General features: G+C 44.6%; 1 protein-coding gene across 2 annotated transcripts; it reads left to right on the top strand.

The window, feature by feature from the left end:
* Positions 1-8112: 8112 nt before the first annotated feature.
* On the top strand, positions 8113-31277 carry LOC133349341 (interleukin-17 receptor A-like). Of its 2 annotated transcripts, XM_061562692.1 has the most exons (16): positions 8492-8591; positions 10041-10108; positions 16846-16870; positions 18062-18211; positions 18819-18940; positions 20676-20802; positions 21217-21264; positions 21903-22066; positions 23717-23785; positions 24270-24341; positions 24743-24827; positions 25309-25335; positions 26131-26217; positions 26985-27035; positions 27900-27917; positions 29057-31277. In XM_061562692.1, the coding sequence occupies exons 4-16, from the start codon at positions 18094-18096 to the stop codon at positions 30424-30426; spliced, it is 2358 nt and encodes a 785-aa protein (XP_061418676.1). In that variant the 5' UTR covers positions 8492-8591; positions 10041-10108; positions 16846-16870; positions 18062-18093; the 3' UTR covers positions 30427-31277. The 2 variants fall into 2 exon arrangements, with proteins under 2 accessions (XP_061418675.1, XP_061418676.1); XM_061562691.1 differs by lacking the exon at positions 10041-10108 and having other exon boundaries at positions 8113-8591.
* Positions 31278-68584: the final 37307 nt, after the last annotated feature.

The following is a 68584-nucleotide window of genomic DNA, read 5'->3' as shown; positions in this document are numbered from 1 at the left end:
AACATATTCCTCAGTCGGCCAAGGTTTACAAAACTGTGTAGTTTACTGGAATAAAGTTCAACACAATACTGGAACCAGGTCTCAGTACAAATAAATGCCTGTCACCCAAACACAAATGCCAATTCTCAGAATGTCGAGGTCAAACTTGGACAGGTGAGAACCCAAGGAGAATACCATGGGCATTAAGAGATAACTCCACCAACATATCATACATATAAAATTTCCAACAGGAACAACAATGATGAAAAATAAGTATAGGTTTTACCCTTTCTGGCAATAAAACAGGTGTTGACATGTTCAAACACCAAAGGAACAACATAATTTTTTTTCTAGATTTGAAGCTTTCGTGACTGCAAGGATTAATATTCTTAGGTTTTTTTTTTAGGTTTTTTCCGGTAAAGTCACGTATGTGACTTTACCGAAAAAAACCTAAGAACATAATTTTTCTAAATTTCAAACTATGAATGTGTATCTAATATAATGAACTCAGAATAACAATGCTAATTATTAGGTATTCTATATTTTTGCATTGAACTCGGAGCCATATCTAAGAAAAATGGTTATTGCCTATAAATATATGGCATTTCACCACCATTGCCTCAATGCTGATGAGACACTGCATGTTGAAACCTGTTCAAATGTTGCTTGCATTAAACCAACTGCTGAAAAAATTACTCCCAGAAGGCCAAGTGGAGGGAGAGCTATGGTAAGTTAATGTCTGTTTATTTATTATGTGGTGTATCCCTCTTTGAATTGGTAATATATACCTCATTCTCACACTTAATCTATGAATGAGTGTGATACATATAGGGAATGCTGTGCATTAATAATAATGCAGACAGACAAGGCTATCGTGAAAAAAGGTGCTGTGTTTCAAAGTCTGCAGTATTTTCATAGTAAGGGGCGGTGTTACTATGGTGCATTCCCAACTAAGTAATATATGGTCAATCAATATTTATTTTGTGTGCCAATATCGCCTTCAATAGAGTAAGCATAAGTGCACATTACAACACCGCTGAGGTCGTGATGGGAATGGTACAAGGGCATGGAGTAATAGGAAAGAAAGAAATCCGTCACGACCCCAAGCGGTGTCATTTTTTTTAATTTGGAAAATATGAACCGTGACTTACGGGATCTGTAACAGGAACTGTGAGGCAAACGGCACATAGTTTTTTTGGTTCATGTGTAGTGACATAAATGGGGTCACTATGGCGTTTAGCGCCAGCTACCGTCACAAGAGTGGAGCTGTGTGTCTTGGGCCTCTCTCGGGCACCAGAGTGGCTATGCCATGGAAGGGGGCCCTAAGGGGCATAGTCCTGGTAACAGGGAGAGAGGTCGGGTGAGGACGTGACAGTCTGGGTGACCCCGAGAGGGCACGTGATCGGACGAGGTGACAAGGGGGGCCCAAAAGGGGGAGAGAGGGACACGTGATGTAGGGGCCAGAGTCTTCGGGAAGGATCTGGAAGGGGGCGTGGCCCATAAAGGCCAAGTCCCAAGCCCCGATCGCGGCTGTTCTCTGGAATCAACCCTCGGCGCTACGTTTCTCCGATCTTCGGTCTCCGCTCGACATCGTGGGTCATTCAGGATGTTACTGACTGACCCGGTTATGTAGTTACCCTGTTGGGGTCTAGTTAACGTGTGTCCGTTTATGTAGTTGGCCCTGTTGGGGTTGTGTAATAAACGTGTTGCCTCCAAGTCAAGTGTGTGCCACAGTGAAGAACTGGAGTCAGAAGTGAAACATAATAGTTAGATGATAGCCTAGTGTTAAATAATGTTAACTAGGTGGAAACAACTCACCAAGTCGTCTTCAGACAAGGAGGAGGACGACGGGGTGATTCCACAGACAGCCCCGGGAGCTGCAGCCCCGGAGATGGAGCGCAAAGATCTTCTGCCGGTGGAACAGGGAAAAAGCCTGGACCTCGCCGCGCCGTCACCGCCGGAGAGGGAGCGCCAATTGGAACTGTTCAAGGCATAGAGGTGCGGATGCTCATCGATACTGGAGCATCTGCCACCATCATTTCAGATGATTTTTTTATGTTTGCCGCTAAATTCACGCACCATACGGCCTGTTGACCTCCCTTGTTTTGCCGCTAATGGACAATCCTTAGGGATTATTGGCCAAATATCGGCAACGGTCTGTATAGGCGACATTCGGTTAACAGGACCAGTACTTGTTTCGTAGTCCCTGGCTGTACCATGCCTGTTAGGGACAGATTTCGCGATGAGTGAGGTGGATTCAGGGGCCGAGTGTGTGATGTGTCGTGACTCGCCTTCGGGTATAGTAGAGTGGAGGATGGTCAGGCGGATGACGGCGGTGGTCCGGGGAGGCATTGTTACGGCACGTGGCAGCCCGACGAGATGTGTCCCGGCAGGCCGCAGTTGTAGCACATGACGAGCCCGCTCCCAGGACGAGGAGAGGTCTTCCACCGTCGAAGTTGTTCATCCCGTGGCACCATGCTGTCCCCTCGCCAGCCTCCGCCTTTGGTCGAAGCGCAGGCTTGGATGGGCTCCACATCTTTGGGTGTATCATGCGCCTCACGAGGCGTGGTACACGCCTCCAACCCCTTATGTCGTTGCAAGAGCAGGTGTGCCTGGATGCATATTGCAACCTTGAGAGAAGACAAATCGTCTTCATCGACGGCCGGCAGGACGATATTGAGGTCCTTTGCCAACGCGAACAATCTGTCGAGGACCAGCGAGTCAACTCCGTCGTGGTCTATCTTCGGGAAGGCAGCCTTTGATAGCGCCAATAGTGCGCTACGGAAGGCGATGGGCATCTTGGCCTCTCCCCTCCTCTGCGCAGCGAACTTATGGCGAATGTTTGACGGCGGTTCGTAGATGGCCCCAATTTTGGCAAAGGCTTCTCGTAGCATGGCCCTCTCCAACGGCGGGATGGTGAGAGACGCCGCTAAGGCGTTGTCGTCAATGGCGGCATACAGCGCTCTCAGCGACTCCGCCTCTATCCACCCCGCCAAGTCGCAGTTCGTCTGGAATTGGCGCTTGAAGGCCACCCAGTCGCCTCCATCGGCTGTAAATTCTTTAACAAATGGTAGTCACCACCTGAGAGATGAAATGTCAACAGGCGAGCTCGACACAGTCTCTGATTTGGCGGGCTCTCCACTCCGCTCCGCGAGCAAAATGGCGGCCACTTGCGCGGGCTGCTCCACGAAGGTTTCCTGCTGGCGGAAAACGGCAACGGGATGCTCGACCTCGCGCAGCTACGGTGCTCTCTCCTCCACCGCTGGCTCTTCGCGGTCGAGCTCCGCGATGATCGCAGCCATGGCCTCGAGAAATTCAGCGAGGCGGGAGCGGAATGTGCGGCGCTCTCTTCCCGATGGCGGTGAGCTGTCGCTGGGATGGTCGTCGCGATGCTCCGCCGATGGTGCCTCACTCCCTTTCTCCGGGGTCGCCATCCCCGAGGCTGTCTGAGGAATAACGCCTTCATCGTCCTCGTCGTCCGACGTCCTGGTATGTAGTCTGTGTCACGTAAGCAAAACCTAACTCAGCTATCTTACATACAAAAGAACATTTGGCCACTTCCGACACCAGTTGTAGTAAGTTCAACTGAGTCGCAGGTGTATATTTGAGGCCAACACATTCATTTAACTCCAACACACGGGGTAACGTCCCCTTAACAGAATAACAACCTATGGTGGTGACCACCAGGCTAACTACACTAATTACAACGTTACTAGCTACTACGGACCGGGACCACAGCTCGGGTCCAGGTCTACGTGTTGGAGACTCGTTGAATGGAGAACGTAGAACGTAGACAAAGGTTTCTTCAGGATTAACAACAACCGCCGGTCCCTCTGGGGACCCGGCTTATATTCTCTGCGGCGTGGCTGGCTCCGCCCTTGGCCACGACCAACTTTCAGAATCATCTGGATGTTAACCACGTGACCACCCCTAGCCTCCACTTGTGCCCCTTTGTAGTCTTAACTGGCCACGTGCCCTCTCGGGTCAACCAGAGTGCCATGGCCTTTAGTAACCTCATTCCTATGGCCGGCACTCCCATACCCTGTCCTGTAGGGCTGGCACTGCATGCCAAGTGTGATGCCACCATGCGCTATCCATCAGCACTCACCGGGCCCTTCTAGGGCCGGTACTACACCCAAACTCTTGTGGTATCCGCGATGTCGTTACACCGCACGCCGTGCCTCTCTGGGGCCAGCACTGCACAGTGACATCCCGCGATGTCACTACATATTTATTGCTGTGCTCGGTTGAATGGAGGCCGTTTGTTGGGAGCAGTTCAAGCGCCGTGAGTTCAATCACAGTGATATATTAAATATTACTTCCTGCAGTCTGCGGGGAGGGTTTCCACATAACCATAAGATCTTTTAACAAACTCCGAGGCAAGAAAGGTCATCTGATCGTGTCACTCACATTTCTGAAGAGATGCCGCGACTCTAAGTGTGGGTGTGTGGAGCGAGGTGCAATGCTTTGATTGGTGTAGACCTACTGCCGGTGTCGGAGCCTTCTCCTACATTAACATTAGCTGTCCTGCCCATCTCTAAACCTTTATAGACGGCTCTTTGATTGGTGTAGACCTCCTGCCGGTGTCGGAGCCCCTCCTACATTAACATTAGCTGCCCCGCCCATCTATAAACCTTTATAAACAGCTTGCCCTCAGAGGCTAACCTCCATGTTCCTGATGACGACCGCTTGTGTTGCGACTGAAACATCGTGATATTTTTATTATTTTATTATTTTTTCTATCTACATGACTTTACCAAAAGAACCATAGAATAAGGGATTGTAACTTTTAAATGAAATAAGTCTGTCACCGCGGCCTTACAAATTGCACACGAATGGATGCAATGAATATGACGTCGCGCTCTGCTTTTTGCTTGAATGTTTCAGATTTACTGCAATACGTCCGTCCTTGGACGAGCTATATGCGAGTTACTACTGTAATAACAGCCATAGAGGGTTCACGTGGGGATTGGCTTGCCGGTCCTGCTTTGTAGCCAATAAGGGTTGAGATAGGGAGCGTGGGCCCGGCGTGATCACGGCATGTCATCAGGAGTGATTGGCCTAGCCATTCGGGGCCCCAGCTAATGGGGATCCGGATGAGAGGCGTGGTCCCGGGAGTGACAGGGAACCATCGAGAATGGTCGAGGCTGTCCATGGAGGATTGGCTGGGGGGATCACGTGACGAAGGGATTAAGAGAGAGAGTGAGAGAGGACGATCGAGAGCAGACTGGGAAACGAACAGAGCGAGAGCCACGCGCGTACGGGGGCTCTGGGTGCCACGTGCGCGGTGGGAACTGGTGTGAAGTCTGCCCGCTCTCTGTTGTCTGCCAACAACGGAGCGTGAGTGAAATAAGTGTATCGTGAAGGTGAAAATAAAGAGGACCGATTCCGAAGCCGTCTCCGAAGGATTATTACACTACTATAATGAACCAAGAATGTCTGTTTGTGTGTAACGTGCGTGACATCACTCCACATCACGCCCCCCATCATTAATATTCATGAGCTGGTGGATTTTTACACTCACGCAGGTCGAGCAGAATTATTTTTTTTCCACAAACTCGCTTTAAGTTTGACGTTTCTTCGTTGAAAGTGAATGTAATAAATAATTATACGCAGCAACAAAGTGGATTTGGTGTTTTTATTTATTTCTTCAGCGCTTGAGACAAAATGTAAGTCTAATTTATGCTTCTACATTATGGTAAAATAGACATTTCTCAGTCATTTCCCAGGTATTGTATCGAATTCAAATTTATTTCAATCCCAGCGACCGAAAGCAGAAGAGAATAAATTATCAGAGCAGTGAATTTGAACAAATTGAAAGTCAGTTATATACAGTGCTAGTGACATGAAGTGAGGTGTTTTATTACGTAGTTTCCTGCGAGAATCACTGCCATTAATAAAGTGCTACAGTGAAATAGAGTGAAGTGTTTGATGATTTCGTTCAATTTTTTAGTAAATATTACAACTTCCGTTCTCGGACGGGCAAACAAGCGAGTTGTAATCTATTTGTATAGAACGCGTGGAGTTGTAGATAAGCGGCGCGAACCCGCAGGGTATCGGTCCTGAGCATTCTCCACGTAAACAGGATAACTGCGCTCCCGCTGCTAGCGTGCGTGCCAGGCTAGGTGCACCGAGAACAGGACGAGCCGTCCGTCCTGTGCCCACGCAGTGCACCTCGCCCGCTCACAAAAACACCAAAGATAAAGATCCCCCGTATTATAGCCTTCACAGACTGCTGGGGCAAGTGCTGTTATAGCGAGCACCTATTAAGGTCGGCACACAAGGTGGGTGGCCAGCCCCACGCCCGGCCGCCTTTGTCTCCCGAGTAGCGACATTTACACACCGCACCAGGTACTCATTAGAGGCTGAGTAGGGGAGCCCCAGAACAGGTTCAGACAATCGTCCCTGTATACCTGTATACCTGTATGGTATTTAAGACGTCTTTAACACCATTGTAGGTAGCCAGCCGACTGGGCCACCGCTCCCCATCGCACGCCATCGCACGCCCGCACACTCACAACAAAGACACAGATCCCCCGTGTAGCCTTCAGACTGTAGGGGCAAGTGCTGTTAGCGAGCACCTATGAAGGCCAGAACGGTACACGAGGGGGTGGGTGGCCAGTACCACGCCCGAGCACCTTTGTCTCCCTAGTGGCAATGTTTACAGGTACTCATTTGAGGCTGAGTCGACCTAGGGGAGGCCCGGGACCGGTTCAAATAATCGTCACCGGTGTTGGCCGTGAGCGGGAATCGAACCCGTGTCGCCGGGTTCATAGCGCAGCGCGCTAACCGCTACACCACCGCTCCCCACACACACACACCAACACTCACTCCCACACTCCGACACACACACACCGACACGCACGCCCACACACACACACTCACGCCCCACACACACACACCGACACACACACCGACACGCCCACACACACTGACACTCACGCACACACACACACCGACACACTCACACACGCACACCGACACACTCACACACGCACACCGACACACTCACACACCGACACGCCCCACACACACTGACACACTCACGCCCACACACACACCTGACACTCACGCACACACACACACCGACACACACACAGACACACTCACACACGCACACCGACACACTCACACACCGACACGCCCCACACACACTGACACACTCACACACTCACGCCCACACACACACTGACACGCACACACACCGACACACACCGACACACTCACACACTCACGCCCCACACGCACACCGACACACTCACACACTCACGCCCCACACACACACTGACACACGCCCACACACACACCGACACACTCACACACGCACACACTCACACACCGACACGCCCACACACACACTGACACACTCAGGCCCACACACACACTGACACGCACACACACCGACACACACAGACACACTCACACACCGACACGCCCCACACGCACTGACACACTCACGCCCACACACACACCTGACACTCACGCACACACACACACCGACACGCCCACACACACACTCACACACACACACTCACACACACTCACGCCCCACACGCACTGACACACTCACGCCCACACACACACCTGACACTCACGCACACTCACACACCGACACACACACAGACACACTCACACACGCACACCGACACACTCACACACCGACACGCCCCACACACACTGACACACTCACACACTCACGCCCACACACACACTGACACGCACACACACCGACACACACCGACACACTCACACACTCACGCCCCACACGCACACCGACACACTCACACACTCACGCCCCACACACACACTGACACACGCCCACACACACACCGACACACTCACACACGCACACACTCACACACCGACACGCCCACACACACACTGACACACTCAGGCCCACACACACACTGACACGCACACACACCGACACACACAGACACACTCACACACCGACACGCCCCACACGCACTGACACACTCACGCCCACACACACACCTGACACTCACGCACACACACACACCGACACGCCCACACACACACTCACACACACACACTCACACACACTCACGCCCCACACGCACTGACACACTCACGCCCACACACACACCTGACACTCACGCACACTCACACACCGACACGCCCACACACACACACACTGACACACTCACACACACTCACGCCCCACACGCACTGACACACTCACGCCCACACACACACCTGACACTCACGCACACTCACACACCGACACGCCCACACACACACACACTGACACACACGCACACACTCACGCCCCACACGCACGCGGTGTCACGGCGTCACAACGCGGACAGGTCGGACCGGTCCCACCCAACCTCCTGCCCCCCCCCCCGTGTGCTGCGGTGGCGACGTTTGGCTGTCGTCGGATCTCCCGACTGCGGCGGGAGTTGGTTCCCAACTCGGCAGAGGATCGAGAACTCGACGAGACGACGGGGCGAGAGACAAATCTGGAGATGCCGCTCCTGGGAATCGCGTTCCCCGTGGCGGCGTGTGTCTTGCTGCTGTGGGCGCAAGAGGCGATGCAGACGCTGGGGTTCGGCATCCTGCCTCTACACGACTTCAATTGCTCGCAACTGGTGAGTGGTGGTGGATGTTGGGCAATGGCGAGCGTGTGAGTTGCTGTGTGTTGTGTGTGTGTGATGTGCGAGATGTGTGAGTTGTGTGTGTGAGTTGTGTGTGCGAGATGTGTGAGTTGTGTGTGCGAGATGTGTGAGTTGTGTGTGTGTGATGTGTGAGTTGTGTGTGCGAGATGTGTGAGATGTGTGAGTTGTGTGTGCGAGATGTGTGTTGTGTGTGCGAGATGTGTGAGTTGTGTGTGCGAGATGTGTGAGTTGTGTGTGCGAGATGTGTGAGTTGTGTGTGCGAGATGTGTGAGTTGTGTGTGCGAGATGTGTGAGTTGTGTGTGCGAGATGTGTGTGTTGTGTGTGCGAGATGTGTGAGTTGTGTGTGCGAGATGTGTGAGTTGTGTGTGCGAGATGTGTGAGTTGTGTGTGCGAGATGTGTGAGTTGTGTGTGCGAGATGTGTGTGTTGTGTGTGCGAGATGTGTGAGTTGTGTGTGCGAGATGTGTGAGTTGTGTGTGCGAGATGTGTGAGTTGTGTGTGCGAGATGTGTGTGTTGTGTGTGCGAGATGTGTGAGTTGTGTGTGCGAGATGTGTGAGTTGTGTGTGCGAGATGTGTGTGTTGTGTGTGCGAGATGTGTGAGTTGTGTGTGCGAGATGTGTGAGTTGTGTGTGCGAGATGTGTTGGCTATACGGGGGGATCTTTGCCGTGGTGTGTGGGGTCCGTGAATGTGAGTGCGTCATGGTGAGGGCCTGTGTGAGATGACGGTCTGATGGTGAATGTGAGTACTGGGGTAGGAAGCGTGTGTGAGAGATGGTGAGAGGGTATTGGCGAGTGTGCACATAGCCTGGCACAAGCGCCATGGTGACGTCACTGCCACTTAGTTGAGAATGTTGTTGTAAACATCGCTACTAGGGAGACAAAGGCGGCCGGGAGTTTTACTGGCCACCCCACACACACACAGAGTGTGACGTTACAGCCTTCATTAGGTGCTGGCTAACAGTAGCGAAGGCTATGACAGTCCGGGGAATATTTGTCTTTGTCGTGGTAAGGTGACGAGGGTGTCGTGGTGAATCCGTGTATGTGTGTGAATGGTGGTGAGTGTTTGTGAAATGTCAGGATGATGGTGAGTGTGTGAGGTGGTGTGAGGTTTTGGGTGAAGATGGTGATTGTGAGGTGGTGGGTGAGCGGTGCGTGAATGTGAGAGCGTGAGATCGTGTGAGTCGGTGGGTGCTCAGATAGGATTGCGAAATGGTTGATGATAGTGAGTAGGATGGTGAGTGTAAGATGGTGATCGGTGATAGATTGAGATGGTGAGTGTAGGATAGTGTTTGCGATTGTGCGCGAGTCTAACTAAACCCTTTAAACCAGCTGTGGCTGGCCAGGACTTGGCAGTAGAGCAAGTGAGTAGGTTAACCCTCTTGTTGGGACCATTGGAGTGTATGGTGGTTGGTTTTCTACAGAATTGGCCCAACAAATCAGTGCAGAGCCCTCCTGAGCAGAGTATTGGGACTTGGAGAGGTTTCGCCTGGTAAGTAATAGCATTATGTATGTGTTGTGTGTCGTTACATGCCAGATGTATAAGTTCATTCGTTGCATTCCGCATTGTGCTGTGTAGTCGTGAAGGTGGCGCTGTATTTTGTTTTGTGTTGTGTATCATGCAGAGGCTTTTTCGTTGACCTCAGACCAATATCTCACAGAGTCCTCGCATATAAACATCCGGCAGTTAAACAGCATTGGTTCAAGCACGTCTGAATGCTGAGACACTGAATGTCAAAACCGATCCAGGATTCGCTTGTGTTGAAGCAATGTTGCTGCAATTAGACTGTGGCCAAAGGAATGTGTAAACAAGCACTTACATTTTTATGTGGAGCGATAGTTGTGGGAAGGAGGCAGATTGTCACCAATGTGTTGGAGAGTAAACCCACATAATTTCCAAATCGAGTTCGACGTTTTGCCGAGAGCTACAACGAGGCTGTCATCAAGCGACAGCCAGAACCCGGTATGCTGAACGAGTAACTAATTGGCATGTTGTGTTTACGCGACAAACCTGACTAATTGGCTTTGTCGGGTGGTGGCAGGTTTAATGATACATGTATATACACGCAATCTAACCCAAAACACCTCTTATGGATAATATTGGCAGCGAAAGCCAACCTGCTTATTGCTTAACCAACCCCATATTGATCACATCTTGAAGAAAATAAAGTCGAAATAACATTTTTCTATACAAACAAACATTGTCTTCCCATTTGCGCCGGCGAATTGTTGAAGCTATCATTCTATCACTGCTTGACGACGGTTATGCCGTTTACAGATCAGCTCCTAATGAATCACTATACAGACTGAACCCACTTTACAATGCTTCTCTTCGATTTGCACTGAATGTACCATACAGGACCCATCATCGTCACCTCGACTTAAAATCTAATCTAATTTTACTTGATGCAAGAAGAAATCTACATTGGGCCCTCTTCATAAAATCCTTCTTGGCAAAATCTGCACTATACTTAGCTAATTCATTAACCCCATTGTCAAATCCAATAAACCTAAGACGTCCATCGAATTGCCTTTTAACTTTCTCAAGAACAAGAATTCGAATAGGTAACAAAGCCTTTGCCATTGCAGCACGCGTCTCGATATTTTGCTACTATAAATTTCCACGTAATAAGCAATTTTGTTGAGCTATCATGTGGCAAGGTCGCTTCTGAAAAAGACGACGATATAAGAGATTGGTGCCAGAAAGATGTGGCACTAATTGAGCATTTTGGCAAAAGAAAGTGGAAAAAAATAACGCAACGTGCAGTAAACACCTATGAGCTATCTGCCCATGGATAGTGATGATGATGACATCCTACTTAAGTTTGTTGTCAAATTTGTAACTGAATCCACTGTAACTGATACGGTGTGTAGTTTTGAATGTCACGTGCATTGTACAAGTTCTGGGCTGAGGCATATGGCCTCTCGTTTAGCGTTTTCTTCGAGGGTGGTTCAGTGTTACTGGTTAATGATTAACACATGCTTGGTGAAACGGTGTTGTGTTGCACAACATTTGGACTCTGGAAATTTAACCCAGGCAATTCAAATCTTGTCAAACTGCAACCAATGTTGGACATAAATTGTCATATGGTAGAATATATGTACGTATAGAGAATGCCATCGAAATCGTGGTAACCTGGTTTACATAGAGCAACACTAATTGCTGATACACACAATAGACAGGAAGGACAAGTTCAAATGGAGCGATGGTCAATCCAGCAGTTAGTTATTTTGTTTTCTGTAATTCAGAGGTTTACTAGCTTTTCGGGGATAGATTTCAATCAGTGCGTATTGCTGTGATGTGTTGGACAGAAATGTGCATTCGGATTTTTTTTAATGAAACAAATGTCCAGAAGTACTGTATATAAAACAGCATGGATAGATGCGTGCTTGGAATGATACTGAGAGGAAGACAGATCAGCGAACATCACTGTGCATTGGATATTATGGGCAGTCAGTGGGCTTTCGCAGACTGCATTGCTACAAGGGATTGTCGCTGTTGGACAAAACTGGCTTAGGAATGGCAGCCAAGTGAGAAGAAGGCTCAAGGGTACATATGCAGTGTTGAACGTATTCACATCACTCTTGGAGCTCATTAGCATGGCGTGGCGTGAGAGTTCTTAAAGGCAAGGAGGCCCTGTCAAAGTCCCCAGAGAGCCTTAGGCGTGCGAGGAAGTGAGGCGAGGAGGAGGAGGCTCGCTGTGTTGTCATGTGCGGGTGAGGCCATGCAAATCAATAGGATAGCGTCACTCGCGACATCTCTTAAGGCTCGAACTGACACTCATCACGTGGTTTGTATTATAGTTTATTCCACTTGCTTACCCAGAAAGACTTACTGAATCTCAAAGTTATTTTCCAGGATGCTCCTAGTACTGGTGGGTGATGTTACTATGTGTAATCCCAGTTTGGGTAATTTACAGGTAGATTTTCAGAATTGGTATATTTTGGCCCGATACCAGTTACATTGGTGTTTTAGCTATGGGAGGAAATCGGAGAAACCGGAGAAAATGCAGAACAGGGCACTTTAAAGGGATAGAATGGGTCAGTGACATATAGAGCTATCCTGTTCTTGCGTTTGATGGCAATATGTTCAGGCGCTAGATGGAAATGTTGAGGTCTGCTTGCCACTAGAGAGCTTCAGGAGAGCGTTTGTGTAGTTTTGTTATTCCTCCCTTGAAGGACCACGTTTTGGTTACATGGCCACAGTCGCACTGCTATAGCTTGTGTCTAATGTTCCAATCACTTCAGCAAAAAACATTCTTGCTGTGGTTTGCTCACCTGATGATGATTGCTTGTGTTGCGATCGAAACGTCGTGATTTAATTTATTTTATTCTATACCTACGTGACTTTACCGAAAGAACCAAAGAGTATCTAATGTTCCATTCATAAAAGGAATGTGTTCTTCACCCTATTGACGTTATGATGCAGTTGATGGTTCGACCAGTGTCTTCGAGGAATGTTTAAGCCAGGAGGTGCGATATTTGGATCTCAAATGAGGTGTTTATTCTGGACTGTCTGTAGTGTTTCACTCTGATCGCCATTGTTCAATCTTAATTTGAGTGATATTCTAGGTTGGTGACAAGACAAACCCAGAAGAGGAATGGGAACTTGAGTCGATAGTGAGGAACATTGATGGATAGGTTGTGGTCGTTGGCAAGAAAACGTGTAAACTTGTTTTGTATATTGCATGTCTTTGCAGATATTTGGTGGCAGAATGTTTGCCAAAACAGGGAGCAAGTAGATTTGTGTCAGTTTCAGAGTTCTGGTTATGATGTGCATTGCATCTAGAAGTTTTTGTGTATGAACTCCCGTACCAAGCTGGAGCAAAATTACAGTACTCTGGCACTGAGTAGATCAGTGATAGAGCAGCAATTGGCAGCACATCAGTTTAGGGTGCTCCATGTAATTACTGCAAGTTTCTGTATTAGGGCGATACAAATCTGTTTTATGTGGGACATTAAGGTCAGGCTCTTGTCCATGATAACCCTGAGGTATCTTGGAGTGGGGTCATAGCACACTGTGTTACCACAGAATGACACATTAAGCATGGCATCTGCTGCTTCAATGTTCAAGTGGAAAGCACTTGTGTTGGTTTTGGAAGGATTTAGTTGCATTCCCTCGCGATAGAAATATGCCTCCAATAAAACGAGATCAGCTGTTAGAGGATTGACAATGTTCTTGAGGATTGTGCTCTGTACAGTAAGGGCTATGTAATCTGCATATATAAATTTGCGAGATGATGTACATTACAAGGCACTTGCATGTACAGCGTAAATAGTAATGGTGCAAGTACCGAGCCTTGACAGAGGCCATTGTTGATCATTCTCTTGCAGCTGTACAACCGAGTTGTACCTGGAAAAGTACGGTTGCTGAGCATTGCGTCGATTAGGTATGCAGTAGGACGGCATCTGATGAATTTCACCAACTTCAGCAGCAGGCCATGATTCCAAACAGTGCCATCAGCAGCAGAGAGGTCAATCATTGCTGTGTCAATTGTCTGTTGACATGTTCGCATGTACCAATCAGTGCATTCCAGACAAATTCCACTGGGATCAATTACAGGTTCCTGACTTTTTGGAATCGGTATTCGATTTTAACAATGGTTTCCAATGTAGCAATTGTTGTTTAATATGGTGAGCTGTGAGAGTGGCTTTTTCTGTGACACCTGGGTGGCTGTGAGGCCTATCTGCCCACCCTCACCACCGCCATCCACTCTCTCTGACCGGAATTTCCAAAGAGTCTTCAGCTACTCAAATGAGGAAGCAATCATTTTTCATATACTTGGAGGCAAGGACGTTGAAAAAGTGGAAGAAGTTTTTTCTTATTATAATGATGTTAAATCATGCACTCTGCCTGGAGTTGGCTTTGCAGTTTACATGACTTAACATGATATAATTGTTCTAGGTAATAGTAGGAGTAAATCAGGTAAATTTTTGATTCAGCAATCACTAATTCACTCCAGTCGCTCACCGGCAGTTAGTCATATCCTTAGTCTTCTATCGCTACTGCCATGGTTACTGTTCCTGTGAACTTGACGCGTTGATTTCTCCTCCCATGTTGAGGTCTCGCTCTACCAGACACTGTTTTGTGCTATCCACCACACTGTCTTGAGCCACCATCCAATACCAACACCCGCCGTTCACCACTAAGGGACGGTGACGTCACCACGGCGCCTGTGCCAGGCCAGGTGCACTTTGAGGCCACGTGAAATGTCGAAGGCTTGCTAACAGGAGTTCTAGGGACAGACCCAGCAGGTGCCATGGGTTGGCTGAATGAAATGAATGGTAAATGCACCAGCTGTACCCCCTACTGTGCCAACTTGCTGCATATTAGCCGCCCGGCGTTCCGCTCGTTGCTGTGAGCATCGTTCCTCTGCCCTCTGTTGTTGCTGGAGGGCGACTGCTTCCAACTGCCTTGTTAGCGTCCTTCACGAGCCTCCTCCATAGAGGCCGATCTTGACATCGCTGGTACCGGTTGTCGGCAAGTCCACTCAGCTCCACATCTTCCTGTACCGCAGTAGTCCATCTCTTCTCCAGTCCATGTCATGAACGTTTATCCTCTATGCAGCCAAACAGAAGCTGCTTGGGCATGCGGTGTCTGGGAATGCGGGCTACATGAAACTGCCAACGCAGCCTTGACTGCCAGAGGAGCTCACTGATGGGAATGTATCCAGATCTTTCAAGAATTTGTGAGCGCACACAATCCAACGTCATTAAACCCAGGATGGATCGCAGACATGCCAGCCTAAATGTTTCTAACCAGCGCCGATGTTCTATTAGAGGGGTCCACGTTTCACAAGCATTAAGAAGGGGGGGCATGAGTGTGGCCGATAAGACCCGAAGCTTCGTGCGGAGCGACAGACCAGGTAGCTTCCACAGCATTACGCAGCTGATGAAAAGATTATGCTGCCCGACTGATTAGGATTGAGACCTCTGCTGTCAAACTGGAGCTGGTCATAAGCACACTGCCCAGGTATGGAAAACTCTCCACTCTGTCCACAACTGCTCCATCACCTATGGGCAGCTGAGGGGGTGAGGTGTTTGGTGGCACAAAATACCCAGGCAAGTGCTTAGTTTTGGTTGAGCTGATGGTAAGACCCCACCTCTTAGTGGCACACTCCAGTTTCAGCAGCAGGACTCCTCCTCTGAGTGAGCAGCAATCAGCAGATCATCAACATACATAACATGGTTGATCAATAGGGAGCCATACCTTGACAGTACCCGGGCATCGATCAGCCTCCCATTGTATCTGTACCAGATGTAAATTCCTCTGATACAGCCATGGAAACCACCATCACACTGCTGGTCACGCACACTCACCCCATTTACTGACCCACCTACGTGCTCACCCACTTACCCACTCACTCATTCATCCACTCATTCACCACACTGCAGGTCACAACACTTCTCTATCTGCTTCTACTTTCACACTGCTCCACTTTGGAATTCCTACCATCGTCTTTTTTCACAATCTCTTAAAACCTTACTCAATTCGAGAAACGTGTCAACGTTTACCCGTCACAACATTAACAGTTTCGATTTAAAGCTTTCGTGACTGCAGGGATTCATCTTCTTGGTTCTTTCGGTAAAGTCACGTAGAAGGGAAGTAATAAAATAATAAAAATAAAACATAATAATATAATATAATATTTATTTTATTTTATTATGTTTTATTTTTATTATAACATTAACAGTGTCGTTTGTTGCTGGCCACTTGGAGTTTTGGGCCTGTGCTTGACAACTTGGTAAATACCATGCAACAATAACTGTTCCACGTTGCTTATTTGATTGAATCTCATTACTGCTCAATTCTATCATCTCACTTTAATCATTAGCTTCACAAATGTAGATAGCTGCATGGACTAGGACCATTATCTAACAGACACCCTACCCTATAAACATCTGGAAGTTCACCAGCATTGGTCCAGGCAAGTCCGACTGCTGCTGAGACATTGAATGTCGAAACCAATTGAGACTTTGCTTGTGTTGAACCAATGCTGCTGAAATTATCCACTCCAAAAAGTCTGCGTGGCTGATGGGATGTGTAAATGTACTATTTTTTTTTATAGAGGCACATAATATAGAGGTGAAAGAGGTGTATTGTCTGGTTGGCTGCGTTCCTGGCACATGAATATTTTCTTCGGGTTTGCGGTGGTGTAATTGTATTCAAGCATGGAAGGGCGTACTTCATTCCACCTTCCTGATCTCTTCCTCATTCTCTCTTTGCAGGGTGTAGAGTGCACTGCGGAGGAAGGTGAGTTGCCTTGCAAGCTGTGTGCACTGATTACCACGTTGTATTTATAAATAGAAAGTGGCACGATGGCCTCACCATTTTAGAGCATTGAGTAACACTTTACTGATGCTGGGTTTTAATTCAGGTTTCAATGACCTGTGCATCTTTTGTTGCTTATTTTCTCCACAGTTACGCTCATAATTATGTTATGATGTATGTATGTTGAACGTCTGCACTGTACATAGCCAACCATGCTAATTGGAGGTGTTGTGTATTCTCTAGTTTTGCATCAAAGTAGGACCCGCATTTCAAGGGGTTTGGTTCTGAATAAACTCTGTAGATAGGCAAGGGACATAGTGATGTATATATGCAATTCAAGATGAACTTGACCTTGTGAATTACTTTCCGATTTGAAAGAGGGTGATAACCCCTCTTGAAATATAAAGCACAGTGATGGGTGGGATAGTTAATTTACAAGTTAAAGCATACAGCAGAATGAGAGATTGGATTTAGCAAATCCAAAGTGGTTGTGGAGGTTGCTTTTTGTTTGTGAGCATAGTCTAGACGAGGCATAATGGCAGTAGGTGTTGGCCGTGAGCGGGAATGGAACTCGTAACGCAGTGCGGCTAACCTCTACACTACCGCTCTTCACAAATATGCATGCACACATTAAAGGAGTGAGGAGTACCGAAGGTACGGAGCTGTGCATGAGTGTGTGTCGAGTAATATCAGCAACAAGAAGTAGCTCTGGGCCCCTCTTAAGTCGACTCATCCTCAAATTAGTACTCGGTGCGCTGTGTAGACATCACCACTGGAGAAACAAATTGCGGCCGGACGTGGTTCTGGACACCCTCGCCTTTATGTGCTATGCCGGCTTTAATAGATGCTCACTTATCCCTCTTGCCCCAACAGTCTGTTAAGGCTACATGAGGGATCTTTGCGTGCGTGTGTCTAGTGAACGTAGAGATTTTCAATTGTTTGGGGAGTAGTCGTGTAGTGGTTAGTGCACTGCGCTTCGAACCCGGCGACCCGAGTTCGATTCCCGCTCATGGCCACCACCAGTGACGATTATCTGAACTGGTCCTGGGTCTCCCCCTTAGTCGACTCCATCTCAAATGAGTACCGTCGTGTGCCATACCTTCATAAGTGCTCGCTTACAGCACTTGCCCCAACAGTCTGTTAAGGCCACACGGGGGATCTTTGTCTTTGTAGTGAACGTGCCGCCCATCAGCTGGTTCGAGTCTATGAACTGGACGCCGATGCCACCCCAGCGCATGAATGTGACGCTGGCCCTGGTGACTGAATCCACATGCCCCATTCACCAGGCTGTGCTCAACATTACCTGGCAGGTCGCCACAGACGGTAAGTAACTTCCATGTGTTATGCATGTATGTGGACCATCAGCACTGGGGATATAAAAGCAGCCGGGCATGGTGCTAGCGGCAGCTAGCCACACTGCCTCCTCGTTCACCATTCTGGGTTTTTTCTCAGAAAGTCTCTGACTGTATGGCTATACGAGGGATCTTCATCTTTCTGTCTTCATGTGCACATACGTATGCGTGTACGTTTACCTGCATGTGTATAGGTTTGTGTGTCAGTCAATTCACCCTTAATACTGGGGTCTGTCCCGTGACCTGCCAGCTGGCCTCAAAGTGCACATAGCATGGCACAAGCGCTGTGGTTACATATGTGTGTGTCCGCAAATGTGTAAGTTTACGTCTGTCTGTGCACTTCTCATAATATTTTAACTGATCCTGGGACTGCCCTAGGTCGACTCAGCCTTAAAATTATTACCTGGATTAATGTTTAAACATTGCCACCAGGGATAGAAAGTTGGCTGGGAGGGGTGCTAGCCATACCACCTCATCGTCTGCCGTGCTGGGTTTAATAGGTGTTCGCGAATGGCATTTTGCCTGATACTTTGTTGAGGCTACAAAGGGGATCTTTGTCGTTGTCCGTCTGTCTGCAGCGAGCATCCTGCACCTGGAGGGTGCCGAGGTGTGCGTGCTGCGCCACCAGGGCAGCCACAGCTTGTGCGTGCGCTACGCCTTCAGCCGCTTCAGTAGCCCGCACAACCCCAGTGGACGCCCGGTACGTGTCACTCCAGCCAGCGCGTCAGCCCTAGCTTTGTACGGAAAACAAAAATAAATACAGGCAGTCCCCGAGGTACTAACATCTGACTTACGTAGAATTGTACTTACAATCGAACCATCCAACTTGCAAATGTTTGGTTGTACTTACGAACTGAATAGCGGAACTATTTTGTTTGGCGGAGCTATCTTCCGTGAGATGTATTGAGTCCCAACAATCCCGAATGATGTCAATGATAGTGAACTGTTCAACTCAAGGTAATTGAAAATAAAACTGATATTTTATTTGCATGTTACTTTATTTTATGTTTTATTCACCATACAGTATTTCAGTATTACATTTAAATGTAAACGTTTCTTCTTGTATGTATGTTGAACTTTTCTCGCACCATACGTAGCCAACTGTGCTCATTCGAGGTGTGGGGCAAGGCCTATAAACTAAACACAAAAAGCAGTTCTTAAGAAATGAGTTTTTAATCTCGATTTAAAAGTGCATCACTCCAGTGACTTGCTTCTTATTCATGATCTTAACTATGCTTCCCATTTTTGTTGAACCATCACACACTTTATGGCTCCCACCTGCACCCCCTCCTTTCGCACCCCTCCCCATGTGCCCCCCCAAACCCCCTACGATGCCTCCCCTTGCCCCCTCTCTCACCCACCCACCGCCCTTCCCCTCGGGTGTCCTCCCCCACGCCCCCCACCCGCATGCTGGCCATGCAAACCCCCCCTCCTCTCTGCATGCTGTGTAGCGCATGGCCTCCAGCCAGTGGACCTCGCCCAGGGCAGCACATGGCCATCTAGCAACACTTGTCTGTTTTAATATATAGCACAATAGCACTGTGTTTATCTTAGGAAAGGCTCACTAAGTTTCAAGATGGTTTTTCAGGAGGGTCCTGGCAGGTTTTTGCAGTAGGGGGTGATGCTGCTGCTCTTTAATTCCAATTGAGTAATTTTCAGGTAATTCCTTAGTGTTGGGGTGTTCAGCCAATATCAGTTACATTGTTTTTCACTATGGGATGAAACCATTGAACCTGGAGGAAACCCATGTAGACCAGGGGGAGAACATACAAACTCTGCACATTCACACACGCTCACAAGACAAAGATCCCCGTTATCGACTTAAGAGACGTTTTGGGCAAATACTGTTAGCCAGTACCTATGAAGGCCAGCACGGTACACGAGGGGGTGGGTGGCCAGCACCACGTCCGGCCGCTTTTGTCTCTATTGGCGATGTTTACACACTGCACCAGGTACTCATTTGAGGCTGAGTCGACCTAGGGGAGACCCAAAACCTGTTCAGATAATAGTCACTGGTGTTGGCCATGAGCGGCAATCAAACCTGGGTCGCTGATGTCTTAATGCAGAGCGCTAACCGCTACACTACTGCTCCACTCAATCACACTCACCCACCAACACTCAATATGAAGAGAACATTCAAACTACACACAGAAGGCATCCAAGTGGGGAATCGAACCAAAATCCTTCTTGCTGTGAAACACATGGGTTACCACTGTATCACCCTGCCAACCATGATGATGATTATTATTAAAATCAGTTGAAGGTAACATTTCACTTGTTTTCATTCAAACATTAAAAAATTTAGTTTACCAGGAATCCCTCACTGAGTTTCAAGACTTGGTTTCACGGGGGTTTTCGCTGTCGGGGGCGATTGCTGTGCATTTCCGAATTACTCCACCTTTGCACCCATTTGTCTTCTATCTCTTGTTTTGCAGTGGGAGTTTTACTTTGACAGATTTGAGGCTGAACCCAGTATGCACTACACGGTGTACATCTACAGCCTTCCCATGGCCATGTCAGGGCAAGATGACCTCCACATCTCAGCTGAGGTTTACATGCCGGGTGAGTCGGTTGGTCCGGTTTTTTGGCGCTCCCTTGTGATGCTTTGGAGGTCAACGTCAAAGCAATTTTATGCTATGATCAGCATTGAGGTGGTGCTCATCTCCGATGTACAGTACTCAGCCATTGGTGTAATTTCCACATTCCTGTGATGGGGAAGAGACAATTCACTGTCTGAAACACATCCCTAATTTTTCGTATTAAATTAATGGGAAAAGCCATTCCGATTTACGAAATTTTGTTTTACGTTTTTTTTGTAATAAAGCATCCCTTTCGTCAATCAAGGGATACCTGGATGTGCACCACCACACCCAACTTAGTGCAGCATGTGTGTGTAAACGAATCGCATGTTGTATAGTTGTGATCATCACCGTATTTCACGTTTTGCTTAATGTTGGTCTTCGTCCTCTCTTGCAGATTGCAGAAACCGGAATATGATGCTCACCAGTAATTGTGTAAAAACAGGTCAGCTATTCCTGTCACCCATGTACATTGCAAAATATGCAATGGTTCCCCATTGCAAATTGATCAAGTCCATGCAGTGCCAATTGGATGGTGTTGGTTTTGGTTGCATAAAATAATGGAACATTTCCCTTGTTTTCATTCAAACATTTTAAATTTTAGTTTACCCAGGAATCCCTCACTGAGTTTCAAGACTTGGTTTCATGGGGGTTTTCTCTGTTGGGGGAACTTGCTGTGCGTTTCCGAAATAAGTTATTTACTGTGTCTACTTACTAATTTGGATGGGACACTGACACAGAATGACCTGCTCTTCTTAGAATTACGTTAGGGATATTTAATGTCCACTGTGTAGCAGATGGCATGTATTTTTTTCACTGCGAACCTCTACAACAAGCAGCCAAAGCAATAGCACCCTCCCACCCATCTGGTGGTATGGTGCTGAACTTTATTCAGGTATATTGCGCAGCGTATGTATGTTAGTAGAACTTCTTTCGCACTCTACGTAGCCAGCCGTGCTAATTGGAGGTGCGGGGGAAGGGCAACAAACTAAACACAAAAAGCAGTTTTAAAGAAATTAGTTTTTACAGTGGTGATGTGCTGTGGTGGACGGTATGTGATTAACTTACTCGGACCACTTGCAGGAAGTCTATGGCAGCCAAGGGTCCAAATGTCCTTATGTGAAAACAAATTGGTGGTGAACTTCAACACGTCCAGCATCTACAGCGAGAAGTACCACGTCATCGTTCAGCCGGATCAGGGGTCGCAATGTGGCAATCGTCAACGACTCGAGCAGCGTATCAATGAGGTGAGAGGTCGTCCACCTCCCCTGTCCCCTCTCATCTCACTGGAGACTACTCCCCTCAGTATGCTGTTCTCATGTCTGGGGTGGAGCACCCAGTTTCTACCTTGCTGGAATTAATTGAAATCAACCGAAAGTGCTGAGGTAGCTTGAGGATCAACCACTCACTGATTGACTCCAGTCACTCGCTCACTTACTGGTGGTCGGTTGCCTCCTTATCACTCTTCTTTTGCTTTTACCGTGGTTGCTTTTCTGCGAACCTTCCTCATTGATTCCTCCACCCATGTTGAGGACACTGTCTACCAGACATTTTACTGTTTCCTCTGATCCACCACACTGTGTTAACCCAGGAAAATGCAGGTCACAACAACACACTCACTAATTCACCCATCTAACCATTCACTCACTCAGTCATCACACTGCTGGTCAAAATAATTTTAACACGTAGGCTTTCGCGACCAATATCATCCATAAAGGGTTTTTTTTTGGGTTCGATCATGTAAATATATAAATGTGTCATAAATCCACCATCACCCAACACAGCCAATAAGTAAGGTTTGTCACGTTAACAAAACGTGCCAAATAGTTGCTACTTCAGCACTCCGCTGTGTTGGAGAGTAAACCCACAACAGTTACAATTTCTATATATATACGTGCTTTAACCCAACAAAACCTTTATTATGAATAATATTGGTCGCGAAAGCCCACAAGTTCAATTGGAATTTCCTCCCATCATCTCTTTCCCCAAGTTCTTATAACTTTCTTCAATATCAGAGATTTGTTGACTGTCATCTATTGGGCCCTTGTTTAGTAACTGTATTTACAAAAAAATTATTTGCATGAGTAACCAAGATATGTCAAGTGCCCAGCAACCGTTCTTGTGATGGGAGGTTTTTTTATGTTTTGCTACTACCAAGTTGTGTACAGCTGCTTCATTATCACTGTCTTTGTAAGAACTTTAAGTCATGTACTCATGCGTGAATTTATTCCGAGAACTCCAGTTCCCTGATGTGTACAAAATACTCAGGAATTGGCCATGTGTCCCATTGGTAACACGTCCCAATGTAGACCCTTCCTGAAACCGAGTCCAGACTCAGCGAGGCTGCCGTGGATAAATATTTATCATGACCGTTTCAAACTCATGTGTTTATTGGTAACCATAAAGAATAATGTCCAAAACAATCTTGACTCTGTGTTATATAAGGTAGGCCCATAGTCTAACAGCAAGACATAAATGCAAGATTTCATGTTAATGGTATTTCGAGACTCCAAGAGCCCAGGCTAGTCTTGTGTTCACAAGACGTACAACAATGAAGCACATAGAAATGGGAACACAAAAACAAAAATGGCACCATGTTTAGGAAGAAATAAAAAACAGTGCACAAACATAAATCACTATCATAATACATTTCCTGAAATTAAGTTTGCTCAAATTATTTTTAAATAAGCTTCACAGTAAAAAAAAGTTAAAAGACCATAAAAATGGATTCAGGCTGATAATTGCACAATAATATAAACTGACAAAGATTTATATCAAATACATTTTGTTTGTTGAGAATGATCCTTGTTTAGCACAAGTCTGTGTGTTGTTTTTTTTCCCTGCATATGCATTATCCTTGCTGCGGTTTGCATTTGTGTTATTATTTACAATTGCAGACCAAGGATCAGAGGTCGACGCTTTCCGACATTGACAAGGGCCTCCATGATTGCCTCATCTTTATGGAGGTGCGTGCACGAGAGAAGCCGGATGGTGCTCACCGGCGATTCCCCAATGGCTCCCTGTGATCAACCACTGCCCCCTTGGTCATGACACAGAGTCAAAGCGATTTCGGGCTCAAATGAGCATTGAGGCGGTACCCATCTCCTGTTTACAGCTGAGCCAGTGAAGGAAATTCCATATTCCTATGGTGGCGGTGAGTCTTATTGCTAGGACTTCCACTCCTGGCTTCCACAATGTGGTTGCAATTTCATTTAACTTGAATGAATGATGGGCTAAATCAACCCCCCCCAACAATAATTCAACCCACAAACTTTCTATAGCGAAGCCACTCTCCGCTGCTGAGCCAACTGGCTAGTAGATGGGACAGCTGATTCACTATTGTGGATTTGTTTAACAAAGTATTTGTGCTGTTTGTGTTAAGTGCATATGCATGTCGTGCATATAATGTTTTTTTGTGGTTTGCATTCGTGTTATTATTTATATTTGCAGGCCAAGGTGGAGCGGAAGTCGGTGATTTTTGACATTCACAAGGGCCTTCAAGAGTGCAATCTCTCCATCGAGGTGCGTGCACGAGAGAAGCTGGACGGCGCTCAACGGCGATTCCCCCACGGCTCTCTGTGATCACCACTGCCCCCTCGGTCAATGACACAGTCATAGCGATTTCCGGCTCAAATGAGCATTGAGACAGTGCCTATCTCCTGTTTACAGTTGAGCCAGTGAAGGAAATTCCATATTCCTATGGTGGCGGTGAGTTTATCTACAGGATAACCACTCTGGACTCCCGCAATGTTTTTTTTTTCATTTTAATCACCCTGAATGGATGATTGGCTGAATCACCCCCCCCAACGAGGATTCAACCTGCAACCTTGTGATTGCGATCCGCTCTTTCTGCCACAAAGCCGCCACCTGGCTGGTAGATGGACAGCTGACTCAGCAGTGTGCATGCCCCTTCTCTCACACAGATCATTCCGTTCTTTGAGGCCTGCAAGAATGACTGTACGAGGAAACTGGTGAATGTAACAAAGTGTTGCTCCAGAGGTCCAGAAGGTACTCATCTCATTTTACAGCCCAGAGCCAATGGAGGAACTCCACATTCCTATCATGCAGATGCCTCAATGCGCACGTTATGATAATTTCCTGGGGTGATCGGACTTTTGCCAATGCAGCTCCCAAGTTTTGTAATGCTTTGTCTTTGCTAATAAGACAATCAAAATCGTCATCTATATTTAAGTCTGTCTTGAAAACTCACCTCTTTAAACGGGCCTGTACCCCCCACTTCTGGCCATTTACCCTTCTGTTTATTTCCTGCTTTCCATACATGATGCATTGGAAACTATGGATTAAATGTGTCTTACAAATGTAAATTAATATTATCCATAGGCCTACCACTGTTGACTTCCCCACTCAAGTATAGAAATGTTGATGCCCAAATAAAAATTGCAAATATGTTTGCATTTTAAATTTAACACGTAGAATTTTTGCAACCTGTTACAGTTCATAATTGTTATTTTTTCTTTTTTTTTTCAAGAATTGTCAACTACATCCCCATGTACAGGTAAATATACTATTCAGATGCGTGTTCACATGAAGCGACCGTAGAGAAGCAGTTTGTCTCAAGATAAATCGGTAGACCATACACTTCCTTCCCACATCTGTCTCCACATCTCATCAGCAATACGGCCTTCTGGGGGAGGGTGGGAAATATTTCAGCAGCATTGGTTTAATACAAGCAAGGTCATGACTGGTTTTGGCATTCATTGTCTCTCATTACCAGTCAGGCTTGCTTCAAACAATGCTGGTTAACTGCCTCTAGATATTGGTCCGCGTTAGACGCAACAAATAATATGTATAAGTATACTGCTGTCATGATGCAATCCCAGGAGTCCGTGTGGCTGATGGAATGTGTAAAAATATTATTTTACTTTCTACGTGTGACGAAATATATGAGGAAGGCAAATTTATCATGCAATATACCTCAACAAAAAAGCAAACTACAGTTGATTGGGCATTGCTCATCGATCTCGATGCCCAGCGAAACATCATGGAACATTTTCTATTTGTTTTATATTTAGAATTCACACATAAGCTGAGATTTGAAGGTGAATTTATACAAAGTTTTTTTTAAGGCATCACTTGGTATATAAATACACGTTGTAACTACAGTGACCACTGTCATTCTTTCTTTCATGTGGCTGATGTAGATGCAAAGCAACAACTTCAATATCACATTCGGGTGGTCAAGCCAGATAACCGTGTCAGCAGCAGCGGAATATATTGCTGTAATGTCTCATTAATAACTTTTTGTTTCATTAATCGCTTTTGCCATTATTAATTATATTTCCCACGTCAGTTCCATTCGAAGTGAAAGGTATTGTCCTGACTGGTGTGGCGGTCCTTCTGCTGTGTCTTCTTCTCATCGCCGTCATTGTCTGGAGAAGTGAGGAGACACTGCAAATTACAAAAACATAACACATTTGTCAATAACATAGTGCCCTTAAAAAGACAAATATAGAATAGGGTGACGTGGCTGGCGTATCGCATGGAGTCCAGAGAGATGGAGCGCATAAGAGTTGGAAACTGCACTATACAAAATTTACATGATAGGGCACTTATAAAAATTATCTTAAGAATTTTTTTCATTAAGTCCTGGCATGTGCACAGTTACCCATGGGATATTGAGTAACAGCCCAAACCCTTAAAAAAAAGTACGTGTAAACTAATTTCTCGTAAAAATCATAAAAACCTGCTGGCTAATTGCATCATGGGTTTCTGTGTTGCTCTCATTGAGGACCCATTGGTGTTGTACATGTGCACCAAATTTGAAAATTAATAGTACATTCTGTATCTGTTGTTGGATGAAATGTTCTACCACCACTTCTGTAGTTGTACACCTGCCTACTTATACCTATACTTGAGGGTTGCATAATTTTGAATATGAATGATGTTTTATTTAATTATCCAAAATATTTCACCTGGGATATCCCTTGAGATGGAAAAACCCTAACCCAAGGGTGTCCAGGATGCTAGTTGACACACCTTACCGTATACAGTATGCATTTGCACAGTGAGGTAATGGTTTTGACTTGCTAATTGTTTAACCATACTAACCTCTGATTTGCATGTCTACATGTTTAGTTTAGTTTCTATAATTGTAATTATTTTTTTCAAGTGATACCCACATGCATTGTCTATGCTTGTTTGCAGAAAACGTAGCATCTATCCTTCCAGAATTTATTATTCCTGGAATCCCACTTGGTACGTACGTTTTACTTCTTTCTCACCGTACGTAGCAACGCGAGATAATCGGAGTTACAATGTTTTTGTTTATCCAGGAAAGCCTTCCTGAGTCTCTAACTTGTATGGCGTTCCAGACGGCCGTGTTATTAAACAGTGTCCTTGACACGTTATTAAACGGTGTTATTGAGACGTGTTATTAACGGTGTAATTTACACGTGTCTCAAAACGGTGTCATTGACACGTCTTATTAAACGGTGTCGTTGACACGTGTTATTAAACGGTATAATTGATACGTGTGTGTTTTCGTTTGTGCACATTCACCACTGGCAAGTCACTTGTTTTGTTTGTTTGTTTACTAAACGTTAGTAGTTCAGTTAAGAAAGACAAAGTGAGTACTTATTGAAATGAGCATTGAGACATTGCTCATCTCCTGTTGGTACCCCTGAGCCAGTGGTGAACATTTCATATTCATTTGGCAGAGGCAAGTCTCTGTAGAAACACCACTGTTGACATTCTGCACAAAGTGGCACTCATTTGCTTGGCCCTCGAAGAATGATGGACTGAGTCTACCCCCAACCAATATTTAAACTCACAAGCTTCCAATTACACACCACTGACTCGCTGGCTAAATGTAAAATTTAAAAAGTGAAAATTAAAAGTAGTAATTTACATGGGAAGAGTTGAAAAATCCAATTCAGTTAGGAAACCAACGTTTTGTGATGCCTTTGCCGGATGGACAAGGTCGATGATCATCTGTGTCACATGTGGGTTATATGTGCAATATTTAAATATGTAAACAATGTCATGCCACTTAACATGCCGATTATCAGCTTGACAACTATAGAGCATACCTAATCAACAACAACTGTTGTCTTTTTCCAGGCCCAGATGAAGATAAATGTGAGTTGTTGGACACAGTGTGGCAAATCAAAATGAAGCTTGAATTCCTGTTTTTGTTTTGCTGTAAAAAAACTTGATTGGTATTTTCATTTCTGTTATAGCCAAATATATCATAGATAAAGGTTATGTTTTAATTATTATAATTAAATACTAATGTTTGATAATATTCATCATTAAAAGACGTAAGGTAGCATTTGCACCAGGTCTATGTTGCTAATCATGTTAAATAATGGAATACTTTTACACAAACAGCTTAGCTTTGTGTCATCCTCAGTGCAAAGATTCAAATGCAAATCAAAATCATTATAATCCCTCCGTACTTGGTATTGAAAGACATACATTATGTAATTTAATTCCTTAAAATTTACAGAGAGACAATTTGAATATTTACCAAAAACTGGTGTGTGATAAATGGTGCTTATATCAAAATGTATACTTTATTATCACTTTCTCGTTTGTCACTATAGATGAACGAAGAAAGTGTACATGAGCGTGCAGTATTTCACGTACATAGTGTGTACTCCATGAAATAGCTGTGTTTTGTCACCTGTGTTATCAAAGCAAACAAACAAAATCGGGCCGTGTTGGTCGAGAATGAAAATCAGTGTAGCGAGTGGTCTAAATGGTTCTGCGATGAAACAGATTCATCCGGTAGCCCGTGTTTACTGCCATTTCCCCCTCCGGAGACATTGGGGTGTAGCAATAGGAATCGTTGTGAAAAGTGCCGGTAGACGTTGGGCATCCAGCTCTAACACTCGCACTGTTTCACGTACAGCTGACGCTCGCGATGTTTCATGTACGGCAGTCACAAACACCTTCTTGGTTCTTTCGGTAAACTCACGTAGAATGGAAATAATAAAATAATAAAATATAACATAATAAAATAATTCTCACGACGTTTCGGCCACAACGCAAGCAGCCATCCTCAGGGGGAGAACAGGTCTGTCGAGGAGACAGAGTCCCCCTGAGGACGGCTGCTTGCGTTGTGGCCGAAACATCGTGAGAATTGTATTTTATTATGTTTTATTTTATTATTTCCATTCTACGTGACTTTACCGAAAGAACCAAGAAGATGAATCCCTGCAGTCACGAAAGCTTTAAATCGAAAGTCACAAACATGTTACTGCTTTGTTTTTCAGCTCCCCGCCATAAAGTTCTGCTGCTCTACTCGATGGACCACAATTTGTATAAGAATGTCATCTGCTCTCTCGCCTCGTACCTACAAGGTTCCTGTGGCTTTGAGGTGATCCTTGACCAGTTAGAGACGAAGAACATCGCTCAGATGGGTAACATGAACTGGCTGCAGGCACGAAAGACTGAGATGGAAGACCCTGGAAACATGATCATGGTCGTGTGTTCTCGAGGAGTGATGGTCAAGTGGCGGAGAGCCATGTGTAAGGAAGGAGGAGAGGCCTCCAGCAGAGAAAACGATTGCCTCATTGGTGACATGTTCACTCCAGCACTTGGCCTCATTGCCAACGACTTCAAAAAACCCCATTGCTGCCAGAAACAATACATTGTAACTTACTTTGAGGAGTTCAGCAGTGAAGACGACGTGCCTGAGATATTACGCATGGCGCTGCAATATAAGCTTATGACCAACATGCGAGATGTGTACTTCAGGATCTGCGGGAAGGAGCAATGCGGGCCACGGGTGGTCTGCAGAGCCAATGGCATCTCCGAGGACGACTATCACACCAGTACCACAGGGAAACATCTCTATGAAGCTATTAACAAATTTAAAATGTTCCAGAAATCCAATCCCACTTGGTTTGAGAAGCTGGATGATATCCCATCTGAATCCATGGTTCACATAAGAGATGAGGTGGAGAGAGATGGTGCGATGCAACACTGCTTGCATGCAAACCTCCCTGAATTAGGTTATGAAAGTATAATTGATCTGGCTTTGTCACGAGATATCATGCAGTCTCACCTGGTGAAGCCTTCCTTACCAGACAACACAAGCGCATCACCAGCACTGGCTCAGTCAGATCGCTTCTCCAGACCATGTGTTGATCAGTGGCCGGCATTCAGAGGGCATCAGAATAACTACTCTGCTTGGGAACAGCAGCACATCCTGGCATCAAATGTTCAGGGCTCCCTCGATGCCAGACCCAGGAGTGAGGGCTATCACTCTTCAGGTTCAGAAAATGGTCGCTGTTCGACGCCGCTGACCTTGGACTCATCGCACGACGGCCGGGCGATTGAGCCTGCACATTTACGAAATGGCCTCCGAGAGTTTGATGAGAATGCCGCCCTTGTCGATAACACAGGCCGCAAAGTCGGATGGCCCTCGGTCGACAATAAGGACAGTGGAATAGATGGGTTGAGTGCGGATGTGGAATCCTGCAATGCGCCTGGCTCGATGATGAAACTCCTGTACGAGTTTCAGAAGATAAACCTCAGTGAGCATCTGAAGGACCTGCGGATACCTGGCGCTACCTCTGTGCCAGGCGTCCATGTGGGGCCGGCTATGACAGACAAAATGGCGCAAGAGACGATGTTATAAGTGTGACTGAAATTGAGGTCATCGCGCCACTTGATGTATTTATGTTGAACTTCTTTTGCATGGTACATAGCCAACCGTGCTCATCGAAAGTGCGGGATACTGAATCTACAGTGGCTTAAAGCAACGTGAACATTGTACACAACACCAACAGGACTTCAGTAGAATGACCTACTAATTGATGTTGCTCTGATCAAGCGGTTGGCAAATACGAAGATATCAAATTAAGCCGTAAAGAAATATAGTGATCTAGTGGAAAGATGAGCAATCGTAATGACTGGTCACAGTGAACTCTTTAACTGATGGTGGATAACTGCAACTTTCTATATTTTGTACTCAGGTGAAGTGATCTAAAACTAATATGTTATATTACATGTGCCGTGTAAAGTATGCACACACGTTAACAGTTGTTTCAGAACACACCTCTCACTTAGGCATTGCTCTGTAGTCTGCAAATATGTCTAAGCTGCTGCATGCCCTGGTGTAATCAATGAGACGGGGCCTCCTGTCAAACTTGTCCCCCCTCGTGCATCTCTGTAGCCCCCGGCGAGACCGATACAGCTGCAACCACCTGCAAACTCAACAATCATGCCACGCTTTCTGCTTCCATGCCTATACAATTGTAAATACTGTCCACGCGGAAAGCTTAAATAATGTATCAAAACCATTGTTTATTCCTACAATCACAAATGTTTCAGTTATTGATGTTTAAAAGTTCTATAAATAGAAATGTTATCATGTGTAAGTTTTGGAATTCAATTGGAGATGGATTTAAAATGTACTTATGAAGGGACAATATTAAAAATATCTGCTGATAAAAAAATTTACCAATTATTATTTTGAAGGCATGATGTTATGGGTTTTAAATGTTCTTGTATAATTCTAAAACTGTGAATATTTAAGTTATCGTAGGTGACAACATAAATCTGATTTACAATAATTGTGTACAGTCATAAAATAAAATAATGCAAAGAAAAGTGTGCCACTGTGCTGACAATTTTTTTATCGTCATAATATTTCCAGAACCCTACATCGTACGTCCAGACTCAAGCCATATACCATTCGACTCATCTCATTGAGTAACGTTTAAAGGTATACAGAACACATTTTTATATACCAAGTTGCTTTTTGACTTGTCAACCTCAGGAGTCTCAAGTCCATTGCAGGGAATCCCAAAACCACACTCCGGGTTAGGGGTTAGGGGTTATCGCAGGGGTGGGCAAACTTTTTGACTCGCGGGCCACAATGGGTTCTAAAATTTGACAGGGGCCGGGCCAGGAACAGGTGGATGTAGTGTTTGTGTGAACTAATATAAATGACATGTAAAACTCATTACATGAAAGGATTTGGCCTTTAACAGGTAGCAAAGCATTTATTTGCAAGGCAATTTAACAAATTGCACGAACATGAAAAATACAAAAACATGTCGTAACGTGACTGATCAAACATTATGAAAACATCTGAGGCCTGCGCCAAACCAATTACCTCACTTGAACTTCTTTAGTATCTACATTAACAGGTTAGAGCAGCCACGCAGGCTGTGTCGGAGATTTGGCTCCAACCTCGCTGCAGCAAACACATCATCAGTTTCAGTGGGAACAGTGTTGTTGATCTCCCATTTTTGCCAGTGCATCCAAGTCTGGAGTTATTTTGGTTGTGGCAATTCTCAGGATAGATCTGAGGTGCTGATCCGTTAACTTTGATCCGTGACGGGCTTTGTTGGCGTTCATGACGCTGATTGCTCACACACATAAGTCGAGCCAAACAAAGTCAATATCTTCTATGCAGTCCTCCGGAGGTTTGGAAACGTGGCTCTGTTAAGTGAAGCATAAAAGTCATTCAGTTTAACTTCTCCTTTAGGACGGAGTCAGACTGAAGATCTATCAGTTCCAACTGCAGCTCCTGTGGTGCTGTTTCAGGGTCTTGTGACAGGGGACAGGACACCAGCTGAAGTGACTGTTCAATGTTTTCGAAATCAGAGAACCTACGGCAGAATTCTCCGTGCAGGTCCTCAAGTGAGTTGCTGTATTTTTTTGCGTTTCGCGGTGCCTATTCCTGCATGGCAAGTGTGGGGAAATGAGCAAAAGATTTGTTCGCAATTTGTCCGGAGAACAAAGTGAGCTTGGATTTGAAGGCTTTCACATGTTTGTACATGTCGTGAACAAACTGATCTTTCCCCTGCAGTTTCACATTCAGCTCATTCATGTGTGAAAATATGTCCACAGCAAACGCAAAGTCACTAAGCCAGTTCTTGTCGCTTAGCTCAGGGAATTCGTCAGGTTTCCCCATCAACTCCGAAAATGCGATGATGTCATCTTTCAGCTCCCATAATCGTTGTAACTCTTTCCCCAAACTTAACCAGCGGACACGAGAGTGGTACAGCAAGTCCTGATGATCCGCATCAGTTTCCTCCAGGAACGTAATAAACTGACGGTGCTGAAGTCCACTTGCTCGTATAAAGTTCACAAGTTTTACGACTGGATTCACGACATGATTAAGCTGCAATACAGACTTACACAGGGATTCCTGATGGATGATGCAGTGAAGGAAAATAAAATCCTGGACAGGGTTTTCCTCTTTCACTTTATCCTGGATTCTTTTCAGCAGCCCAACATTTTTTCCAGTTAAATTTGGCGATCCATCCGTTGTGACATTGACAAGTTTACTCCAAGGTAGCGTAATTTTTTCGATGACAGCAGATACCTGGTTATACAAGTCCTCTCCCCGCGTTGTTCATTTCAGGGACTCCATGGTTAAAAACTCCTCTGTTATCGCAAAACTGTCGTCAATGCCTCGGATAAAAATGAGGAGCTGAGCAGTGTCTGTTACGTCCGTACTTTAAATCCAGTGCTAGTGAATATAATTCAAAGGAATCAGACTTTTTGTTTAATTGACTGGCTATATTTTTATCAGTTCCACACGGCGAGTCACAGTCCTGCGTGATAAACTGACTTTTTCAAATTTGCTTTTGATCTCCGTACACAAGATGTCTGCTGTCTGTACCATGCATTCTTTTGCAAACTTGCCTTTGGAGAAAGTGGCAATGAGTGGTAATGTTGGTGAGAAGAAGGTTTTAAAGAAAATTAGTATCTCAGTGAAAAAGGAAATTATTGAAAAGTTTGTATAATTAATGATTTTTAAACTTTAATTATGTGTTCTGTGCTTAAAACTCTTTAAAAAACTGTGGGGTCTAGAACGGACTCGTGAAATTCGGAGAGAACTCGGAGTTAAGTTTTGTTTGTTTTGTTGAATTACACAAAGTGCGCCATCTAATGGGGAAATGGGGGCATTACAGGAGGAAGGTAAAATTTAATTTAATAATATTTGCACAAGTTCGGCGGGCCGGATTAAAAAGCCCAACGGGCCGTATACGGCCCGCGGCGCGTACTTTGCCCATGTCTGCGCTATACACAATGGCTATCAATGACGATACACTTAGACCAGTGGCGAGTGGGTGAGTTGATGGCTACACCAATGGTGGGTGAGTGAGGTGATGACGGAGATGGGGAGTGGGCGGGGAGACGGGGAGTAGTAGAAATTCGATAGGGAGTGGCGCTGGGGTCCAGGGATGACACCTCAACAGACCTGGCACCCCTTCTTGCTTGGGCGTTGTCCAGCCTCTACGGTCGGAGGTGCGGCCAGGATGGAGGGGTCCTCACGCTCATCCTTCTCAATCATCACCGACAAGAGCTTCAGGAAGGCCTCCTGCACGTCCGTAGACTCCAAGGCCGAAGCCACCACACAGAGACCCACAGACTCACCACACAGAGACCCATAGACTCACCACACAGAGACCCACAGACTCACCACACAGAGACCTATAGACTCACCACACAGACACCCATAGACTCACCACACAGAGACCCACAGACTCACCACACAGAGACCCATAGACTCACCACACAGAGACCCACAGACTCACCACACAGAGACCCACAGACTCACCACACAGAGACCCACAGACTCACCACACAGAGACCCACACACTTACCACACAGAGACCCACAGACTCACCACACAGAGACCCATAGACTCACCACACAGAGACCCACAGACTCACCACACAGACGCCCACAGACTCACCACACAGAGACCCATAGACTCACCACACAGAGACCCACAGACTCACTACACAGAGACACATAGACTCACCACACAGAGACTCACAGACTCACCACACACTCACCACACAGAGACCCATACACTCACCACACAGAGACCCATAGACTCACCACACAGAGACCCATAGACTCACCACACAGAGACCCATAGACTCACCACACAGAGACCCACAGACTCACCACACAGAGACCCACAGACTCTCCACACAGAGACCCACAGACTCACCACACAGAGACCCATAGACTCACCACACAGAGACCCACAGACTCACCACACAGAGACCCACAGACTTACCACACAGAGACCCATAGACTCACCACACAGAGACCCACAGACTCACCACACAGAGACCCATAGACTCACCACACAGAGACCCACAGACTCACCACACAGACTCACCACACAGACACCCATAGACTCACCACACAGAGACCCATAGACTCACCACACAGAGACCCACAGACTCACCACACAGAGACCCACAGACTCACCACACAGAGACCCACAGACTCACCACACAGAGACCCACAGTCTCACCACACAGCGACCCACAGACTCACCACACAGAGACCCATAGACTCACCACACAGAGACCCACAGATTCACCACATAGAGACCCACAGACTCACCACACATAGACCCACAGACTCACCACACAGAGACCCACAGACTCACCACACAGAGACCCATAGACTCACCACACAGAGACCCACAGACTCACCACACAGAGACCCACAGGCTCACCACACAGAGACCCACAGACTCACCACACAGTGACCCACAGACTCACCACACAGAGACCCACAGACTCACCACACAGAGACCCACAGACTCACCACACAGAGACCCACAGACTCACCACACAGAGACCCACAGACTCACCACACAGAGACCTATAGACTCACCACACAGAGACCCATAGACTCACCAAACAGAGACCCACAGACTCACCACACAGAGACCCATAGACTCACCACACAGAGACCCACAGACTCACCACACAGACTCACACACAGACACCCATAGACTCACCACACAGAGACCCATAGACTCACCACACAGAGACCCACAGACTCACCACACAGAGACCACACAGAGACCCAGATCACCACCCAGGAGACCCACAGTACTCACCCACACCGCGACCCACAGTACTCACCACACAGCGACCCACTAGGTACTCACAACAGAGAACCAGAGACTCCCACACAGGATTCCACAGATCACACATAGAGACCCACAGACCCTTCACCCACACATTAGACCCACAGACTCACCACACAGAGGACCACAGACTTCACCACCCAGATGACCCATAGATCTCACCACACAGAGAACCCAACAGACTCCACCACACAGAGAGCCAACAGGCTCACCACCGACAGAGACCCACAGACCTCACCACACAGTGACCCACCAGAATCACCACACAGAGGACCCACAGACTCACCATCACAGGGACCCACAGACTCACCACACAGAGACCCACAGACTACCACACAGGACCCCACAGACTCACCACACAGAGACCCTATAGACTCACCACCACAGAGACCCATAGACTCACCAACAGAGACCCCACAGACTCACCACACAGAGACCCACAGACTCCACCACACAGACGACCCCAGACTCACCACACAGAGACCCACAGACTCACCACACAGAGACACCATCGACCACAGAGCCACACGAGACCAACAGAATCACCACACAGATCACAACACAGGACACCCTAGACTCACCACACAGGAGGACCCTATAGAACTCACCAAACAGAGACCCACAGACTCACCACACAGAGGAACCACACAGACTCACCACACAGAGAACCCACAGACATCACCACACAGAGGACCACAGTCTCACCACACAGCGACCCACAGGACTCACCACACAGAGGACCCATAGACTCACCCACACAGAGACCACCGACTTCACCTACACTAGAGACCCCTAGACTCACACACACAGACACAGGATCACCACTGAGACTCACCACACAGAGACCCACATGGACTCACCCACACAGAGACCCACTAGACTCACCACACAGTGACCCACAGACTCACCACACAGAGGACCCACAGGACTCACCACAACAGAGATCCCACTAGACCCTCAACCACACAGAGGACCCACAGACTCACCCCACAGAGACCCACTAGACTCACCACACAGAGGACCCTACTAGGACTCACCCACACCATAGACTCACCACACAGAGACCCACTAGACTCACCGACACCTTTGAGACCCACAGGACTCACCACACAGAGAACCCACAGACTCACCACACAGAGACCACAGATCTCACCACACAGAGACCCACAGACTCACCACACAGAGACCCACAGACTCACCACACAGAGACCCACAGACTCACCACACAGAGACCCACAGACTCACCACACAGAGACCCCATAGACTCACCACACAGAGACCCACAGACTCACCACACTAGAGACCCACAGATACTCACCACACAGAGACCCACAGACTCACCACACAGAGACCCACAGACTCACCACACAGAGACCATAGACTCACCACACAGAGACCCACAGACTCACCACACAGAGACCCACAGACTCACCACACAGAGACCCACAGACTCACCACACAGAGACCCACAGACTCACCACACAGAGACCCACAGACTCACCACACAGAGACCCACAGACTCACCACACAGAGACCCACAGACTCACCACACAGAGACCCACAGACTCACCACACAGAGACCTATAGACTCACCACACAGAGACCCACAGACTCACCACACAGAGACCCACAGACTCACCACACAGAGACCCACAGACTCACCACACAGAGACCCACAGACTCACCACACAGAGACCCACAGACTCACCACACAGAGACCCAAGGACTCACCACACAGAGACCCACAGACTCACCACACAGAGACCATAGACTCACCACACAGAGACCCACAGACTCACCACACAGAGACCCATAGACTCACCACACAGAGACCCATAGACTCACCACACAGAGACCCACAGACTCACCACACAGAGACCCCACAGACTCACCACACAGAGACCCACAGACTCACCACACAGAGACCCAAGACTCACCACACAGAGACCCACAGACTCACACACAGAGACCCCATCATGACTCACCACACAGAGACCCACAGACTCACCACCAGAGACCTATAGACTCACCACACAGAGACCCCATAGACTCACCAACAGAGACCCACAGACTCACCACACAGAGACCCACTAGACTCAGCCAACACAGAGACCCCCAGACTCACCCCACAGAGACCCACAGACTCACACCACAGAGAACCCACATAGGACTCACCACACAGAGACCCACTAGACTCACCACACAGAGACCCACAGACTCACTACCACGAGACCCATAGACTCACCACACAAAGACCCCCAGATCATACACCACTGACGACTAGACTCTACCCACACAGAGACCCACTAGACTCAACCCAACCCATAGAACTCACCACACAGAGACCCACTAGACTCACGACACAGAGACCCACAGACTCACCACACAGAGACCCACAGACTCACCACACAGAAGACCCATAGACTCACCACACAGAGGACCCACAGACTCACAACACAGAGGCCCACTAGACTCCACCACAAGAGACCCACTAGACTCACCTACACAGAGACCCACTAGACTCACTACACAAGACCCACCGACTCAGCACACATGAGCCTCACCACACAGTACCATAGACTCACCACACAGAGACCCACAGACTCACCACACAGAGACCCACAGACTCACCACACAAAGACAGACTCACCACAGAGACCCACAGACTCACAATAGACTCATAGACTCACCACACAGAGACCCACAGACTCACCACACGACTCACCAGAGACCCAGACTCACACACAGAGACCCACAGACTCACCACACAGAGACCCACAGACTCACCACACAGAGACCCATAGACTCACACACAGAGACCCACAGACTCACCACACAGAGACCCACAGACTCACCACACAGAGACCCACAGATCACCACAAGACCCAGACTCACCACACAGAGACCCACAGACTCACCACAGAGACCCACAGACTCACCACAGAGACCCACAGACTCACCACACAGAGACCCACAGACTCACCACAGAGACCCACAGACTCACCACACAGAGACCCACAGACTCACCACACAGAGACCCACGACTCACCACACAGAGACCCACAGACTCACCACAGAGACCCATAGATAACCACACAGCGACCCACAGACTCACCCACAGAGACCCACAGGCTCACCACACAGAGACCCACAGGACTCACCACCACGAGACCCACAGATCACCACACAGAGACCCACAGACTCACACACAAAAGAGACCACGATACCACACAGAGACCAACAGACTCAACAACACCGATACATAGACTCACCACACAGAGACCCATAGACTCACCAAACAGAGACCCACAGCCTCACCACAAGATAGAGGACCACGGATCACACACAGAGAACCACAGACTCACAACAGAGACCCATAGGACCTCACCACACAGGAGACCCACTAGACTCATCCACGACAGAGACCCACTAGACTCACCACCACAGAGACCACAGACTCACTACACAGAGACAATAGACTCACCACACAAAGACCCACAGATCACACTGAGACTCACCACACAGAGCCCCATAGACTCACCACACAGAGACCCATAGACTCACCACCAGAGACCCACAGACCACCACACAGAGACCCACAGACTCACCACACAGAGGACCCACCAGACTCACCACACAGAGAACCATAGACTCACCACACAGAGACCCACAGACTCACCACACAGAGCCCACAGACCTCACCCCAAAGAGGACCCATAGACTCACCACAGAGGACCCATAGACTCACCACACAGAGACCCACAGACTCACCACACAGACTCACCACACAGAGACCCATAGACTCACGACACAGAGACCCACAGACTCACCACACAGAGACCCCACAGAGCTCACCACACAGAGGACCCACAGACTCACCACACAGAGACCCACAGATCACCACACAGATACCACAGAATCACCACACAGAGACCCACAGACTCACCACACAGAGACCCATAGACTCACCACACAGAGACCCACAGACTCACCACACAGAGACCCACAGACTCCCCACACAGAGACCCACAGACTCACCACAGAGACCTACAGACTCACAACACAGACCCACAGACTCACCACACAGAGACCCACAGACTCACACACAGAGACCCACAGACTCACCACACAGAGACCACACAGACCTCACCACACAGAGACCCATTTGCGTTGTTTCGCCCTTCCGCGTTCTGAGTCTCGACTCGTTTCACAAACTCCGTCCGAGCGGATCGCTCCCTACCCTGCCCCCCACCCCCCTCCCTCTGCTCCTCTCACGCCCCCCCCCCAACTCTCACGAGAATTCGCTCATGCCTCCCGGCAACTCTCGCGAGAATTAGAGTTAGGGATTAGGGTCAGGGTCGGTCAGGGTCAGGGGTTAGGGGTCAGGGTAGGGGTTCGGGTTATGGGTTATGGGTTAGGGTTTAGGGGTTAAGGGTTAGGGTTAGGAGTTAGGATTAGGGGTTAGGTTTAGGATTTAGGGTTAGGGGTTAGGCGTTAGGGTCTGGGCTCCGTGTTAGGGGTAGTGTTAGGGGCCGTCCGCGATTTTGGACGATTTTTGACCCCCCCCCCCCCTCGTCACACGGCGCCACAAAAAGTCAGACCCCCCCCAACTATGACGTCACAAAGCTCTGCCCCCCCCCCAAAACCATATTTCCATTTTTAAAAGAACTATTGTCATTGTAGTGCGTAGTTAATGTGGCGCTGCACTTTGATGTTGTAGGACAACATTTATTAAAGTCTATTTAATTGGGTAGAACGTGTTGTCTATATTTAGTTAAAGTTGCACATTTTGATGTGACGTCACATTTCTCAACCCCCCCCCCCTCGTCACACATCGTCACAAATGTCTGACCCCCCCCCCCCACCTAGGTGCGTGACATTTATGGACGGCACCTTAGGGGTTAGAGTTAAGGGTTAGGGTTCAGGGGTTAGGGTTAAGGGTTAGGGTTCAGGGGTTAGGGTTTAGGGTTAGGGTTCAGGGGTTAGGGTTAAGGGTTAGGGTTCAGGGGTTAGGGTTAAGGGTTAGGGTTCAGGGGTTAGGGTTAAGGGTTAGGGGTAAGGGTTAAGGGTTAGGGTTCAGGGTTAGGGTTAAGGGTTAGGGTTCAGGGGTTAGGGTTAAGGGTTAGGGTTCAGGGGTTAGGGTTCAGGGGTTAGGGTTAAGGGTTAGGGTTCAGGGGTTAGAGTTAAGGGTTAGGGTTCAGGGGTTAGGGTTAAGGGTTAGGGTTCAGGGGTTAGGGTTAAGGGTTAGGGTTAAGGGTTAGGAATTGGTTAGGTCTCGATTTTTCCGACTCGCTACTCTCCGGCACATCTGGCAAAAACATTGCCAAGCTGCAGCGAGTACAACATCATTTGTCAGGCGTCATGACGGGTACTGCTAAATCCGACCATGTCTGCCCAGTGCTCACCGAACTGCATTGGCTTCCTGTTGCCGAACTCATCCATTAGAAGGTTGCACTCATTACATACAAAGCGCTTGCCACAAGTGAACCCCAATACCTTGCTGGTATCATCAAAGAGTATCAACCATCACGCAAACTCTGGTCATCTTCGCTTTTGGCAAGTCATCGAATAAAGACGGCATTGCACGCTTTCAGATGCACTTCTGCAGCTGTCTGGAATGTTTTTCCCTCCGATATTAGGAAGTCACTGGAGCTACGCATTTTTTAAGTCCAGATTAAAAATAAACTTTCTTTAGAACCACTTTTTGTACTTAGTTTGTTGTCCTTCCCCCGCACCTCCGACAGAGGCGTAGCTAGGGGGGGCAGGGGGGTACATATGTCGCCGGGCGTCAAGGTAAAGGGGCGCCAAAATGAGGCTTACAACGTTACATTATAACTTATTGCGGCGGGCGCGGCAGCCTGAAACTACTGCACAAATCTACACCTCAACCTCAACCTCAAAGTGTATATATCCCGCCACACACAGCCTGCATGTCATGTAATTACATTTTGGTACGTGGAAAATTTGAATGCGGATGAGGATAAAAATGTTGGAAACTTTCTCGCGCTGATCAAACTCGTTGCTCAGTATGACCCATTGTTAGCAAAACACGTACAGCACGCAGGAGAAAATCCGGGATCAGTTTCTTATTTGTCCCCGAAAATCCAGAATGAATTTATCCACATACTTGCGTCGACTGTAAAGAACCAATTGTTGAGTGATATCAGGAAAAACAAGTACTACGGTATCTTACTTGACTCAACTCCTGATCTAGGACATCGGGAACAGCTTTCTCAGGTCATAAGATTTGTGGATGTAGATTTTCAAACTAAAAAAGTAACTATCAAAGAATCATTTTTAGGTTATATCGAGATACATGCAAAAAGATGCAGCAAGCCTAGAAAGAGTCATCGTCAAAAGACTGAAATCTGACAACATACCTCTAGCCGACTGTCGGGCACAATGTTATGACAATGCTGCTGTGATGACTGGGCAAATATCCGGCCTTCAACAACGAATATGTGACAAAAATCACAGAGCATTGTTTGTCAACTGTGACAACCACAGATTAAACTTAGAAGGAGTACACTCAGCTAAACAGGATCCACTTGTCGTCACATTTTTTGGAACAGTTGAAAGTATATATTTGTTTCTCTCTCGTTCAACAATTCGTTGGGAAGAGTTAAAAAAAGCTGTGCCCATCACAGTAAAGCGGGAGGCTGAAACACGCTGGAGTGCACGATCAGAAGCTGTTAAAGCTATCTATGAAGGACTGGATGAACTAGTAGGGCTGCTAGACAAATTATCGGAGGACGTAACTATGACACCTGAAACCAGAAGTGATGCAGAACAGTTACAGGTGTAACTCACTACACAGGCATGCGTATTACATCTTAACTTCATAGTTTTATTACATTTCTGGAATGTCATTCTTGGAAAAATTGATCGTGTTCAGAAGCGCTTACAGGATCCTACTATGAATTTCAAGGATGCAGCAACTGATCTTGAATCTTTGGAGCATGAATTTGTCAAGCTTCGTGATGATTTGAGCCAAGTTGCTGTAGAAAACGCCAAAACAAAATGCACAGCCTGGGGGATCGATGTGGACAGAAGAAATAGGTGACGTCGGAAGATGCCAGGGGAACTGGCAAGAGATGCAGGACTTTCAGCAGAAGAAGAAATTGTGCGCGTTATGAAGAGTGTATTTTATCGACTTCAACAGGAGATGTCAACACGGTTTTTACGACTAAAAGACCTGAACACAAAATTTGGATTTCTGCTGGACGTCAAAACTCTTCTATCCGACACAGATGTCGATGCAATTCGTCGAAATTGCACAGATTTTGGAAATTTCTATGACACCGACATCAATGGCCAGCTACCCTTTTAGGATGTCCTAATTAAAAGGAGACCTGATGGTTCAATGAGCCATTCTGTCTACAGGAAAGCCACCCATACGGATGCCTACCTAAAACCGGATTCCCACCACCATCCATCCCAGAAGAACTCCCTCATCAAGACTCTATACCATAGAGCCCAATGCATCTCCGACCAGGAACACATTGCCAGTGAACTCAAACACGTACGCCAAGCTCTTAAGGCTAATGGTTACTCCGACTACACAATCCGAAAAGCCATCACTCCAACCATCAAGAAATATCCTGTTGAGGAGCCTTTCAAAACCATCACCTTACCAAACATTGCTGGGGTCACAAAAAAGATCTCCAAAATCCTGATTAAACACAAAATTCAGGTCCGATTCAACACAGTACATAAAATCCGTGATCTGGTCCCGTCTGTAAAAGACATGGTTCCAGACATACAGTACCCTGGCGTCTACAAAGTAAGTTGCCTCTGTGGTAGCAGTTACATTGGAGAAACCAAACGACATGTCTCGGACCGCATCCGTGAACATAAAGCAGACCTGAAACACGGTAGGACAAACACCTCAGCCGTGGCAGATCACTGTTACAATTCAGTGGGCTCACATGACATTGACTTCTCCAAGACAGAGGTTCTCTGCAAGCCATCTGGCTACCATGAGAGATTCGTTCATGAGGCGATCCACATATACAAACACAGAGACAATTTCAACCGAGAAGATGGATTCTGGCTCAGCAATCATTGGAAGGACGTAATAAACCATTTCGGATCTTAACTGATTGTTGTTCACGTTTACGGTGGCTTTCAGACAGCAGTCCACTCACTGGCATTGACTGTGTATCTTGTGTTCTCCACAGGGAATGCATTATTTGCTCCGCTGCGGGTCTCCTGCCACCACTCTCATTGACATGTTTCATTGCTTCTACATACTATTAACATTCCCTCCCTTTGTTAATGCTACCCCCTACCCCCTCCCTTTGATGCTGCTAATCCTGCATAATGCTATGGGCATAATATAACTTTGAACCCCCCCCGCCCACCTCCTACGCATTCCCATGAATATGCTAAATTCCTCTTGATATGCACATTATTTTGTTAAGGTGCTCTTCTTCCACCTCCAACCCAACTTATATATATATGCTCCAAGCTTGGCAGTCTCATTCTTCACCTGAAGACGGCTGCTTGCGTTGTAGCCGAAACGTCGTGAGAATTATTTTATTATGTTTTATTTTTATTATTTTATTACTTCCCTTCTACGTGACTTTACCGAAAGAACCAAGAAGATCATGGACACTCGCTAAATAACCTAATCAACATGGACAATCGCTAAATAACCTAACCAACATGGACACTCGCTAAATAATCTAACCAATATGGACACTCGCTAAATAACCTAACCACCATGGACACTCGCTAAATAACCTAACCAACATGGACACTCGCTAAATAACCTAACCAACATGGACACTCGCTAAATAACCTAACCAACATGGACACTCGCGAAATAACTTAACCAGCATGGTGCTGTAGCGCCACCGTGTGGTCACATGGTACCATTGCAGTGCCTGGCGCGGTGACAGCAGCAGTGGCGCTGTGCGGCGTCTTCACGGCTTCATCGCCGCCAACCCGCTTGGGACTAACGCCAGGACGCCGCAGCAGCAGCAGCAGCGACTCACAACTGCGGGAACACGCGGGGTGACGTCTGACAGCGGCAACTGCTGGCGAACTGTGTTGGCCTGCACTGCACATGTCCACCACATAGCAGACTTCACCATGAATTGAATGCTTGTGGTAGTAAATCTTGACTTGTGGTACTGCACTTGTCCACCAGAGGGCACACGTAACACGTCAAGCGCCGGGAGAAAAAAAAAAACTAAACTCTGCGGCCGATTTGCACCGCAATTCTTTATTTCTTCACGGATTTTCAAGTAACAAACTACTGCATTGACATCCCAAGCTGTCCCATACGTTTACACCGTTGCATATTTGGTGAACATCGGTGCTGAAAAAGTGTAACGCACTGCATTCCCAAACAGTGCGCTTCAAATCGGCAACAATCACACCCATCATTGGCTTCAATGCAAAATGCCGCCCCGGTTCCACACGTCACACAACAAGCAAGTGGTGTGTGCCCTTCGACTCTACTCGACAGAGTCGCGCCATATACAATTCAACTCATCTCGCTGAGACGCGTTTAAAGGCATATCAATTAGGGTTTGGGATTAGGGTTAGGGGTTAAGTTTAGGGTTAGGGGCTAGGGTTTAGGTTAAGGGATTAGGGTTATGGCTGAGGGTTAGGGTTGGGGTAGTTAGGATTAGGGCACCTATGCAGTTTTATGCCAAAATCATTCAAATTTTCATAGCTACATTTTCCAAGAAAGAGTGAATTCCTCCCTTTGTTTAGCATTAGTATGTTATATATTGCATTAAAAGTAGGATATTTCACCATGAACATTTCATGCCGTTTTTGGCCAATATTGGCCAATATTGGCCAAATTTTTACAGCTTTCTTTTTCAACAAAAGTGCAATCCTCGGTGTTGTTTAGCCTTATATATCCTATATATTACGTTAAAAAGTTGGAAATTTCACCATGAAATTTTCAACAACAAGAAAAGAAAATCGGCACACTAACCTATGCCGTTTTTGGCCACAATTGGCCACATTTTTACAGCTTTATTTTTGGAAAAAAGTGAATTCATCCATTGTATTTACCCTTAGTATGTTATGCATTAGATTAAAAGTAGAAAATTTTGCGATTAAATGTTCACGTCCCCAAAAAAAACCCGACATACTAACCTCTGCTGTTTATGGCCAAAATGAGCCAAATTCCCATAGCTTTATTTTTCAACAACAAGTGCATTCCTCCATTGTTTTTGCTGCAGTATTCTACATATTACGTACACAATTTAAAATTTCACGATAAATTTCTCAACTTAGAAAATCGGCACACCTTTTTTAGCCAAAAAGCAAATTGGCATACTAATCTATGCCGTTTTTGGACAAAATTGTGTTAGGGTTTAGGTGAAGGTTAGGGGTTAAGGTAAGAGGTTATAGGAAGAGGTTGGGGGTTAGGGCAAGGGGTTTGGGGTTAGGGTGAATGTTAGGGGTTGGGGGTAGGGGTTAGGGTTTAGGGTTAGGGTCATTTAGGGTTAGGGCTTAGGGTTAGCGTTAGAGTTTAGGGTTAGGGGTTAGGGTTAGAGGTTAGGGATAGGGGATGAGGTTCAGGGTTTAGGGTTAGGGGTTAGGATTAGATGTTAGGGTTAGGGCTAGGGGATGAGGTTCAGGGTTTAAGGTTAGGGTTAGGGGTTAAGTTTAGGGTTAGGGGCTAGGGTTTAGGTTTAGGGGTTAGGGTTATGGCTGAGGGTTAGGGTTGGGGTTGTTAGGATTAAGGCACCTATTCAGTTTTATGCCAAAATCATCCAAATTTTCATAGCTACATTTTCCAAGAAAAAGTTAATTCCTCCCTTTTGTTTAGCATTAGTATGTTATATATTGCATTAAAAGTAGGATATTTCACCATGAACATTTCATGTAAAAAAGAAGCAAATCGGCATACTAACCTATGCCGTTTTTGGCCAAAAATGACCAAATTTTTACAGCTTTCTTTTTCAACAAAAGTGCAATCCTCGGTGTTGTTTAGCCTTATATATCCTATATATTACGTTAAAAAGTTGGAAATTTCACCATGAAATTTTCAACAAAAAAAAGAAAATCGGCATACTAACCTATGCCGTTTTTGGCCAATATTGGCCAAATTTTTACAGCTTTCTTTTTCAACAAAAGTGCAATCCTCGGTGTTGTTTAGCCTTATATATCCTATATATTACGTTAAAAAGTTGGAAATTTCACCATGAAATTTTCAACAACAAGAAAAGAAAATCGGCACACTAACCTATGCCGTTTTTGGCCACAATTGGCCACATTTTTACAGCTTTATTTTTGGAAAAAAGTGAATTCATCCATTGTATTTACCCTTAGTATGTTATGCATTAGATTAAAAGTAGAAAATTTTGCGATTAAATGTTCACGTCCCCAAAAAAAACCCGACATACTAACCTCTGCTGTTTATGGCCAAAATGAGCCAAATTCCCATAGCTTTATTTTTCAACAACAAGTGCATTCCTCCATTGTGTTTGCTGCAGTATTCTACATATTACGTACAAAATTTAAAATTTCACGATAAATTTCTCAACTTAGAAAATCGGCACACCTTTTTTAGCCAAAAAGCAAATTGGCATACTAATCTATGCCGTTTTTGGACAAAATTGTGTTAGGGTTTAGGTGAAGGTTAGGGGTTAAGGTAAGAGGTTATAGGAAGAGGTTGGGGGTTAGGGCAAGGGGTTTGGGGTTAGGGTGAATGTTAGGGGTTGGGGGTAGGGGTTAGGGTTTAGGGTTAGGGTCATTTAGGGTTAGGGCTTAGGGTTAGCGTTAGAGTTTAGGGTTAGGGGTTAGGGTTAGAGGTTAGGGATAGGGGATGAGGTTCAGGGTTTAGGGTTAGGGGCTAGGATTAGATGTTAGGGTTAGGGCTAGGGGATGAGGTTCAGGGTTTAGGGTTAGGGTTAGGGGTTAAGTTTAGGGTTAGGGGCTAGGGTTTAGGTTTAGGGGTTAGGGTTATGGCTGAGGGTTAGGGTTGGGGTTGTTAGGATTAGGGCACCTATTCAGTTTTATGCCAAAATCATCCAAATTTTCATAGCTACATTTTCCAAGAAAAAGTGAATTCCTCCCTTTTGTTTAGCATTAGTATGTTATATATTGCATTAAAAGTAGGATATTTCACCATGAACATTTCATGTAAAAAAGAAGCAAATCGGCATACTAACCTATGCCGTTTTTGGCCAATAATGACCAAATTTTTACAGCTTTCTTTTTCAACAAAAGTGCAATCCTCGGTGTTGTTTAGCCTTATATATCCTATATATTACGTAAAAAAGTTGGAAATTTCACCATGAAATTTTCAACAACAAGAAAAGAAAATCGGCACACTAACCTATGCCGTTTTTGGCCACAATTGGCCACATTTTTACAGCTTTATTTTTGGAAAAAAGTGAATTCATCCATTGTATTTACCCTTAGTATGTTATGCATTAGATTAAAAGTAGAAAATTTTGCGATTAAATGTTCACGTCCCCAAAAAAAAACCCGACATACTAACCTCTGCTGTTTATGGCCAAAATGAGCCAAATTCCCATAGCTTTATTTTTCAACAACAAGTGCATTCCTCCATTGTGTTTGCTGCAGTATTCTACATATTACGTACAAAATTTAAAATTTCACGATAAATTTCTCAACTTAGAAAATCGGCACACCTTTTTTAGCCAAAAAGCAAATTGGCATACTAATCTATGCCGTTTTTGGACAAAATTGTGTTAGGGTTTAGGTGAAGGTTAGGGGTTAAGGTAAGAGGTTATAGGAAGAGGTTGGGGGTTAGGGCAAGGGGTTTGGGGTTAGGGTGAATGTTAGGGGTTGGGGGTAGGGGTTAGGGTTTAGGGTTAGGGTCATTTAGGGTTAGGGCTTAGGGTTAGCGTTAGAGTTTAGGGTTAGGGGTTAGGGTTAGAGGTTAGGGATAGGGGATGAGGTTCAGGGTTTAGGGTTAGGGGTTAGGATTAGATGTTAGGGTTAGGGCTAGGGGATGAGGTTCAGGGTTTAGGGTTAGGGTTAGGGGTTAAGTTTAGGGTTAGGGGCTAGGGTTTAGGTTTAGGGGTTAGGGTTATGGCTGAGGGTTAGGGTTGGGGTTGTTAGGATTAGGGCACCTATTCAGTTTTATGCCAAAATCATCCAAATTTTCATAGCTACATTTTCCAAGAAAAAGTGAATTCCTCCCTTTTGTTTAGCATTAGTATGTTATATATTGCATTAAAAGTAGGATATTTCACCATGAACATTTCATGTAAAAAAGAAGCAAATCGGCATACTAACCTATGCCGTTTTTGGCCAATAATGACCAAATTTTTACAGCTTTCTTTTTCAACAAAAGTGCAATCCTCGGTGTTGTTTAGCCTTATATATCCTATATATTACGTAAAAAAGTTGGAAATTTCACCATGAAATTTTCAACAACAAAAAAAGAAAATCGGCATACTAACCTATTCCGTTTTTGGCCACAATTGGCCACATTTTTACAGCTTTATTTTTGGAAAAAAAGTGAATTCATCCATTGTATTTACCCTTAGTATGTTATGCATTAGATTAAAAGTAGAAAATTTTGCGATTAAATGTTCACGTCCCCAAAAAAACCCGACATACTAACCTCTGCTGTTTATGGCCAAAATGAGCCAAATTCCCATAGCTTTATTTTTCAACAACAAGTGCATTCCTCCATTGTGTTTGCTGCAGTATTCTACATATTACGTACAAAATTTAAAATTTCACGATAAATTTCTCAACTTAGAAAATCGGCACACCTTTTTTAGCCAAAAAGCAAATTGGCATACTAATCTATGCCGTTTTTGGACAAAATTGTGTTAGGGTTTATGTGAAGGTTAGGGGTTAAGGTAAGAGGTTATAGGAAGAGGTTGGGGGTTAGGGCAAGGGGTTTGGGGTTAGGGTGAATGTTAGGGGTTGGGGGTAGGGGTTAGGGTTTAGGGTTAGGGTCATTTAGGGTTAGGGCTTAGGGTTAGCGTTAGAGTTTAGGGTTAGGGGTTAGGGTTAGAGGTTAGGGATAGGGGATGAGGTTCAGGGTTTAGGGTTAGGGGTTAGGATTAGATGTTAGGGTTAGGGCTAGGGGATGAGGTTCAGGGTTTAGGGTTAGGGTTAGGGGTTAAGTTTAGGGTTAGGGGCTAGGGTTTAGGTTTAGGGGTTAGGGTTATGGCTGAGGGTTAGGGTTTGGGGTTGTTAGGATTAGGGCACCTATTCAGTTTTATACCAAAATCATCCAAATTTTCATAGCTACATTTTCCAAGAAAAAGTGAATTCCTCCCTTTTGTTTAGCATTAGTATGTTATATATTGCATTAAAAGTAGGATATTTCACCATGAACATTTCATGTAAAAAAGAAGCAAATCGGCATATGCCGTTTTTGGCCAATAATGACCAAATTTTTACAGCTTTCTTTTTCAACAAAAGTGCAATCCTCGGTGTTGTTTAGCCTTATATATCCTATATATTACGTAAAAAAGTTGGAAATTTCACCATGAAATTTTCAACAACAAAAAAAGAAAATCGGCATACTAACCTATGCCGTTTTTGGCCAATATTGGCCAAATTTTTACAGCTTTCTTTTTCAACAAAAGTGCAATCCTCGGTGTTGTTTAGCCTTATATATCCTATATATTACGTTAAAAAGTTGGAAATTTCACCATGAAATTTTCAACAACAAAAAAAGAAAATCGGCATACTAACCTATGCCGTTTTTGGCCAATATTGGCCAAATTTTTACAGCTTTCTTTTTCAACAAAAGTGCAATCCTCGGTGTTGTTTAGCCTTATATATCCTATATATTACGTTAAAAAGTTGGAAATTTCACCATGAAATTTTCAACAACAAGAAAAGAAAATCGGCACACTAACCTATGCCGTTTTTGGCCACAATTGGCCACATTTTTACAGCTTTATTTTTGGAAAAAAGTGAATTCATCCATTGTATTTACCCTTAGTATGTTATGCATTAGATTAAAAGTAGAAAATTTTGCGATTAAATGTTCACGTCCCCAAAAAAACCCCGACATACTAACCTCTGCTGTTTATGGCCAAAATGAGCCAAATTCCCATAGCTTTATTTTTCAACAACAAGTGCATTCCTCCATTGTGTTTGCTGCAGTATTCTACATATTACGTACAAAATTTAAAATTTCACGATAAATTTCTCAACTTAGAAAATCGGCACACCTTTTTTAGCCAAAAAGCAAATTGGCATACTAATCTATGCCGTTTTTGGACAAAATTGTGTTAGGGTTTAGGTGAAGGTTAGGGGTTAAGGTAAGAGGTTATAGGAAGAGGTTGGGGGTTAGGGCAAGGGGTTTGGGGTTAGGGTGAATGTTAGGGGTTGGGGGTAGGGGTTAGGGTTTAGGGTTAGGGTCATTTAGGGTTAGGGCTTAGGGTTAGCGTTAGAGTTTAGGGTTAGGGGTTAGGGTTAGAGGTTAGGGATAGGGGATGAGGTTCAGGGTTTAGGGTTAGGGGTTAGGATTAGATGTTAGGGTTAGGGCTAGGGGATGAGGTTCAGGGTTTAGGGTTAGGGTTAGGGGTTAAGTTTAGGGTTAGGGGCTAGGGTTTAGGTTTAGGGGTTAGGGTTATGGCTGAGGGTTAGGGTTGGGGTTGTTAGGATTAGGGCACCTATTCAGTTTTATGCCAAAATCATCCAAATTTTCATAGCTACATTTTCCAAGAAAAAGTGAATTCCTCCCTTTTGTTTAGCATTAGTATGTTATATATTGCATTAAAAGTAGGATATTTCACCATGAACATTTCATGTAAAAAAGAAGCAAATCGGCATACTAACCTATGCCGTTTTTGGCCAATAATGACCAAATTTTTACAGCTTTCTTTTTCAACAAAAGTGCAATCCTCGGTGTTGTTTAGCCTTATATATCCTATATATTACGTAAAAAAGTTGGAAATTTCACCATGAAATTTTCAACAACAAGAAAAGAAAATCGGCACACTAACCTATGCCGTTTTTGGCCACAATTGGCCACATTTTTACAGCTTTATTTTTGGAAAAAAGTGAATTCATCCATTGTATTTACCCTTAGTATGTTATGCATTAGATTAAAAGTAGAACATTTTGCGATTAAATGTTCACGTCCCCCAAAAAAAACCCGACATACTAACCTCTGCTGTTTATGGCCAAAATGAGCCAAATTCCCATAGCTTTATTTTTCAACAACAAGTGCATTCCTCCATTGTGTTTGCTGCAGTATTCTACATATTACGTACAAAATTTAAAATTTCACGATAAATTTCTCAACTTAGAAAATCGGCACACCTTTTTTAGCCAAAAAGCAAATTGGCATACTAATCTATGCCGTTTTTGGACAAAATTGTGTTAGGGTTTAGGTGAAGGTTAGGGGTTAAGGTAAGAGGTTATAGGAAGAGGTTGGGGGTTAGGGCAAGGGGTTTGGGGTTAGGGTGAATGTTAGGGGTTGGGGGTAGGGGTTAGGGTTTAGGGTTAGGGTCATTTAGGGTTAGGGCTTAGGGTTAGCGTTAGAGTTTAGGGTTAGGGGTTAGGGTTAGAGGTTAGGGATAGGGGATGAGGTTCAGGGTTTAGGGTTAGGGGTTAGGATTAGATGTTAGGGTTAGGGCTAGGGGATGAGGTTCAGGGTTTAGGGTTAGGGTTAGGGGTTAAGTTTAGGGTTAGGGGCTAGGGTTTAGGTTTAGGGGTTAGGGTTATGGCTGAGGGTTAGGGTTGGGGTTGTTAGGATTAGGGCACCTATTCAGTTTTATGCCAAAATCATCCAAATTTTCATAGCTACATTTTCCAAGAAAAAGTGAATTCCTCCCTTTTGTTTAGCATTAGTATGTTATATATTGCATTAAAAGTAGGATATTTCACCATGAACATTTCATGTAAAAAAGAAGCAAATCGGCATACTAACCTATGCCGTTTTTGGCCAATAATGACCAAATTTTTACAGCTTTCTTTTTCAACAAAAGTGCAATCCTCGGTGTTGTTTAGCCTTATATATCCTATATATTACGTAAAAAAGTTGGAAATTTCACCATGAAATTTTCAACAACAAAAAAAGAAAATCGGCATACTAACCTATGCCGTTTTTGGCCAATATTGGCCAAATTTTTACAGCTTTCTTTTTCAACAAAAGTGCAATCCTCGGTGTTGTTTAGCCTTATATATCCTATATATTACGTTAAAAAGTTGGAAATTTCACCATGAAATTTTCAACAACAAGAAAAGAAAATCGGCACACTAACCTATGCCGTTTTTGGCCACAATTGGCCACATTTTTACAGCTTTATTTTTGGAAAAAAGTGAATTCATCCATTGTATTTACCCTTAGTATGTTATGCATTAGATTAAAAGTAGAAAATTTTGCGATTAAATGTTCACGTCCCCAAAAAAAAACCCGACATACTAACCTCTGCTGTTTATGGCCAAAATGAGCCAAATTCCCATAGCTTTATTTTTCAACAACAAGTGCATTCCTCCATTGTGTTTGCTGCAGTATTCTACATATTACGTACAAAATTTAAAATTTCACGATAAATTTCTCAACTTAGAAAATCGGCACACCTTTTTTAGCCAAAAAGCAAATTGGCATACTAATCTATGCCGTTTTTGGACAAAATTGTGTTAGGGTTTAGGTGAAGGTTAGGGGTTAAGGTAAGAGGTTATAGGAAGAGGTTGGGGGTTAGGGCAAGGGGTTTGGGGTTAGGGTGAATGTTAGGGGTTGGGGGTAGGGGTTAGGGTTTAGGGTTAGGGTCATTTAGGGTTAGGGCTTAGGGTTAGCGTTAGAGTTTAGGGTTAGGGGTTAGGGTTAGAGGTTAGGGATAGGGGATGAGGTTCAGGGTTTAGGGTTAGGGGTTAGGATTAGATGTTAGGGTTAGGGCTAGGGGATGAGGTTCAGGGTTTAGGGTTAGGGTTAGGGGTTAAGTTTAGGGTTAGGGGCTAGGGTTTAGGTTTAGGGGTTAGGGTTATGGCTGAGGGTTAGGGTTGGGGTTGTTAGGATTAGGGCACCTATTCAGTTTTATGCCAAAATCATCCAAATTTTCATAGCTACTATTTCCAAGAAAAAGTGAATTCCTCCCTTTTGTTTAGCATTAGTATGTTATATATTGCATTAAAAGTAGGATATTTCACCATGAACATTTCATGTAAAAAAGAAGCAAATCGGCATACTAACCTATGCCGTTTTTGGCCAATAATGACCAAATTTTTACAGCTTTCTTTTTCAACAAAAGTGCAATCCTCGGTGTTGTTTAGCCTTATATATCCTATATATTACGTAAAAAAGTTGGAAATTTCACCATGAAATTTTCAACAACAAAAAAAGAAAATCGGCATACTAACCTATGCCGTTTTTGGCCACAATTGGCCACATTTTTACAGCTTTATTTTTGGAAAAAAGTGAATTCATCCATTGTATTTACCCTTAGTATGTTATGCATTAGATTAAAAGTAGAAAATTTTGCGATTAAATGTTCACGTCCCCAAAAAAACCCGACATACTAACCTCTGCTGTTTATGGCCAAAATGAGCCAAATTCCCATAGCTTTATTTTTCAACAACAAGTGCATTCCTCCATTGTGTTTGCTGCAGTATTCTACATATTACGTACAAAATTTAAAATTTCACGATAAATTTCTCAACTTAGAAAATCGGCACACCTTTTTTAGCCAAAAAGCAAATTGGCATACTAATCTATGCCGTTTTTGGACAAAATTGTGTTAGGGTTTATGTGAAGGTTAGGGGTTAAGGTAAGAGGTTATAGGAAGAGGTTGGGGGTTAGGGCAAGAGGTTTGGGGTTAGGGTGAATGTTAGGGGTTGGGGGTAGGGGTTAGGGTTTAGGGTTAGGGTCATTTAGGGTTAGGGCTTAGGGTTAGCGTTAGAGTTTAGGGTTAGGGGTTAGGGTTAGAGGTTAGGGATAGGGGATGAGGTTCAGGGTTTAGGGTTAGGGGTTAGAATTAGATGTTAGGGTTAGGGCTAGGGGATGAGGTTCAGGGTTTAGGGTTAGGGTTAGGGGTTAAGTTTAGGGTTAGGGGCTAGGGTTTAGGTTTAGGGGTTAGGGTTATGGCTGAGGGTTAGGGTTTGGGGTTGTTAGGATTAGGGCACCTATTCAGTTTTATGCCAAAATCATCCAAATTTTCATAGCTACATTTTCCAAGAAAAAGTGAATTCCTCCCTTTTGTTTAGCATTAGTATGTTATATATTGCATTAAAAGTAGGATATTTCACCATGAACATTTCATGTAAAAAAGAAGCAAATCGGCATATGCCCTTTTTTGCCAATAATGACCAAATTTTTACAGCTTTCTTTTTCAACAAAAGTGCAATCCTCGGTGTTGTTTAGCCTTATATATCCTATATATTACGTAAAAAAGTTGGAAATTTCACCATGAAATTTTCAACAACAAAAAAAGAAAATCGGCATACTAACCTATGCCGTTTTTGGCCAATATTGGCCAAATTTTTACAGCTTTCTTTTTCAACAAAAGTGCAATCCTCGGTGTTGTTTAGCCTTATATATCCTATATATTACGTTAAAAAGTTGGAAATTTCACCATGAAATTTTCAACAACAAGAAAAGAAAATCGGCACACTAACCTATGCCGTTTTTGGCCACAATTGGCCACATTTTTACAGCTTTATTTTTGGAAAAAAGTGAATTCATCCATTGTATTTACCCTTAGTATGTTATGCATTAGATTAAAAGTAGAAAATTTTGCGATTAAATGTTCACGTCCCCAAAAAAACCCGACATACTAACCTCTGCTGTTTATGGCCAAAATGAGCCAAATTCCCATAGCTTTATTTTTCAACAACAAGTGCATTCCTCCATTGTGTTTGCTGCAGTATTCTACATATTACGTACAAAATTTAAAATTTCACGATAAATTTCTCAACTTAGAAAATCGGCACACCTTTTTTAGCCAAAAAGCAAATTGGCATACTAATCTATGCCGTTTTTGGACAAAATTGTGTTAGGGTTTATGTGAAGGTTAGGGGTTAAGGTAAGAGGTTATAGGAAGAGGTTGGGGGTTAGGGCAAGGGGTTTGGGGTTAGGGTGAATGTTAGGGGTTGGGGGTAGGGGTTAGGGTTTAGGGTTAGGGTCATTTAGGGTTAGGGCTTAGGGTTAGCGTTAGAGTTTAGGGTTAGGGGTTAGGGTTAGAGGTTAGGGATAGGGGATGAGGTTCAGGGTTTAGGGTTAGGGGTTAGGATTAGATGTTAGGGTTAGGGCTAGGGGATGAGGTTCAGGGTTTAGGGTTAGGGTTAGGGGTTAAGTTTAGGGTTAGGGGCTAGGGTTTAGGTTTAGGGGTTAGGGTTATGGCTGAGGGTTAGGGTTTGGGGTTGTTAGGATTAGGGCACCTATTCAGTTTTATGCCAAAATCATCCAAATTTTCATAGCTACATTTTCCAAGAAAAAGTGAATTCCTCCCTTTTGTTTAGCATTAGTATGTTATATATTGCATTAAAAGTAGGATATTTCACCATGAACATTTCATGTAAAAAAGAAGCAAATCGGCATACTAACCTATGCCGTTTTTGGCCAATAATGACCAAATTTTTACAGCTTTCTTTTTCAACAAAAGTGCAATCCTCGGTGTTGTTTAGCCTTATATATCCTATATATTACGTAAAAAAGTTGGAAATTTCACCATGAAATTTTCAAGTAAAAAAAGAAAATCGGCATACTAACCTATGCCGTTTTTGGCCAATATTGGCCAAATTTTTACAGCTTTCTTTTTCAACAAAAGTGCAATCCTCGGTGTTGTTTAGCCTTATATATCCTATATATTACGTTAAAAAGTTGGAAATTTCACCATGAAATTTTCAACAACAAGAAAAGAAAATCGGCACACTAACCTATGCCGTTTTTGGCCACAATTGGCCACATTTTTACAGCTTTATTTTTGGAAAAAAGTGAATTCATCCATTGTATTTACCCTTAGTATGTTATGCATTAGATTAAAAGTAGAAAATTTTGCGATTAAATGTTCACGTCCCCAAAAAAAACCCGACATACTAACCTCTGCTGTTTATGGCCAAAATGAGCCAAATTCCCATAGCTTTATTTTTCAACAACAAGTGCATTCCTCCATTGTGTTTGCTGCAGTATTCTACATATTACGTACAAAATTTAAAATTTCACGATAAATTTCTCAACTTAGAAAATCGGCACACCTTTTTTAGCCAAAAAGCAAATTGGCATACTAATCTATGCCGTTTTTGGACAAAATTGTGTTAGGGTTTAGGTGAAGGTTAGGGGTTAAGGTAAGAGGTTATAGGAAGAGGTTGGGGGTTAGGGCAAGGGGTTTGGGGTTAGGGTGAATGTTAGGGGTTGGGGGTAGGGGTTAGGGTTTAGGGTTAGGGTCATTTAGGGTTAGGGCTTAGGGTTAGCGTTAGAGTTTAGGGTTAGGGGTTAGGGTTAGAGGTTAGGGATAGGGGATGAGGTTCAGGGTTTAGGGTTAGGGGTTAGGATTAGATGTTAGGGTTAGGGCTAGGGGATGAGGTTCAGGGTTTAGGGTTAGGGTTAGGGGTTAAGTTTAGGGTTAGGGGCTAGGGTTTAGGTTTAGGGGTTAGGGTTATGGCTGAGGGTTAGGGTTGGGGTTGTTAGGATTAGGGCACCTATTCAGTTTTATGCCAAAATCATCCAAATTTTCATAGCTACATTTTCCAAGAAAAAGTGAATTCCTCCCTTTTGTTTAGCATTAGTATGTTATATATTGCATTAAAAGTAGGATATTTCACCATGAACATTTCATGTAAAAAAGAAGCAAATCGGCATACTAACCTATGCCGTTTTTGGCCAATAATGACCAAATTTTTACAGCTTTCTTTTTCAACAAAAGTGCAATCCTCGGTGTTGTTTAGCCTTATATATCCTATATATTACGTAAAAAAGTTGGAAATTTCACCATGAAATTTTCAACAACAAAAAAAGAAAATCGGCATACTAACCTATGCCGTTTTTGGCCACAATTGGCCAACTTTTTACAGCTTTATTTTGGAAAAAAGTGAATTCATCCATTGTATTTACCCTTAGTATGCTATGTATTAGATTAAAAGTGGAAAATTTTGCGATTAAATGTTCACGTCCCAAAAAAAACCCGACATACTAACCTCTGCTGTTTATGGCCAAAATGAGCCAAATTCCCATAGCTTAATTTTTCAACAAGTGCATTCCTCCATTGTGTTTGCTGTAGTATTCTACATATTACGTACAAAATTAAAAATTTCACGATAAATTTCTCAACTCAGAAAATCGGCACACCTTTTTTAGCCAAAAAGCAAATTGGCATACTAATCTATGCCGTTTTTGGACAAAATTGTGTTAGTGTTTAGGTGAAGGTTAGGGGTTAAGGTAAGAGGTTAGAAGAAGAGGTTGGGGGTTAGGGCAAGGGGTTTGGGGTTAGGGGTTAGGGTGAATGTTAGGGGTTGGGGGTAGGGGTTAGGGTTTAGGGTTAGGGTCATTTAGGGTTAGGGCTTAGGGTTAGCGTTAGAGTTTAGGGTTAAGGGTTAGGGGTTAGGGTTAGAGGTTAGGGTTAGGGCTAGGGGATGAGGTTCAGGGTTTAGGGTTAGGGGTTAGGGTTAGATGTTAGGGTTAGGGCTAGGGCTAGGGGATGAGGTTCAGGGTTTAGGGTTAGGGTTAGGGGTTAAGTTTAGGGTTAGGGGCTAGGGTTTAGGTTTAGGGGTTAGGGTTATGGCTGAGGGTTAGGGTTGGGGTAGTTAGGATTAGGGCACCTATTCAGTTTTATGCCAAAATCATCCAAATTTTCATAGCTACATTTTCCAAGAAAAAGTGAATTCCTCCCTTTTGTTTAGCATTAGTATGTTATATATTGCAATAAAAGTAGGATATTTCACCATGAACATTTCATGTAAAAAAAGAAGCAAATCGGCATACTAACCTATGCCGTTTTTGGCCAATATTGGCCAAATTTTTATAGCTTTCTTTTTCAACAAAAGTGCAATCCTCGGTGTTGTTTAGCCTTATATAGCCTATATATTACGTAAAAAAGTTGGAAATTTCACCTATGAAATTTTCAACTAAAAAAAGGAAAATCGGCATACTAACCTATGCCGTTTTTGGCCACAATTGGCCAAATTTTTACAGCTTTATTTTTGGAAAAAAGTGAATTCCTCCATTGTATTTACCCTTAGTATGCTATGTATTAGATTAAAAGTGGAAAATTTTGCGATTAAATGTTCACGTCCCAAAAAAAAACCCGACATACTTACCTCTGCTGTTTATGGCCAAAATGAGCCAAATTTGCATAGCTTTATTTTTCAACAAGTGCATTTTCTTGGTTCTTTCGGTAAAGTCACGTAGAAGGGAAATAATAAAATAATAAACATAAAACATAATAAAATAATATTCTTAGGTTTTTTCCGGTAAAGTCACGTAAGTAAAAATGTTTTACATTTAAATTAATAAAAGTAAAATAAAATTAAAATAAAATTAAAATCACGACGTTTCGGAGGCAACACAAGCTTCAAGTAATTGATACAGCTATCATGCTGTGACGGTTCCACCTGAAGACGGAAGCTTGTGTTGCCTCCGAAACGTCGTGATTTTTATTTTATTTTAATTTTATTTTACTTTTATTAATTTTATTTTTTACCTACGTGACTTTACCGAAAAAACCTGAGAATATGAATCCTTGCAGTCACGAAAGCTTCAAATCTAGAAATAATAAAATAATTCTCACGACGTTTCGGCCACAATGCAAGCAGCCGTCCTCAGGTGAAGAACAGGTCTGTCGGGGAGACAGCGTCTGAATGAAACACCCGAGGCTTGGAGCGTATATTTAAGCTGGGTTGGAGGGGGAAGAGCGCCTTGACAAAATAATTTGCATATCAAGAGGAATTTAGCATATTTATGGGAAATGCAGATATGGGATTAGTACTACTTGTGAAATGCGTAGGAGGTGGACGGGGGGTTTCAAAGTCATATTATGCCCGTGCATTATGCAGGATTAGCAGCATCAAAGGGAGGGGATAGGTGTAGCATTAATAAAGGGAAGGGATGTTAATAGTATGTAGCTGCAGTAACTAAACCACCACGTAAAAAACTAAAGTATAAACTACATAGTACCATCAATATACTAAATATACTCTCCAATAAGCTGAGCTACTAACAGTAAGTAATACATTACAATTCTATGTCGCAAAAAATACAATATGCCTCCAGCTAAACTTTTTTCTCTTACATCACACGGGTCTACCCCGTACTATATACTGCCATAGACAAACCCAACATTAAATTATATACTGTATTACTATACACCACCCTATACCTTCGACTATACATTGTAATATTACACTATGTATCATTCTACCTACCCTACTGTATACCACACTGCTGTATATTCACTATACAATTACGATACTATATATTACCTTATACATTATAGTAAACATTACACTTTTATACTATTTATTATTATACAATCTGCTATCCACTCTACCATTGACCGTCGGGTGAAAGGTACTAAGAGGAAGCAACGAAATATGTCAATGGGAGGACATCCTCCACGGAGCTCAATAACAAAATACAAACCTGGACGTCAACTTTTCTGATGTCATCTTCAAACAGGCCCTCATCCTCCTTCACGACAAACTGCACTCCATTGCTGGGAAATACTTCACGTCTATGGGACTACCAACACCCTACAGGGACAACCTGCATGCCCTTGCTCAAGAGATCCTAGTGAAATATTATATTATGCTTGACAGATTCTTAAATTTATTTAGGAAAATTAACCAAAGTTGATGAATGCACAAATAGAAGCCTACACGGAAATCTTGGAAGACATTGAGACTACAAATCGAGTCATTTTTATCCTTGATGTACCTGCCAGTACTGGGAAGACCTTTGTTTTGAAACTGCTCCTCGCAAAGGCTCGCCAGAGAGAGAAAATTGCTCTAGCTGTGGCATAATCGGGGATTGCTGTGTAAGTCGATGTGTGTGTGAGTCGATATGTGTGTGTTTGAGTCCATGTGTGTGTGTAAGTCGGTGTGTCTGTGTCTTTTTTGCCCGGGCAACGCCAGATGTCTGTGTGTGTACGTCGATGTGTAAGTCCAAGTGTGCATGTTAGTCCATGTGTGTGTGTCAGTCGCTGTGTGTCTGTTAGTCCATGTGTGTGCATGGCTTCATGTGAGTAAGTCACTGTGTGTGTGTGTCTGTGTGTCAGTTGATGTGTGTATGTACGTCGATATGTGTGTGTTAGTCCATAGGTGCTCGCTAACAGCACTTGCCCCTACAGTATGTTAAGGCTATACGGGGGATCTTTGATCTTTGTTAGTTCATATTTGTGTAAGTCAATGTGTTTGCGAGTCGATATGTGTGTATAACTCCGTGTGTGTATCTAAAGTCCATGTCTGTGTGTAGGCCAATGTGTGAGTCTGTGTAGAGGAGTAATATGGGGATGTGACGTCATGCTCGCTGTCCAGTGCGATGTCATGGGACGTGACGTCATGCGCGCTGGGCGAGGCGATGACATCATGTCTCCTCTAGGTACTTAAGGGGGACCCCGTAACGAAAGCAGGATCACTGTGGAAGCCTGGGATAGGGAGCAGTTGAAGAGCCATCCAGGGGTAGAGCTCAGGGAGTCTGGAGAGAAGCCGGCCGTAGTGATAGAAGGTGCTGCTCTCTCCGGTCGGTCGGTGTTGGCTGAACCCCCGATCCGACTCGAGGGAGAGATGGCCCTGGAGCTAGCCGAGCCAGGGACAGGGAGAGTGAAGGACCCCTACTCCTGGGGAAGTTATATGAAACCCTTAATAAATAACTGGCCAAGCCCTTAACTAAAGACCTGCCTCCGTGTCGTCATTTGCACCTCAACATATGTATGTGTGTGAGTCCATGTGTGTCTCTCAGTCGATATGTGTGTAAAGCCATATTGTGTGCTTAGGTCCATGTGTGTGTGTCGCTGTATGTGTGTACGTCGATTTGTGTAACTCCATGTGTGTCTATCTAAAGCGAATGTCTGTGTGTGAGTCGATGTGTTTGTGTGTGTGGGTCGATGTTTGTGTGTCTAAGTCCTTGTGTGTGTGTCTTTTTCGGCCGGGCAACGCCGGGTACTTCCTGCTAGTACTCTTATATAAGCGCACTTCATCTCTCTGTGATGAACGCTGCACTTTCCGTCATTTTCAGGCAGGGGGCGCTGTAAACCTACGCGCCCCCTGCACGAACGACGGAGGCGCAGAGACAGACGTTCGATCGCGTTAGAATCGATCTGCAGACGGCGGTTTTCTGGCACGGCCAGCTCTGTGTCGCCTCATCTCCATCCCGCGAACCCAACCAGGTGAAAGTCCGCATCGAACCGAACCCCAGTAAGGCCATCTACTTAACTAGAGAAAATTTACACGAAATGTCGTTTTCAATTAAGTCTTCCAGATGTAAAATGATATCAGCTTTTATTGAAGAAACACAATTTAAAACAATATACAATTCAAAGTTGTTTCATTTTAAAACTTCAAAACGGAGCATCGGGAGTTTGCGTGGATGCGTCGTTCGTGTGCAATTTTCTTCGTGACTTTCCTGGCCCAAGGCCGTAAATGGTTGTGAGGTGCACCGCAGGCGGTCAGGCTTGCTTCAACCCATGGTTGTGAACATCCAGACGTTAATCGGCAAGGACCATTTCTTGTCCTAGTTCGCCAACATACAAGACGTCATGCTAAATTTTAATGAGTGTTGTTGTGGAGAATGTATCTACTAAATGTGCTCTGCCTTGTAACCAAATACAAATCTGTACGAAAAATGCATTTCAAATGTGCTCTTAAACTTACCTCCTTGCTATGAAGCAGATCAGCAGACATGGCATCTTTCATTTATCGATCTCTCCACGAAACAAAGGAATGTTTTACACAAACTATAACTAGCACAGCCTTCTGGGAGTGCGTCAATGATTCAGTGCAAGCCACCTGTGGAACCTTATTGGTGCACAGCGTCTCAACAGCAGCCGGGCTTGTTTCAACCGATGGTTGTGAACATCCAGACGTTAATCAGTAAGGAGTATTTCTCGTCCTAGTTAGACAAGATCTACGTCAACACGTAATACAAAATTATAATTCGTGTTGTAGAGAATGTATCTCCTCTACGTGTAACTTTTAAGTGGTATGCCTTGTAACAGATGAATGATCCGAGTGTGCTCCCTATTTCAAAGACAATGAGTTGCTCCAGAGGGAGACGCTTCCTGAAAACACAAAAGTACCCTTTGACCTGTATCACAAGAACAATGAGTCTCACCTGAGTGATCTGTACAGGTTACTTGCAAAACACAAACTTTGTCCTAACATCACTTATTCAATGTTTGACCCTTATAGACAAAAGGTTACATGTACGCACACCATCAGACAAGTATGCATTCTCAATTATTGACAGGCATATTAACAAAATAGAATTACTGCACTGAAATATACTGCATTAGGTTACATCCTATTAACAAGAAGCTAATTAAAAAAATACGCACCGTCTGCTTAACAGTGTATGTACAACATACTATTGCGCCATTCAAAACGAGTAGGCCATTGCATGTTGGTGTCTGGGTCAAAATGTAGCAAATTCTAAACATTACCTACAAACTCCACAACTGAGATGGCACATCAACCATTGCCCCCCACTGACAGGCTCTTGTCCACATGCAGGTCGGTGCAGGGCCACCACCTTGTGCCACACAGGGGCAGCTGCTACTTGGGGATGCTCTTCGAGTGTTTGAAACGAGATACGATACAAAACTACGAATTGTCGAGGCGATTAAGCAAGCACAAGATAAATGCAATTATGATAACATAGTGAATGCTTGGGAGCTTATTGGCTCCCGCTCCTGGTTAGAGATCTACCCAACACAAAGGTCCACAAAGAATGGCCGCTCTTACCCTGCAGGTTGAACCTAGGAACCGAGTGTTCAACTTCACATTCTTGTCATTAAAGGCCTGTGACAAAGGTGTATCTATTGGAGCGACATCGTCTCAGGCTTACACATCTACCGGGTCTCCATTTGACTTTGTATTGTCTCGGAGGAAGTCCACCCACACCTCCACTTCCACAAACTGCTGGGAGTTGCCTCGCTCTGCCTCGGTCAGAATTCTCCTCCTGCTTCACGTTGCCTCCATCGATGTGAAGGTCCGATTTTGGAGTTGAATCTTCATCTTCACATTTTACCTTCACTTCTTCGCTCTTCACCATTACTTCTTCACATTTCCTCTTCACCTCTTCATATTTCACCTCGATACCTTTAAAAGTTTCCAAGCTGGGATTTTCTTCTGGTTCTTGTTTCATGAGGGATGGGCTCATTGCGGAACTTTGACTTTCACAAGCTGATTTCAGACTCCACTCCTGGTGGATATTCTGATGCGTGTGTGTTCTCTGGTGTACATGAAGATTTGATGACTGTGCAAACGCCTTCCCACACACTCTGCACTTGAAAGGTTTTTCTCCCGTGTGTGTTCTCTGGTGTATTTTAAGGTCAGATGAATGTGAAAACGCCTTCCCACACACACTGCACTTGAAGGGTTTCTCTCCCATGTGGGTTCTCTGGTGTTTTACAAGAGCAGATGACTGTGAAAACGCCTTCCCACACAAAGTGCACTAAAAGGGTTTCTCTCCTGTGTGTGTCCTCTGGTGTGTTACAAGAGCAGATGACTGTGAAAACGCCTTCCCACACACAGTGCACTTGAAGGGTTTCTCTCCTGTGTGAGTTCTCTGGTGCCGTGTAAAATGTCCAGGATGATCCGTGCTGTATGCACACCAGGTCGCATTGATGCCTTTTTGCACCGAGCTGCGCCGAGTGCCTTTGCTCCATCAGACCAATTCTGCAGAGGAAGCAACAGCTGCAGACAGAAAAAGAATATCCACACCATCTACACGTCAGTATCGAGGCACAGCGGAATGCATATTTCCACAGTCACACATGACTTATACGTCTATACTTATTCATAGATATTCATGATATATTGAAAAAGTGTCCTAAATTCATCACACGGGCTGTTATGACACACAATGAGAGGGCAAATGGTCACAAACATGTCTGGAAGCCCTAGTATCTTCAAAATGAATGTTAACCCAAAACTCTGAGCACACAATTTCGGCTGTCTGTCTTCAAAATAAATGTTTATGAAAGCTAAATTTAGCTGACAAAGCAAAGGGTGTTGAAAATAATACTATTTGTGTTATGCACAAATGCATAGATGAATGTTCAATCACAACTTAGAGGTGTGAAGCCAGGCACAGATGTCCTTGAATGCTGGGATGAACAGTTCCGACTTCAGCTGCTGCACGTGTGCTGTGATAACTTCCTGACTCCATTACAGTATTACAAAGTTCCAGAGGAAAACAAAAATAAACTACTGTTTTGATATAACCTCCATGCTCAATAAAGTTAATAGACTTTACTGCAAATACAAACTTGACACGGTCACACACTCAGAGGCGGAACCAGGATTTTCAGGTAGGGGGGGCAACCCTTCCAGCAACGAAAAATTATAGTTGTTAGTAAGTAAGGAGTTGTTAGTAAGGAGTTGTTAGTAAGTAAGGACTTGTCCCTTGCTTTTTATTCGACGCGTGTGATCGACATCGCGCTCGCTGAACGTGTTGATGCCTTCAGGGAAGTCATGTACTGTACACGCAACTGCGCTCAATTCTGTGAGTCGCTTGTAACTGCTTTGCCGTTACTTATTGCCAATTATGGATTCGGACTGTTGTCCTCTCATAGAGTCCCTGGCACGTAATAATATGCCACACGGTGGCAGTGGGGGTCGCAAAATGCCCATTTATCTTATATATATATTAAAAGAAAATGTGTGGATACGTGTGTCTGTTCTAAATGTTTAGCATACTTCCCAACATGCTACACACTTGAAATTTGGCACGTAGATAGGTTCCATACTGTACACAATGTACAAAGTATAAAAATAGACTTTTGTATTTTTTTTTGGGGGGGGGGGGTGGAAATGACCATGAAGTATGTGGTGTCAACCCGCATCACAACCGAGTTAAGCGGTCTGCAATGCTTACCCCTACCATATGGCTCTTCGCGTGCCGTACTTCTACAGCTGTTCATAGTGTGCCGGGAGATTTTAGGTGGCGCTTCCCTCCAGGCCGATGAAGCCATGGGCTTCTCGGAGTTTCAATACATATCCGTGCGAAGAACGGGTACAACTGCTATCTTAAATATAAAGCAGAAATTACATGTTTGTTTGTGTGAAGCAGCAAAAACTCTCCAATGCTGAGCTCTGGCGTCATGAAATTTTCACAGCCTATGCCGTCTGGAATTTCTAAGCGAACACGACTATTTTCAGCTCGCCACGTCATTCCCTTCCTGAGTTGCCAAAATCGACCTTCCGTAGAAGTGGATTAAGGTTGAATATCCTTGAGTGAAAACATCCGATTTAGGTAAATTGATGTGTTTCGGCTTTTTTCTTTCTTGCAAGCTTCAATTTTTTTCAGGGATTTTCAGCGAAAGATAAGGGAATATGAAATTAGAAATTTATCCAAGACAAGAATCCAAGTCCCGGGCGAAGCCGGGTAGTGAAGCTAGTTACTAATGAACCCCAATGATCCGATCTAAATTATGGATTTCGATCAGATCGTTGGGGGGACACGTGCCACCCTACCCCCACTGGCTCCACCACTGTCACACACTGGCATGGTTCACAGGTGGTGGTGTGTCCAGACCCACGCCTGGCCACCTTCACCTGCGCAGTATTAATGCTTCCTCACTCCACCAAGTAATTCATTGAGGATCCTTCCCGATCCCCGGGTTTCCCCTCCACATGTAGAGAGTGAACACCACCACGCGTCTAGAGTGAACACCGCCACGCGTCTCGAGTGAACACCGCCACGCGTCTAGAGTGAACACCACGCGTCTAGAGTGAACACCGCCACGCTGTTGACAAGCCTCACCTTGTTGTTGTTGTTGTGGGCAGGTCGCTTCTGAAAACAAGAGTGGTACAGCAGCTCAAGCGGGCGTGGCCTGGTAAAAAATGAAAAAAAATGAATATTTAAAATAAAAACAAAGTTACAAAGTAGCGAGTCAGGTGAAGAGAAATGAAAACTTAAGCAAGATACTCTTTGGTTCTTTCGGGAAAGTCACGTACAATAAATAAATACATTAAATAATAGCATGCGAAATTTCGATTGCAACACAAGCAATCATCATCAGGTACAAATGAAAGAGAAAACAAACCTAGTAAACTTAGAAATGTAATGCAATGCAACACAGAGTCAGCTAACATAACAGTCAACACCACACCTGGTTGATCACGTTCTTCCAAAGATTGCTCAATTTGAGAGAGAGACAAAACACAGACACGGAGACAGACAGGGAGAGATAACACAGAGACACAGAGAGAGACACAGAGACAAATAGAGAGAGACACACACACATAGACAGAGAGAGAGATGACACAGACACACAGAGAGAGACACACACACATAGACACACAGAAATATGACAGAGACAAATAGAGACACACACATAGACACACAGAGAGACACACACACATAGGCACACAGAGAAACAACACCTCTGTGTTGAGGCCTTAAATAGGGAGGGGCAGAAAGAGGGGGGGGGTAGAGATAGGGGGGGGGGGTAGAGAAATTAGCATGTCAATGCAAGGCCGTAGCCATGGAGTCAACATTCGGGGGGACCAAATCTTCCAAGGGGTCTGGGGTCCACCCCCAGAAAAATATCTAAATTTTAAAACTAATTTCCTGCCTAAAATATTTTTTTAAAGTTCACTAACACATGTGATGGACTTTGTCTTTTTATTTTTTACAATAATGTCTAATAGTGTATTGTATGACATTGCTCTGTTTTTTTTTCTTTTGTTTGTTTCATAGTATGTAATGGCAGAGATTAGGGATTCATAAAGTACAACCATAACCACAATCATATAAACAGAAATCTATGCATTGTTACATGAAGGCAAGTCCAGATTTTGTGGCCAAGGTTTAGCAAATTGTTGTTTTTATTAACATAGCATCGCAATTATTATTTTTAAAAAGTATTTTTATAGCAATATATTGGGGGGGACATTATTAGCATATTTTATTATTATAATTATTATAACATGTTATAATTATTATAACATATTATAATTATTATAACATATTATAATTATTATAACATATTATAATTAGGGCCTTGTGTCAATGAGTGACTTGGAGCTTTCGTGACTGCAGTAAATAACAGCGCGACAACACGAGGACACAGAGAGAGAGACACGTAATCAAACAAACTTAGTAAAATTTAGAAATGCAATGCAACACAGAGAGTCGGTCAACACACAATTACCGCATAGCCTAGCTGATTACGTTCTTCCAAAGATTGCTAAACTAAGCGAGAGAATTGAAGCAAACGCCATCAGGCGAGGGCAGGAGGCAAGGCCCCGCGTTGTAAAGTTCCAACCTGGACATCGCTTCCATGCTCGCTGCTACTCAATTGACATCCCTACGAGAGAGAGCGAGGCTCTACCTCGGTAAACAACAACAACAACCACCACCACAACAACCACCACCACCACAACAACCACCACCACAACAACCACCACCACAACCACCACAACCACCACAACCACAACAAGCACCACCACAACAACCACCACAACCACCACAACAACAACCACCACAACCACCACAACAACCGCCACGAGAATTTCTCACCTCGGATTGCAGTTCACGCGCGGAGCGGCAACTTCCTGCTACCTCGTGACGTCACTCGCTGGGTACAAAACACTCCTCTCCAGCTGATCTGCAACTTAAATAAATTATGTTAATGAGCCCCGCCCATACGTGGAGGGATGGGGCGCGCGTGCTGAACACATCGCAATGAACTCGCGACGGCTTTCACGAATAAATTATGTTAATGAGTCACTGGGTTTGGCTTTGCCCAAATAAGGATGGGCACTGGAAGATATCGGCAGCGGCCGACCAGAAGTGTCG

Source organism: Lethenteron reissneri, chromosome 30 (genome assembly GCF_015708825.2).
Source record: "Lethenteron reissneri isolate LAM-NWPU_2019-01 chromosome 30, ASM1570882v1, whole genome shotgun sequence".
Lineage (NCBI taxonomy): Eukaryota > Metazoa > Chordata > Hyperoartia > Petromyzontiformes > Petromyzontidae > Lethenteron > Lethenteron reissneri.
Note: the sequence above shows the minus strand (reverse complement) of the source record. Positions and strands in the feature narration are given on the sequence as shown.

What these genes read in the sequence shown, in the direction of transcription:
- LOC133349341 (XM_061562691.1), top strand. Translation starts at nt 8,469, where the DNA reads ATGCCGCTCCTGGGAATCGCGTTCCCCGTGGCGGCGTGTGTCTTGCTG. An exon ending in CTGGCAGGTCGCCACAGACG is followed by an intron (nt 18,212 to 18,818) that starts GTAAGTAACTTC and finishes GTCTGTCTGCAG; the next exon opens with CGAGCATCCTGCACCTGGAG. An exon ending in AACTACATCCCCATGTACAG is followed by an intron (nt 25,336 to 26,130) that starts GTAAATATACTA and finishes TTCCCACGTCAG; the next exon opens with TTCCATTCGAAGTGAAAGGT.